The 72,089-nt window shown below is 31.2% G+C and overlaps 2 protein-coding genes across 2 annotated transcripts; one reads left to right on the forward strand and one right to left on the reverse strand.

Annotated features, from left to right (window-relative positions):
- Window positions 1-22,723: 22,723 nt before the first annotated feature.
- On the reverse strand, window positions 22,724-30,186 carry LOC110633616 (ABC transporter B family member 15). Its single transcript, XM_021782289.2, has 7 exons — window positions 29,789-30,186; window positions 29,651-29,705; window positions 29,371-29,549; window positions 28,774-29,231; window positions 27,889-28,429; window positions 26,001-26,909; window positions 22,724-24,319 (listed from the first exon to the last, which is right to left on the reverse strand). Exons 1-7 carry the CDS (start codon window positions 30,029-30,031, stop codon window positions 22,919-22,921), a joined length of 3,786 nt encoding a protein of 1,261 aa, XP_021637981.2. The 5' UTR covers window positions 30,032-30,186; the 3' UTR covers window positions 22,724-22,918.
- A 10,033-nt stretch (window positions 30,187-40,219) lies between these two features.
- On the forward strand, window positions 40,220-42,228 carry LOC131174038 (uncharacterized). Its single transcript, XM_058137073.1, has 6 exons — window positions 40,220-40,550; window positions 40,671-40,996; window positions 41,189-41,320; window positions 41,699-41,824; window positions 41,975-42,114; window positions 42,189-42,228. The coding sequence occupies exons 1-6, from the start codon at window positions 40,220-40,222 to the stop codon at window positions 42,226-42,228; spliced, it is 1,095 nt and encodes a 364-aa protein (XP_057993056.1).
- Window positions 42,229-72,089: the final 29,861 nt, after the last annotated feature.

Consider the following 72,089-nt stretch of genomic DNA (forward strand, 5'->3'; position numbering starts at 1 on the left):
GTGATTAAGCAAATAATAGCTTTCAGTGAATTACTTATCAAGCATTATCGATAGAGACAGTTTAATTTAGTACTGAAATACTTCAAATTGTGTTTCTCAGTTAGTAAAGACTCAGGGAAAGGGAAGGAAACACTGAGTCCAGACCAGGAGACAGTTATCAGAGGTTTGTGCACAACAACTATTTCTTTTGAATTTTTCAATTGAAATGAATTATGACTATTTGTACATTATTGTTTTAAATTGTGGAAATGTGTTTGAATGAATATTTATTGCTTGAAAAGCATTGCAAATGGCTTGAAATTGTGAAAAATTGTTTGAATGATATTGATGGATACTGATTGATTGAAAAGCATTGGAAATGATTTGAAACCACAGCTATCATGTATATTGATTGTATTCCTCGCTAGCTTGTCTAGTGGGATGAATTGAATTCCCTCTCTGGCTGAAGTGTTGAGGTGTGTGCCTGTTGAGGACGAATTAGATGAGTACTCATATTTTTGCTAGCTAGCTATGTTATTCCTCATTAGTCATCGACTTTTGGGACGAATTGGATACCTCATTAGCCATCGGCTTTTGGGACGAATTGAACTTTGGAACATGATTAAGCTGTGTGTGATTTATTGATATGTATTGTGAAATTGTGAAATGAATTTAAACTCTTATTGACATATACTGTCTTTTGAATTCATCCATGATCTGACTTATTGAAATTTATTATGATATTGAGAAATGGAGTTTAAATTCTTGTTGACAATTACTGTCTTGAAATTAACTATGGTTTTAAGTATCCACTATTTATATGATTTATGAATTGTGATTTAAAGTTGTATTTGGTTAATGTTGTGCACCACTGAGACATTGTCTCAAAGAATAGCTTTTATTGCCGTCGCAGTAGACAGACATGTAAAGCAGACTAGGCTGCTAGTACCTCCAGCGAGAGATTTTTGGGTATAACGAGTATACCACATTTTGCATTTTGTACTGTAATGTATGTTCACTGTATGTACATATTATTTTTGATTTTGAGCAGTTGTAAATTCAAATTATACCTTGAAGTTGTAAAATAATTATGAGTTATTTTGGCTTGTAAAAATTGTATTATATTTCTTGTATCTCAGTCTTTGAAAAATCACTGTGGATTTGAGTTAAGAAATATGTTGTGTTGAGAAAAATATGTTGGAGTTGAGATTTGGAAAAATATTGAAGTGTTTTTTACAGGTTGTCTGAAGAACTGTTTTATCCAAAATACAGATGGCACTCTGCCAAAATTTTTACAGAAATTCCAAATAATTCAAATGTGTTAGTTCTATCACTTCAGTTCAAAAAGGTTTTTAACACTTGTAAATAGTGCTCACCACTGTAAAAGAAGTAAGAAAAGTTTTTAAAATCCCATGTAGTGTATTTAATGGGTTATCAGTAGACGGAGTTGGTAATTCATTAAGTATACTACGGGATCATGTTATGCCTTACAGAGGGGTAGGGTGTGACACTGGTCACCGAAATAGTAGAACGCACTACCGAACATAGGGGTGTTACAGGCACTTCTAGTACTGGCGGAGCAGGTTCCCCCTTGCCTCCAGCTTCAACCACTGGTGGAGCATGACTCTCCACCTCCTCATTGACTGCTCTCTGTGATGTGGGGTCCATATCCTAACCAAAATAAGAAAAATAAATAGATCTGCATTAGTGTCATCTCGACTCTTACAAATGCAATGCATGGTATGGACTCTATCTAAACCCAAAAACGCCTAAACCGTGCTCTGATACCACTAAATGTGACACCCTTACCCGTCTACAGTGTAGCCGAGCAAGATATGCTACACATTGTGTCGGAGCAGCATATCTTATTTCGTTACAATTTACTCTTTCTTAATTTATTTATTTATTCGTTTATTAGTCACAAAGTGAAATTTATTTCATTTAATTTATTTATTGAAATTATGAATTAATTTAAGGTTCCGATAATTTTACAGAAAATGCGGCAGAGTTCCGGTTAAAAATAGAGAAAACAGTTCTTCGGAACCTATGAAAAACACTCCCAAATTTTCTTTCATTCCCAAACTCCAAATAATTTCAACACTGAATCATCACAATTCATCAAATCTCAACACTTCTCAACATTTTAAACTCAAATTTTCAATTTCATTCCATGCATGAATAATTACATACTCATATTTACAAAGAAATGTTCAAATTCATTAACTCATAATATGTACAATAATTACAGAAGTTTATCATTTACATGACAAAATGTAGATCTAATACAAAATGTAAAATACAAAATGAAGCCTAGCAATCCTTCCAAATGCACTGCTGGTCGAGGTACCACAAAATGCAAATCCAAGTCTGATTCCCAGTCTACGGTCTACTGGGCTCACGCTCCGTATCTCTAATACCTACGTGATGGAAAATCCAACGAGCTAAGCATTTCTGCTTAGTGGTGCCATAATACAAGAAAATATAATATACAAATAAAAGTAAAAGTTCCCTAGTTATTGTGTTTATAAGAAAATAAATAATTACTAAATTATTGTTTAGTTGAAGGCTAATTACATCTTATGATATTAACTCTTCCTAGCATTTTATTAATTGTTCTCATGATGATTTTGAGCCTCTTTTTATTGAAATCATTCTTATTCTTTATCTTGATATTTAATTTCCTTACTTCCTTTAAAAACCAATTCAATTACATTTATACTTTTTCATACTTAACTAACCTATACAAATTGACCGGACTGGATAAACGGGTAAACTAGCATTGGGTACCAAGTACCTCTAGCCGTCACACCATCGGTCACAAAGTGTCTCCCGGTGTGCCAACAAAATGGCTAATAAGCCATATAAGCAATCAGGCATAAAGCCAAGCATAACAACATAATCAATATAGCCATAGGCTATTATATCATAGAATGGCATAATAAGCCATAAAACACAGAATGGATTGAAGCCATATGTAGTACTACTATCAAAACCCTATTGGCATGCCAACCTATCCAAACCAATCACACTAAGCCTACTAGGGCATATTACAATTTTAGATATGAAATTCTTTGCAATTGAAGTTTAATAGTTATTATTCATCCCATTAGTCAACTAAAATGTTGACTTATTCATATATAATAGGTATATTAGTCCTAATATCACCAATATACCATATTTTGTATTCTAAAATTGTTGGCATTGGTTGCCAATTATCATTTCAAAGCTTATTATTTGTTATTTAAAATTTTCAGATTTCATGCCTTCAATTTACTGTTCCATTGGTCATTGCTACAGTGGAAATTTGACAAAATTCTCTTCATGAAAGTTGTTCATTTATGTGTCTTCTTTAATTTCCTTTTTGAATCACTCCATTTAGAGTTTTCTAGCTCAAGATATGCTAATTTTAGCAAGGCTGGCCGGATTGGTATCTACCTAGAATTTCTGAGCAAAATCCCATTCTGGCAACTTTGGTGTCCTGACTTTGGTGGGCAATTTCATTAAGTTCTAGTCAGAATTTGGAGTTGTGTTCTTCATGAAAGTTGTCCTAAATTTTCTAATCTTTTCATTGATATAAATTTCAGGTCAATTGGACTTTTCTACACTGAGTTATGACTAACTAAAAAAATACTGTTTATTTGGTCATTTTACCCAAGGCAGAATGTGTGTTACCCGGATTAGATTAATTTTTAGGTCAAGTTAGGTTGGTTTTCTAGGCATGATTTCTTCATTAAAAATGTTGCATTATGTGTCTAATTTCATCTCCAATTGGCCTTGCACCAATTGAGGCTACCCAAATTCAATTAAAGCCCTCAAAACACCCTGAACTCCAATGGTCCAGAATCAGTCACAAAGGGCAGCCACACCAATTCACCATCCAATGCCATCAATTGCCTCATTTTATGGTCAAACCTTACTAAATGGTTATAAATTGATTTTTAAAATGTTCCTCAATCATCACATGAGCAAAATCCTATTTTGCTGAAAACCCTAAATTCTCAAATTTTTAATTCTTGCATTTCTACCAACAAATCAAGTTCTAACCATGAAATTCATGTCAAGGGCAGCCTAAATACCAAATTAATTCAAAGAAAACCATCAAAACCCTACCCTTCACATGGCTGCCAAAAATGGAGGTTTACATAATCATCAATTTCATTTAAATTTCTCTCATTTTCTAGCTCAATTTTTTTGTCCCTAAACATGAATTTCAAAAAGAAAGCAAAGGATTGGTCACTAACCTCTTTGAGCAAAATTTTTCCTAAGCTTAAACTTCACTTTTCTTGATTTTCTTGGCTACCAAACACCTTCTCAAGAGGTAAGAACAATTTTTAATGAAGAGAACTTAGGGTTTAGTGGTGAAAAATCAAGGTTTGGAAAAGAGAGAGATAAAAGCTTCTTCAATGGAGGTGAGGAAAAGGGAGGCTACCAGAAATGGGAAAGAAGATGAGCTAAAATTTTGTCATTTTTATCTCAATTTATTGGTATTTATCTCCTTTTAAGTTGCTTGGTTAATTCCCATTGGTTAGAAATTTAATTTTATTCATTTATGACATCATGCTTATGTCATAAATCAAATTAAACTTCATTTTCTTTTCTCCTTTCCTTTATCCATTTTTCATTATTTTCTCACCAATATTAATTCATATTTTAAGTTATATAATTCACCCACTTAAATGGACAAGTCAGTCAAATACCGTCTCTGAAGGCAAAATGACCCAAATGTTCTTCGTTTTGCTTAACGGACTAAAATTGTCTGTACCGATCTAAAAATTTTTCTAGGCATTCTAATGCCATCAAAACCTCAATGACTCTTCTCTAGAGTCCCAAAAATTATTTCACGGAATTTCCCTCGAGTTTAGGGCTACTAGCTATGAAGACAGCAACTTCCCATTAGGTCACCCATCGCTAGGGCACCGGCTCATTTAATTTTGATGTATTTTATTTCAAAAATTTTTCCTAAATATTTCTTACCATTATTTGATTTATTTATTACTCCTCACTCTAGTCTAAATATAGTTCCAGATATTCTAGCTATCCGGACCGATACCGGTCACTGGAACAGTAGAATGTACGAACCTCCTAAAGTGAGGGTGTTACAGCAATCTATAACCTCACTAACCAAAATTAATGAGGGAGGTGGCTAGCTAGCTATATAAGTACTCATCCGATCTCAACCTCAAACTAGCAAGTCAGAGAGGGAGGAACATAATCAATCTCAACTCCATAATGGAGGAGGAACACAATAGATTTACCATGCCAAGTGTGAATTCAAAATCCAATGCAAATCATTTCATTTAAACAATTTAATTTCAACACTAGTCATGTATCATTCAAAATTTTTACTTATAATTTAGGCAACACAATATTTCTTAAATAAATTTCTCAAAGCCATAAAAATCATAAATTGTTCACGACACACTTATCCAAATAAATTTTCTAATAGAGACAAAGAATATAAAAATTATTTCACACAAACCTCTTTTGCTTGCTTTAACTCAATCTACTCCACCTCCTTCCTTGGAAGGCTCCTTACCCACTGAAACACATAATTAAAGTGTTTCAATACCCATTCAACTTATTTCTAAATAATTAAGCCAAAAATTGAATTTTTCACACTCAATTTACTTATAAAGTCTTATAAGGTTAGGTTCTTTGCATTTGATGTTAGTGTGGTTACTATTCATATTACTATTTATGTAAATTTTTTACTTTTTCATAATTAATAGGTATATATAAATTTTAATTTCATGGTAGTACCACATTTTGGGTTTTATATTTGTTGGCATTGGTTGCTAATTTCAATTCAAGGCTTATTAGGAAAAATTTCAAAATTTCAGATTTCATTATATGTGTTTACTGTTCCATTAGCCAATCTGCAGTAGAAATTTAGCTAAAATTTCTTTATTAAAGTTTTTCCTTAATGTCTCTACTTTAATTCCCCTTTTGAATCACTCTATTTGGAGTTTTGTAGCTCAAGTTATTGCATTTTTACCATAACTGACTGGATTGGTCATTGTCCTGAATTTCTAGGCAAATTTGGTTCTGGCAGTTTTGATGACTTAATTTTGATTAGTAATTTGATTGGGTTATGGTAAGAATTTGGGTTTCTATTCTTCATAAAATTTGTTCTACTATGTCTAAGCTTTCATGGGTTTAAAAATCAGGTCATTTGGACCTCTCTACACAAAGTTATGGCCATTTGAACATGCACTGTTTATTTGGTCAATTCTGCCCCAGAATCAGGGCACCAATTCCGGATTCAACCCAATTTTAAACCAACTTATGATCAGTTTTTGGGCAAGGTCTCTTTATCAAAAATGTAGCATTATGACCTTAATTTCATCTTCAATTAGGCTCACACCAATTGAAGCAACATAATTCAACTTATGACCATTTAAACTAGCTGGACTCATTGGTCTAGAATTTAGCCATTCAACATTCATAACTCATTCCAATTCCATTTCTCAATTCTCAATTCAAAACACACTAAATGACCAAAGTTGAGCATTATAAACACCAATTGGTCAACAATTCTAAAAATCCCCAATTTCATTCAAAACCCTAATCACCATAAACCCTAATTTTCCAATTCCCTAATTCAATGCAATTTCAAGCATACTAATCACTTATTCTTACTCATTTAAGCTTAAGGACATGTTTAATTCCATCAATTTCCATCAAACCCTAACCCCCATCAATTGGCCAAAATTTTTTCCCTTCACCAAACATACATAATTTTTCAATTTTCCAAGTAATTTCTAATTGCTCAACTTTATTTCTATAAGTATAAACTAACTTAAGTGAATAGAGAGAAACTTACCTCTTGTGAGGCTTTTGAATCTTCAATTTCCTTCACTTTCTTATTAAATTCTTGCCCCCAATTTCTTAATCAAGGTCCACAATCAAATTCTCTAGTGATGAATTATAAAATTCTAGGGAAATTTTTAGTGAATTTTGGAGCTTAGCAGTCTTTAATGGTGGAAAGGAAAAGAAAAGAGAGATAGAAATGAGAATGGTGGCCAGCTGAAATTTTGAGGAAGATGGCTGATTTTTTTTCTTTTAAATTTTGTCTCATTTTAATGATAATTATCCCTAATTTTTCATAATTTTAAATTATAATATTAATTAGGTCATGCTTGCATCATTGATGATGTTATAATCACTTAAATTTTAAATTTTTCGTTTCCTTTCTTCCATACACCTCTTCGCTTTTAATCTATTTTTCATAATTTTAATTTCCTACATTTTAATGGACATTTAGGCCAAGAGTCACCTCTAAGGGTTAATTTACCAAATTGCCCCTTGCCAGTCTAATCAATTTTTCTAATAGCACTAGGTTGCTTCCCGAATTCTGTTTCAGTTATTTAAACTTGTTCGCTATTCATTTCTGTGGTTTTCACATTACCATTAGCTTCACAATTATCCTTAGGCTTGAGGTGTCATAAGGTCATGCACGAAATTAAGGTAGGAACTGAGCTCGCAGTCACTTCTCGATTCGGTCACCCATCATCAGGACCTCAACTTATTTAACCAATTATGCTTTGTTTTTCTTATTTCCATTTCTCTTTCATATAATTTCTATTAATTTTTATTTATGACTTTTCTAAATAACACAGATATAGTTCTAGACATCCTGACTGTCTGGACATACACTAGTCACAAGAACAGTATAATGTATAGACTACTTAGTATAGGGGTGTTACAACAAATATGCTAAATAAATTGAAGCCTAATGAGTAAGAGTAGTAATGGCAAGTTGTGACACCAAACACAAAAATGCCTTATGAAGCAAACCAAGAAAATAGAGCAACAAAGACCAAAAAGGATCCAAAACCTGCACAATTCCAAAATCTTAAGGAAACAACACATTCTAAGATTAAATAAAATCAAGACAAAATGAAGGTTTCAAGTGAGAGAAGCTGAAGACCAAAAACAAATTCCTCATCATGAGCGGGTGGAAGGATATGGGCAATTAAAACAAGTGACAAAATCTACAATTCATAAATCTCCTACAACCATTCAAGGGGCATGGGAACATAACAAGCTTCTATAGCAATTACAAGTAGAGAACTTCCACTCTATAAGAGAAGCCAACCATAACAATATAGTATAAATTAAAAATATCAGTTATTCCACCCAACAGCCATTAGAAGAAAAAGACCACTGGCTTCTAAAACATTCAAGTAATAAAATTCACTAAACAAAGAAGATCCAACAAAATTGAAAGGAGTAGTCTCAAAGCATCAAAGTTCTTTGTAAAACAATCAAAGGGTATAAGTGTGTAGCATTTTAAGCTGATCTTGAATGTTGTAAAAATATAACATATTGGTAATATTCCAACATTTCAATCCAAGAATAAGAAATTTCGGCAACACCAATCAGTAATCATGAAGTGGAGTTAGTTAAAAACTTTGAAATTAGAAATTTAAATAAAAAACTTAATTGACACAAGCAAATTAGAATTTTGCATCTCTTTCAAAATAATTGCACCTTCAATATCTAGACCTCCAAATCAAATTTAGCTCATGGACTCAGAATGAGCCCTCTATTGATTCTTCCTAATAAGCATCTACACTTCCATTTGAGAAATCCTCAACATTTTCTTTCGTTAAAAGCCTAATGTACTCCCTATATGCAAAGCAATTCGACCTTGCCAAGGTTGTCTCCTAGAGCTTTTGATCACACCAAAATTTTGTATATCAAGAAAATATAATCCCATGATAGATAATCGACCACCATTTAACTCATAATAGGCAATCCTACCGTTACTAAGAAACAAAGCATTAATAAAACAGCTAATGTACATGGCAAATTTGAAATGGATCACAATCTTCAAAAATAATAAACTTATTGAGATTGAATAGGATATTGAAAACATTTCTTGAAAGCATGAAATAGAAGGCCAGCCATACTTCTCCATACGTATGATCCATGACCAAACCTTTTCTTTAGTACATATTTAACAATCAAAAAGCACGAAAGTCTTAATTGTTCATTCTAAGAAAAATAACGACAAAGTTATATATTTACAAATCAACAATGTAGTAATTAAGAACAAAAAACTAAAAACAGGTGTATATTTAGAAATAAAGAATTAATATATTTATAAACATAAATCAGTGCTGTAATAATTAAAACTAAAAAAAATTAAAAAAATATATGTATTTATATTTTTAATAAATAAAGAATTAATATATTTATAAACATAAATCAATGTTGTAATAATTAAAACTAAAAAAATTTAAAAATCTGTGTATTTATATTCTTAATAAAATGTCAATTAGAAGTTTTGTATGATAAAATATGCATGCATAATATCAAAACTCACCATCATCCTCATCGTCATCGTCGTCTTCATTCTCACCATTATCATCTTGCTCAACATCAGTATCATCACAATAGTCAACAATAGTACCATCTTCTTCATCGATAGAATTTTCTCTATCACTAGAATCTTCTTCACTAGATTCTTCCTTATCACTATAAAATTCTTCATTATTAGAACCACCATAGGATTTATCGGTTTTATTTCTTTTTTGAATTGATTTCTTCTTCGGAAGGATAATGCTAACATCAATTTCTTGTGGGAGTACATCTTATCAGAATAATGATTCTATATTTTCTTCATCCATTTCTTCAATGTCATTAACATTATTCACCTTATTATTGATATGGCTCATCATTAAAACCAACTCTTCATCTCTTTTTTCATTTTCTAGAACATTATATAAATTTCTAGGACACACTTTTTGAAAAATTTTCCAACTACCTCCATTTTTCATATCACTAATACAAAAAACTTGCTCTACTTGAGTAGCTAGCATAAAAGGATCATTTATATACCATTTTTTGCCTATATCAGCACTTATTAATTGACCATATGCCTTCAATCCATTTCTTTTATCACTTACATTCCACCAATCACATTTAAGCAAGAAAACACAATTTTTCTAGCAATATTCAAGCTCAATGATATCTATCAATACACTGTGAAAATCAAATTTTTTCAAATTATGTTCTCCTTTGACCACAACTCCACTATTTTGAGTGCAATGATACTTAGCACACTCGAATATGTGAAATCTAATTCCATTAACTATAATACCAATATACTATATAATACAAATACTGGGGACATATAAGTGATCTTGTGATCTAATTAAACCATTTGCATTGAAATGTGTCACCTAAAAAATCAATTACAAAGTAATGTAAATTTTTTTTTTTATATTAAAAACTAATTCCCAAGAGAACACATAATACACTTACATATCAATTGAAGCAAGATGGAAATTCAACTTCATGTCTTTGTTGCACATTAATCAAACTTTGCTTTTGAATTTCTTCCTTATGCAAACTATATGTATAACAATAAAATTAGATATATTCACTTAAATAAATGAGCTAGAAAAACATATTTTATATTAAAAACTTTAAATAGACCTCTATCTCTTCACAATTATGAAGTATATGCCACTAAATTTTATAGAAATCAAATGAAGACAATACGTCATAAGTGAGAGCACTCAAAGTTCTTGTCCTTTATGAGAAAATTGAAAAAAAAAATTATCCATATCCATTTGAGGCCCATCATAATTTCTTTCTAATTGGTCATGTTTAGCTTCAACTCCATGGAAACACATTGAACAAAAATTAATACACTTTGTAGTAGTATATGCTTCAAAGTACATAAAAACATTTTCACAATTGTAATTAGAAAGAATGAATTTGTATATACATATATAAAAGAAATAAATAAGTCATGCATTTATATTAATATAGCTAAGGCCAAGATCTCGCATCAATTTTTTTACCTCATAATAAGATTTTGGGAGTACTTCACCTTCAGGAAGAGCATCCTTAAACAACTCTAAATTTAGATTAAAAGACTTGTTACTACATTTAATTGTTACCTAATTGTATAACGTCTTAACCAAAAAAGATAATCTTGAGTACTTCTTACAGCCAGGGTAAAGTTTACGTCTAGCATCATTCAACAATCTAGCAAATTTCCTTATATCTCCTTTAAACAAATATGTCTTGATTGCTAAAGGTCTCTTCTACATTAGATTTCATAAAGCTTGATCTTAACCAAAAAAAGATAATCTTTAGTACTTCTTACAGCCAGGGTAAAGTTCACGTCCAGCATCATTCAACAATCTAGCAAATTTCTTTATATCTCCTTTAAACAAATATGTCTTGATTGCTAAAGGTCTCTTCTATATTAGATTTCATAAAGCTTACTTTATGGAGATCATTTAACATTCTTAAAACACCATTCCCATAACCTATAAATTGATTTTCAAAATTACCACCATTGTATGAATCACCACATTGATAATGATCATCCAGTTGAAAAGATTCGCCATGATGTATCCAACAAGTATAATCTTCAAGAATTCCATACAAAAATAAATCACTTTTGACTTCTGGTTAAGTTTTCAAGATACAATTATTACAATTTTTGCATGGACATCGAATTCTACTATCAAAGTCAGCATAATATGTTACGACATCTAAGAAATTATGTAACCTTGAATGTATGTGGAGCTAAATCTTTTATTGAGTTTCATCTAACTTCTATTCATTTAGATGAGCTCAATTAAAAAAAAAAAAGAAAAGAAAAAGTAAATAAGATACAATGATCTTAAATTGTATTTGACATAAATCTATGATTGTAAGTAAATTTAAAACATGAAAAGACAAATAAAATAAGAATATTAGCTTAAAGACGAATTTTAAGAATTTTAAACCATGGTACACCTAACTAATTAAACCACTACAACAAATTAAATTCCTAACTTAACAAATGCCATCTACAATCAATAAGCACAATTGGTAGCATATAAAATAGCACAAAATTCTACACAATATTGAATCATTTCAACACTTTTTCCTAATTTAGAATGTTTATGTCACATCATAATTCCAACACAAAAATAACATGTTTATATTACATTATAATTCAAAATTTTCTGACATAATTTACAAAAATTATACATTTAGTTTACAAATTTTAGCTTTCAATTTATTTCATTTTCTTGCTATTCATTCTAACTTATTTTTAGTCAAATTACAACACCTAATTACATGATTTCAACATAAAACATACCATAATTTCAGCATGTTAAGAATTTATTTTATTAATCCTAAATTTCATGCTAAAAAATTTTACAAAACTCCACATGTATAAAAAAAAATTGAGATTCTAATGTGCTAAATAATGGAAAATTTCTAAGTTAGAAAAACATTTTAATCCTACTAAAGAAGAAAAAGATAAAGTTTATTTAATTCTTGGTAATCTTATCTCTTTGGTGTAGAATCTCCTATTTCAGTAAGTTCAAGACTTTTGATGCGTATTTAATCATTCTTGTAAAGTTATTTTAATTCTTGATTATCTTTCTTCTATCCAAAATCAAACACAAACTAGTTTTTAAACTTTTTAGGTTCTAATTTTCTTGCTGATAGCAATTGATTTACTTTATAGCAAAATTTTACACTCACCAATTCCACTCTAATTTCTCTAGCACCTCCTAATAGAATTTAACAATAAAAAAGAACTAGTATATCCATAGTTCAGAAGTTGACAATTTCCAAATCAACCCAAAGCTACTTCATTAAAATAATAGTTCAAACTAACTAAAATGGTAAAAAATAAAATTTAAATTAGTTGCTAATTCCAATGATAAGTATAAAATTCAATGTTCAAGACTTCAAGCACTAATCTTCTTTCAAAGTGAATAAGCAATAAAAGAATTACACAAGAATAAAATCTAAATTAGCTTGCTAGTTCCACCGATAACTAATTTATTTTATAATTCCCTTTTAAAGGTGTAAAACATTAAAAGGCCATCCTATTTCCATGTATCTTTCCTCTTTAAATTATCTTTCCTACTTTAAATCAAATATGTTATATAATTTACGAGAACAACCTAATTACCTCTAATTTGGTTCACTTTTACTTGTACTGCAATCTTTTTTTTTTAAATATTGTTGTCAATCTTCCTTTGGTATACGGATAATCATGGCACCTAGTCGTAAGAAGAAAACTATTTTGCTATCAAGCATTGATCATAAACAAATTCAGTCCAACTCAAAAAGAAAGAATTTTGCTATCTCCAAAAACATTAAGTGATAGTTCACCACTCACATCTAATGAGAATGATGATTTGACCCTTGCACCGATTCAACCTATGAAATCTAAATCATTGAACATTAGAGGTAAATTTTTGTTTCTTTTTATTCTAATCATTCATTTTTCTTTCTTATGCACTTTTTTAGTTTTTTTACTCCTCTCTTATGTTTGTCAATAATTTACTTTTAGATTTATTTAAAAAATCATCATCAAATACATTTGATGAGAAACCTATTGAAATGAAAAGTTTATTATGAATGCTTATTCATGACTATTAATCAAATGGATCGTAAGAATGATGGCACATGGATCCACCCATAAGCTTAAGAAAATTATGTAAGTAATTTCATACTATATATACTTTTTTTATGAATTATTTTTATGCTTTCTTTAATAATTATTGAATATTATTTAATTAACACATAGCTACATTGTAAGCATGCAACATGTTCAACTTTTGAATGATTTACATGGTATCAATGTTCAGTGTATATGGTTTATATTTTGAGTCTTGTCTCTGTTATTAGGGTAACATGATTTCATAGTGTTAAATTTATTAAATTTTATGTAATATTATTAATAAATTTTTAAATTTAATATATTCAGAAAAGTATTAAAATTTTTGAAAATTATAATATGTTATTTTATTAATAAATTTATATTTAGATTTGCTATTAGAATGGTTGTTAAAAAAATATAATTTTAAATATATTAATTAAAAATATTAAAAACTAATTGAATGTAAATTTAATTTATTTTAAATAATAAAATAATTTTTTAAATTAATTTTAAAATAATTTGAAATAATATTTTTAAAAAATATTTTTGCTCAAATTTCAAGGTTAACGGGACTTATGAATCTTTTTTAAAAAATAAAATAAATAAAACATCAAATATGGATAAATTAGTTGTAAATAATATTATATCTCTTTAATATAATTGAATTCATGGAGCTACTTAATTTAGTGATATTTTATTAAGCGAAAATTTATATATGAGTTATAAATAAATTATTATCCATTCTTAAGTATTAATATGTTAACTTTTGGGCAACTTAATAACTTTTGTGTTTCATAAGAGCAAATAAAAGTAATTCGCACACAAGCAATAGAGGAGGGTATTGATATGATTGGACATCAAATTCTAAAGAAAGTTTGGGGAATAAAACCATGCAAATAAAAGCTCAAAATTAGGAGCTCTTCTGCATGCTAAAAAAATCGAATTCAAACAATGAAATGGTCAATTGATGAGCAAATGCAAGATAGGCGACAACAAATTTTTAAGTTTTCTTCTCTATGTACCTTTTTATATAACAAATTTCATTAAAAGCCTTTATTAGTAATTAATTTTACAGAAGCTATTGTTTTTTTTCATTCTCTATATTTTATATATTCTAATGATTTTTTTTACAGAATGAAAAAAAAAAAAAATCAAGAAGAGACAATCAAGTCATGGATGCTTTTATATTTGTAATCAATAAAGTAGCTATAAGTAGACTATCTTTAGCTTTTATGTTAAACGTACATTAAGGGCATTATATTTTTAATTCTGTTGACTTTATATATTTTAACGAATTTTATGCACTAAATTTTGCCTTTATATAATTTGATCTTCATACGAAAGCATTATATACATTCATAGTTTTTATAATGATAATAGATGCACACATGTTTCAATGTGGAAAAAAAAACAATTATTTATGATTTAATTTATTAAATGTGAAATGATTTTTCATAACTAAATATATATTTAATTATACTAAAAAAATTGCCATTACAAATTGTTATAAAATAAAATAAAAAAAAAAAAAAACATTACCACTCTTTTAAATTGTTGACCAAGATATTTTGGTCACTTTTAAGATGAAAAAAAATCAGGTTTGAAAAATTAGTGACGTAAATTTGTTGTCACTACAATTTTCACCTTTTTTTATAAAATAATTTTTTCACTCTTTTAAATTATTGACAAAATACTTAGGTCAGTTTTAAGATAGTAAAAAAAAAAGTTCTACAATTTTGACATTTTAAAAAAAAATTGGTCAATATTAGCAAAATGTGATAAAAATATTTTATCATAATTTTAATTTCCACATAAACTACTTTTGTCACCTGAATTTTTTTTTCATGAAAAATATTTTGTTACACTTTAGAAGTATTGACAGGAATATTTTTATCATTATTACGATGACAAAAAAAAATTTGTCATGCCCACACTATTTTTACAAAATAAATTTGTCACATAAAATATTTGTGTTAAAAATTATGTCATGCTATTATATTTGTTTATAAAATTATTTTCATCACTATATAATTTTTTATAAATAATATTGTTATATAAACAGACATATCACAAAATAAATATTGTCACAATAAAGGTTATGACACATAAAATTTTGTCATTATTAAAATTACGAAAAAATAATTTAGTCACTATTTATAGTTTTTGACAAAATAATGAGAAGAAAATATTTTTCACCTAATACTATTTTGACAAAATATATTTATCACATTAAATATTTGTGTTAAAAATTATTTGTCATACTATCACATTTTTTACAACATTATTTTCATTACTATATAATTTTTTATAAATAATATTGTCATATAAATAGGAACATGTGACACAATATATGTTGTCACAATAAAGGCTATGAAAAATAAGATTTTGTCACTATTAAAATTCAACTCAACTCAACTAAGCCTTTATCATAAAGATTTGGGGTCGGCTATATAGATTCGCTTTCTCTACTCTAAACGATTTTGGGTTAAATCCTCAGAAATGTATAATACTTCTAGGTCATGTTGTACTACTCTCCTCCAAGTTAATTTAGGTCTACCCCTTTTTTTTTCTATCCTCTAACCTAATGTGCTCTACTTGTCTAACTGGAGCCTCTGTATGTCTACGCTTCACATGACCAAACCATCTCAATCTCCCTTCTCTCAACTTATCTTCAATTGATACCACTCCTACATTTTCTCTAATACTCTCATTACGGACTTTATCTAGTCTAGTATTGCCACTCATCCACCTTAACATTCTCATCTCTACAACTCTTATCTTAGACACATACGACTCTTTCAGTGTCTAACACTCACTACCATATAACATAGCCGGTCGTATGGGTGTACGGTAAAATTTTCTTTTCAACTTATTGGGAATTTTACGATCACATAAAACTTCCGTGGCACGTCTCCACTTCAACCATCCGACTTTAATCCTATGACTAACATCCTCCTCAGATTCCCCATCTACTTGAAGGACTGAGCCTAGATATTTAAAGTGATTACTTTGGGATAGTACCACTCCATTCAAACTAACTCCTTCCCTATCACCAGTTTGGCTTTTACTAAACTTGTAATGCATGTATTCTGTCTTCGTTCTACTTAACTTAAAACTCTTTGACTCTAAAGTACTTCTCCAAAGCTCTAACTTTCTATTGACTCCTTCTCGTGTCTCATCAATCAGAACAATATCATCCGTAAATAACATGCACTAAGGAATACTCTCTTGTATATGTTTCGTCAATTCATCTAAAACTAATGTAAAAAGGTAAGGGCTTATGGCTGATCCTTGGTGTAATCCAATTGAGATCGGAAAATCTCTTGTGTCCCCTCCCACTGTGTGCACAATAGTAGTTACTCCTTCATACATATCTTTCAATACTTGTATGTACCTAATAGATACCCTCTTTTGTTCTAACTCATTCCATAAGACATCTCTTGGAATACTATCATAAGCCTTCTCCAAATCAATAAAAACCATGTGTAGATCTTTCTTCACATCTCTATATTTCTCCATCAAGCTTCTAATAAGAAAGATCGCTTCCATAGTTGAATGACCGGGCATGAAACCAAATTGATTGAGAGAGATAGAAGTATCATGACGTAGTCGATGCTCCACAACTCTTTCCCATAACTTCATAGTATGGCTCATGAGTTTAATTCTCTTATAGTTTGAGCAACTCTGTATGTCTCCCTTATTTTTAAAAATAGGTACTAAAATACTTCTCCTCCATTCATCAGGTATTTTCTTTGAGTTTAGTATCTTATTAAATAATTTAGTTAACCATGCCACTCTTATATCTCCCAAACACTTTCACACTTCAATTGGTATTTCATCAGGTCCACAGGCTTTACCCACTTTCACTCTCTTAAGTGCTTCTTTTACTTCTAAAGATCTAATCCTTCTAGTATAATTCACATTCTTTTCTATTGTTCTATAGTCTATATTCACGCTATTACCATTTTGACTATTTTTAAAGAGATCATTAAAATAATTTCTCCATCTTTCTTTAATGTCCTCATCTTTCACTAACACTTTTCCTTCCACCTAACTTGATTCAGATCTTGACATTTCATTTCTTTCCTCCTTGCCAATCTATAAATATCTTTCTCCCCTTCTTTAGTTCCAAGTTTCTCATATAACTTTTCAAAGGCCTGTGCTCTTGCCTGACTAACTACCTTTTTTTACCTCTTTCTTTGCTATCTTGTACTGTTCATATGCCTCATTATTATCACATTTAGGTAATTTCTTATACTATTCCCTTTTTCTCTTCACTGCCTTTTGTACTTCCTCATTCCACCACCATCTCTCTTTAGAGGGTGGTCCATGTCATTTAGACTCTCCAAGTACTTTTCTAGCTACTTCTCTACTCTTTGATGCCATCTGTATCCACATATCATTGGCCTCCATATCCAGCTTCCATACTTCGGACTCGAGAAGCTCATTTCTGAACTTCACTTGCTTTACTCCTTTGAACTCCCACCACTTTGTTCGAGCTACACTATTTCTTCTGACCTTATTTGAATTATTCCTAAACTTGACATCCAAGACCACCAACCGATGTTGACTTGTTAAAGCCTCTCCTGGAATGACCTTGCAATCCTTGCATAGAGCTCTATTTGTCTTCCTGGTTAAGAGAAAGTCGATTTGGCTTCCATGTTGCCCAATTTTGAAAGTCACTAAATGTGACTCTCTTTTTATAAAGTAGGTATTTGCTAGTATTAGGTCGTATGCCATAGCAAAATCCAGGATGCTTTTTCCCTCCTAATTTCGACTACCAAAACCAAAACCTCCATGAACATTCTCATAACCTTTTCTATCACTTCCTATATGTCCATTCAAATCTCCACCAAATGAAAACATTCTCTTTATTCGGTATGCTTTGCATTAAATCATCCATATCTTATCAAAACCTTTGTTTACTCTCACTGTCTAGTCCTATTTGTGGGGCATAAGCACTAACTATACTTATTGTTTCTCCTTCTAGTACTAGCTTTACTGTCCTGTCTATGATTATGCCCACTCAGTTCTTGTTTCTCTCCTTTCCGGTAAACCACAGTTTGTACCCTGAATTACCCACTTCCTTACTTTTCTCTCCTACTCATTTAGTCTCCTGAATGTAAGCAATATTCACCCTTCTCCTTTCCAAGGTATCCACAAGTTCCATTAATTTTCCTGTAAGCGATCCAACATTCCAAGTACCAACCCTGATCCTCCTCCTATCCGACTCCTTCCTAATTGGTCTCCTTTTATGATATCTTCTATTGTTTTCTATGTCTATCTTGTGTTATGTTCCACTATCTATTCTACTATCTGTCCTATGGACTAACTTCTTTACCTACGCCCATCCATGATGTGGGAACCCTTGCTCACTTAACACCACACCCGGGCGCCAGCATGGTACGTCGCTTTCAGTGAACGCCCTACACCCTTGCATATTTGTCACTACACCCGGGCTCCGATGTAGCGCGTCGTGAGTAGAGGACGCTCCAACGTTTATATCATTTGAATCCATATCATAAGGTGTGACGAAATTTTTACACTGGTTGTCACCTACCGCAAACCTCCTCCTTTATTCGGGCTTGAGACCGGCTAAGCGCAAGCTACCCAGGCAGAGTTTTGTCACTATTAAAATTATGAGAAAATAATTTAGTCACTATTTATACTTTTGACAAAATCAATTTTATCACGATATATTATTTTCTCACTATATAACTTATCATTTGGTCTTTAAATGTAAATCAATTGTGACAAAATATTACTTAAAGTGATAAAATTTGCTTTTTATTGTGACAAATAAGTTATCACAATAAACTAGTTTAAAGTGACAAATCACTATTATCACGATAAATAATTACCTATGGTGACCAAACTATCTTTCGTCACTTTCTACTTAAAAGGACGAGCTTACTGTGACAAATTTGGTGACCAATGCAATTCCTCACAATAATGAAATGGTCACAATTTTGATATTTATAATGACATTATTTCGTTGCAAGAACCCTAAATTCTTGTATTGATGCTGTTAAAAGTGAATAAACAATTTCTTTTTTAACTTTAGTAATGGCACATCACTTTTCTGGTAAACTCCTCCTCAAAGGTTTAAGAAGGGAGGGAGAACGGGTGGGGTGGAGGAATATCGATGGTGAGAGGGGGCGAGAAGGGGCAACATTTTATTAATATTCTTGTAACATTTTTTGAAGTTCTCCAGCACTATTGAAACCAAGATACAGAAAAGCAAGAGATGAAATAGCAAGAATACTTTTGCTATCATGGGACCAAGTCCTCTGAATCTTGATACACGCCAGAACTTACCTCGGCCATGTGGTCACCACCAACATGTTTTTGTGCTTGAGACTTTCGATCTTAGGTTTGGTAGTTCAGGTTGGTTTTCCTCTTCTTCTTCATCAAGGTCTTCTTCACCATTGTTAGGGTTTTCTTCTGCTGTCATTAGAGTGGAAGGAAATAGATGACATTTCAGACAGTAACCATTTTCTATTTTTCTATGTCAGTGTGTTGGCTTTACAGGTGGGTAGTGTATAAAAGAGGTTGCCAACATGACGGTGCCACCTCAGATTTTGTCTTGAACATTTGGCATTAAATGAATGCATCATCACGCGTGTATCTCACATCTCTTCATCTACGCAATTTTGTGTTTATTTATAATGAAATTTTAAAGTTTAGGCATCTAGTGAGTAAAAAAAAATTAGTTGAGGTATCTATTAGATAGAAGTCAAAAAATAAAGGAGTTTGATGATGTAGCTGACCATATTATTTTTATTCTCTATTCTTGGTATAGATTTTGTGCGTGGTTGGGGTTTGGAATGTAGATTATTTTCCTCTTAATTTAAAATCGATTTAAAGCATATTTAATAGACTATAATTAAATATATTAGAGTGCCAAAGAAATTATGTTTCCACACATGGGGAAGGGACTTGTTATTTATACTTTATAGGATTCAAATTTTAACACTCCTAAATTAAGTATGGATGATTGTTTTTAGGAGTACCAATTGCCATCTCTAGATACAACAAAAAAATTAGGGTGGCCAGTGGAGGTCAATATTTCAATATTCAAGTCATAATTATAATAGAATTAAGGAGGATTTTATTGCCCGCTTTGCCATTTGCTCAACTTTCTTTCTTATCTATTCTCTATTAATTTTTTTTTTTTACTTTTTTTCTTTTCATTCTATTTCGTAATCAAAATTGATAATTATAGAGGTTTTATTAAGTTTTGTTATTTAATATAGATGGATAGAAAATTTAATGAAAATTTTTATTAATTTTAATGCTTGTCTTCTATTTTGTAAATATATAGATGTGTAAATTGTGAATTTATAAAATTTTTCATGAAATGTTAAATTATTATTTTTTTAATTATATGTATTTTGAATTGTAAATTAATAAAATTTTTAAGTTAGTAAAATTAAGAAGTCTTCATGAGCAAAAATAAAATTATTAATAAGTATTTTATGAAAAGGAGTTCTCAAGATTTAGAAGCAATTATTTCAACTCCAAGTTAAAGTGACTGCTCATTTTTTAAAAGAGGGAAAAAATTATAAATCACCTAACTAATGTCAAATTTTGACACAGCCACTGCCTAGATGTCTACAGTTTTTACTATTTTAACTTGAATATTCTATACTTTTTATTTTGATTCGCATATGTAAACTAATACTATAATGAGGATTTTTTTTTCCTCCAAATATTAGTGATAATAAGATTCATAAGTCCAACCAATCGAGTCAATCAAATTAATTCCTTATCTGACTCAAATATAAATTCAAACTACTTGAAATTTGATTTATCAATTTACCAATCCAACTAATTAGTTCAATCCAGATTTAATAACACTGGTGCGATCCCAATCTTTGTGATTTTGAATGCGTTTTGGTTGAGAGATGACATTCAATTTAAGTGGAGTTCCTAACTTGAAGAAATTAGGCTACTATGTGGATATATAGAGGAATGCTCATTATTCCTCATGTCTTTGAAGATCTTCCTTTGCTGAGGGGCTTAAGTGAATAGAAATGAAACAACAGGGAAATAAAACCTTGTTGTAGGTTAAAAAAAAAAAATAGAACCTTTTTTTCTTTGTTCCCATTCTTAAACATTTATTTGAACGGCTTGTTAGCAACTTCTTTATAGGTTAAATGCATGCCAGAAAGCACAACCATCTTTCATAATGTGATTAGACTAAAGTTTGGAGACAAATATATATATGCAAAGCATTTCCAATTTTTTTTGTGCTACAACTTGGAAGGTGTTGTGAACTAAGCCCACACATGATTAAGCTTAATGAAGCAAGCCCATATGAGCCTTAATATTCTGCAGCCCATGAAAAGGGAGATTTCAGAATTCTCTTTACTATAGAGACGTGCACGTAGTGAACTGCTTCCACTCTCTACACGTTGGTTCATGGGGCAGTTATTGAAGATATAAGCAAAATTTCGAAACAGAAGATATGTTTGGCCAGCTGGTGTGATGCTATATTGGTATTTTTTCTCAAGAGGAAAAACGCTACTTGGGTTGCTTTTTATTTACTCAATCTATCTCAAGTAATTGTAAGAGAATCACCGCAAACAAGGTAACTCTTGGACGTGGTTTATAGCTTTTGATTCATGTTAAATGTGATCAAGGTAGAGACGATGTGATTCAAGGTGGCAATATGAGTTCATGTGCATGAAATGTTTAAACGAGGCATGTTTAATCTTCCTAAACTAGACTTTGAGCTCAATTGCAACGTGTTTAATTAAAGATTGATGAATTATTAAGATCAATCTCGGTTTTCTTTCAAAAAAAAATTATCTTTCTTATTCCAAGAAAGTGGGAAAAAAAAGTGTGTGTATTATATGCTAATGCACATATATATCTTTAATTACCTAATTATTAATATCGCATAAATCATATGAGATCAGGTTTGAGTTTTAATTTCATTGATCGAGTTTGTTCGCTTCTAACTATAGTATTCTACTCATATATTGGTAAATTTATTTCTGTTATTTTTACAACTAGACTTGTTTAAGGCGAATGTGTTGTGTTGTCTAGAAGACAGCACAAGAAAATAAGAACATAAGCATTTGATGTATGTTGAAATTGGTGGATTTTATGGCACCAAAAGCCCAAATCAAGTTTGCTATATATTTGCTGAATCACCTGAAGCGATTGGTCATCAAGCAACAAGTTAAATATTTGTTCAACAAGCAAGAGGCAGTCCTTGAATGAAGGAGAAGGCATTTTCCAATTCTGAATTCTTGGCAATTTCAACATTTCTTTTATTTCTCTTTTATATTCAAACATGACTTGGATTAAAAATTGAACTTTCAAAAATAAGGGTAGGCATTATTAGCATTCTCATATATACAATTTGCATATAAACTTATCATTATTATCACAATTTTAATATCCTCCATTCTCACACAACATAAAAATGCCATTTCTTCTGAAAAAGATTGGTTTTCATATTAAACCATTTTGATGGCAACAAAGAAAGAAAAAAAAACTCCATACATCCACTCAATTGAATGTACGGCTAGTAGCGCTGTTGCTGTTATGTGGGGTCCTTTGAAGGCTTACCAATGAGAAGTAAGCTCCTGTAGGTCCCCTTGCCAACAAGGACGAGTGAGTCCCTTGCTCCACCATCTGCCCTTTATCTAAAACGGCAATAAGATCACAGTTCTGTATAGTACTTAGCCTATGTGCCACAACAACACTTGTTCTCCCAACCATCACGCGCTGTAACGCGTCTTGCACTACCTTCTCTGACTGACTATCAAGCGCGCTGGTTGCCTCGTCCAATAGTAACACTGCAGGATTTTTCAGTATTGCACGGGCTATTGCAATACGCTGCTTCTGTCCACCTGATAGCTGCACTCCCCTATCCCCACACCACGTGTCATATCCATCTTTCAATCCTGCAATGAAATCATGAGCGTTGGCTGCCTTTGCTGCGTCGATGATCTCTGATTCATCGTTTTTATTTGGTGCACCGTACACAATGTTTTCCCTTATGGTCCCAGCAAATAATGTGGGCTCTTGGCTGACCAGAGCTATATACTTCCTCAATGATCTCAAATGATATGACTTGATGTCTCGACCGTCTATTTTCACCGTCCCCCTAATTGGATCATAAAATCTCTCGATTAATCCAATGATGGTCGATTTTCCGGATCCACTTTGTCCCACCAACGCCGTTGACTTCCCTGCCTCAATGTTGATTGAGAAACCTTTGAATATGATCACATCAGGCCTAGCTGGGTATGCAAAGTCCACATCTCGAAGCTCTACATTGCCCATTATCGTTTCAGGCTTGAACCCATCAGAGTCTTCAGGCTCAATTTTCGTGTACCGGTCCAACACGGTGAAGACTGAACCAACAGCATCCGAGCCCTTGGCTAGGTCAGTGGTCATGCTTCCAGCATCGGCTATGACACGGCCTGTGCTTACCAAAACCATGAACGTCTCAAATAAGGCTTTAGCAGAGATATACCCTTCGGCAATAAGCCTTCCACCATACCAAAAATCAAGAGCCCAAGTGCACGACATTAGGCTTTGAGAGGTGCCGAGTCCAACTCCGGCAAACAAGGATTGTCTAATGCTTTCTCTCTGTGGGCCTTCTTGGGCTTTTTCGAGCATTCGAAGAATTCGATCTTGGGAGGAGAAGGCAGTGATGGTTCGGAGATTGGACACTGCTTCTGCTGCGACCTTGGTGCTTTCATCTTGGGCTTTGATGGCCTTCTGGGACATGCTTTTGAGCAGAACACGCCTAGTGTAAAAACAGACAATGATGAGAGGTTGGACTGCTATCATCACAACAGCAAGCCTCCAGGCAATGACAAGGCCCATTGTGCAGGCTATGGTTACAGCTGATACTGTTTGTACTACAAGAGCCATTCGGTCACCCACTAGAGATCTCACCTGCCCATGAAACAAAACATAAACTTAGCCCACAAAGATCCAGAACCAAAGATGGTTCAATAATTGGAAAAAGAAAATTTGTATTACTAGTAACAATTCAAGCAAAATAATAAAACCTCCTTGTTCATATATATTTAATTAACAACAGAAGATATCAATAAATGAATAGATTAATCAGAAGGGGCAAAAAAAATATGCCAGAGAGTGACAGAGAAGTCGGTTTTATCATTCAAATAAAATAATAATTATTGACAAAATCTCCTACAATTAAACTAAGAGAGAGTAGAAGATAATGTTGAGAGGAAGAATGTAGAAAATAGCAATTGCAATTTGATACTAGAAATTGTCATGCAAGTAAGGTAAGGAATCTAGGAGATGTTAGTCCTTAACACTATGTTTAGATAGAGAGAAAATGAGAGAGAACGGAAAATTTGAGAGGAAAATAATTTTATTTTTTATTATTCTATGTTTAGATTGATAGAAAATAAAAGGGGAAGAAAAATTTGAGAGAAAAATAAAAATTTTGTCCACTTCTACTTTGTTCCAAAATAAAAGGAAAGTGAAAGGAAAATATAAAAAATTATAATTATATTTCTCTATTTATAACTTTTTATCTCTTAACTTAACTTAATGATAAATTTATAATTTTATTATTTATAAAATAACTTTCTTTCAAATATTTTCCTTCCTCCCTATATCCATGAGAGGAAAATATATTTTCCTCTTATTATTATTATTTATTATTTTTTTCTCATTATTTTCTTTTTTGGATCTAAATAAAGTGTAACTATTTCTGTGAAGTGGAAGTAAAAAGTAGCTTTCAACAATTCAACTATTGTCCCACTGAGTACTGTATATGATCTCTCTCTCTCTCTCTCTCTCTCTCTCTCTCTCTCTCTCTCTCTCTCTCTCTATATATATATATATATATATATATATATATATATATAAGTGGAGTCCAAAGGCTTGTCAAATTCATACCTAACAAGCAAAGTTCTGGTTGTACAAATTTGTTAAAATTATTGAATGAAAAAAAAATCTAAATTTAAAAGTTATCCCTGAATAAACTAATAATCCAATCTCCATTTATTTAGTAGAAAATATTTTTTTAATATAAAAAATAAAAAATATTTTTTATATTTTTTAATATTTGAAGCACTAAAAAAAATAAATAAATGAAAAATATTTTCTTAATAAAATGAAAAATATTTTCTTAATAAAAAGAAAAATTAAATTATTTTTAATTATGAATTTTGATAAATTTATTGAAATGTGAAAGTATTTATACATATATAATATAAATATATGCTATTAATTTAACATTACAATTAAATATTGAAAAATATTTTCATGAAAAACATTTTTTTAAAACCGATTTTCATAAAAGGTATTTTCCTTATATAAATTTGCTTTTCCACAAAACAAACGAAGGCTTAATAATATGTCATTTTTCTTTTATTAAATTGGCTTTAAGTTAAAACTTATAAAAATTTATACTACATATGAAAATTTAAATAAACACTTGTGTTTTTTGAGCTTTTGCTGCTCCCTTTGTTACCAAAAGAAAAGTTACTAATTGACCAGATAGAATAATTAAATGGATAATGCTTGCTTAGCTATTCAATGGTGATACTATAATAAATACAAATAAGATTAGCACGTATAAATTAAAAATACATACCACATTGGCATCTTTGGCAAGTCTGGAGCAAATTGCACCACTTGAATTCTCATCTTGATCAAACCACCCAACTTCAAAAGTCAGTATCTGTGAAAGCATCCTCTCTCTTATCCTCTTGGTCAAGTACTCACCCATGTATGCAAAATTATAGTGCTGAACAATGTTAACGATCATTGAGAATATTGCGAGCCCCAGAAAGCATAATGAGTAAATCCTTATCTGCTTCTTAATCTCATCATGATCAGTGTAAAAATATATAGATATCATTGACCCCATTGCAAATGCATATAAGGGTTGAACCCCACCAAATAAAATTGCACCTAAGCACCCAAAGCTTGCTTGTTTCCATTCTGGCAAGTTCAAAGCTAGCAGTCTACGGAATGAGGGTAAAGGAAATTTTTGCTCCTCTAATTGTATATTTTCTCCGGTGATCGAAGCTCGACTTGGAGCCATTGAATTGGCAGAACTCGACCTACTCACCATTGATAACCTGCGACTGCTAGTATTATTCATGTCCATTTTCGAGATTAAAGATGAAGAGGGTAAATGATATTGATCATCTTCATTGGTTTTTTCTTTTTCTCTTTGTTGAAGACGGACTAAGGTTGCGTATGGTCCATCTTCAATTTCCATTAATTCATGGTGAGAACCTGTTTCCATCACCTGGCCATCTTGGACCACGGCAATTATGTCGGCGTTTCGGATGGTGGAGAGACGGTGAGCTATGACGATGGTGGTGCGGCCAACAGCGGCTTTATCTAGTGCCTCTTGGACAATGCGTTCGGATTCCGAGTCTAACGCACTTGTTGCCTCGTCAAGGAGGAGGATTCTTGGCGCTTTGATTATTGCTCTTGCAATAGCAATTCTTTGTTTTTGTCCTCCTGACATTTGAACTCCTCGCTCGCCAACCTGTTAATCAGGTATTAATATTTTCATTAGTTGCCAATTGAACATTCGACAAAAGCATAAGCTTGAGGATGTTTCTGAATAAAATATGCATATATGAACACCTATTTAAGTACTTATTTATAATCTTTGCTTTAGCACAAAAAGTGGGTTCTTATCATTTTGCTTTTTTTTTTTTTTCCATCAAGATAAAGATTAAAAAACAAATGGTTGGTGTCAATCAACTTTCAAATCAAGAAAGAGATCAAAATTTAAATTTTAACACTATTTAATTTAAAAAATTTGATATATAATGGAAGAAATTAATTAATTTAATGAAACTTTGTTTAAAAATGGGTAGAGAACAAGGAAACATGATATGGGTTGTGTCCCGGTTCCAACTTGAGTTTATGGAGTCTTGGGTGGAGGTGACCCAAGGCACGTTCCCACTTTGGAAGGTATTCCTGGCCTTACCTTCCTTCTTTTTAGCGGATTTTTTTTAAGTGGAGGTGCATTATATAAAAAATAATAATTAATAAATTTTAATTTAATGATATGAAGTGATTACTAAAATTGTAAAATTTTAAATTTGAATTTATCAAATTCAATATATATATATATATATATATAAAAGAGAGTGGTGATTGTGATAGGCACAGGGTTCATATTCAATCTGCTACCAAATGATAGAAACACACATGGGTACCCATTTTTAGGAGCTGGGAAAGTAATAGCATCTTGCAGAAAGGCATGGGTTAATTTAATTATGTGGGGTTCCATGTCCCTAGCCTAGCACCCTGTTTGGAATTGAATTTGACAAAAAATAATGACTAGGCATAAGATAAGACATAGAAATAATGGTACAAGCAGGGTTGTCGTTTCATTAAAGAATCTGTGTGAGGTCTATTCTGTAATATGCCTAAAAAGCATAAAATTGTTGCAAGTCAAATGTTCATAGTAATGCTTGTGCATGTCGCTGGCTAAAAGACAAGAAGAAACTAACCTGGGTGTCATACCCCTGAGGCAACTGACATATGAAATTATGAACATTAGAAGCTTTGGCAGCTTCAACAATCTCTTCTATTGCGGCATCTTCTTTGCCAAAAAGTATGTTCTCCTTAATGCTGGTTGCAAATAGTGCTGGTTCTTGGCTCACCAAACCCATCTGTGACCTTAGCCACTTGAGTTGCAACTTGTCAATGGTCACCCCATCAAGAAGTATTTCCCCACCAAGTGGGTCATAAAATCTTTGCAACAGTGCTATTACTGTTGATTTGCCTGACCCACTACCCCCCACCAAGGCAACAGTTCTTCCTGCTGGTATTTTTAGGCTAAAATCATTGAAGATTATGCTTTCTGGCCTTGATGGGTATGCAAATTCTGCATGCTTGAATTCTACTTCACCTCTCACATTTTCCAATATTTCACCCTCCATGTTCTCTAGATCTATTTTGGGGACTCTTCTTATCACTTCCATGATCCGTTCTCCTGCTGCACATGCTTCTGAGAAGTACTTCACGTTGGACAAGCCAGCACCAAGGGCTCTAAATGTTCCAAAATAAATAAATAAATAAATAAATATAAAAAATTACCAATAAATAATTAAAATGTTTGCTAATAAATCACTTGTCAAATTTTTTCCCTTCAACAATTCTATTGACCATCTTATAATATGAAAAAAAAAAGAAAAATTTAATTTCTAAAACTGTCTGCCACTAATTTAAATATTTGTCGTATGTCATGTAAGGCAGTAACTAGAACCTAGAAAATTGATGCAACTTACTGTTTCTCTCTTTATTTTATTATTATTATTATTATTTTTTACCGCAATGGGAAACAAAATAAGAAACCTATTCAAAGATTATCGGAAAGGAGCGAAGAAACTTACAATCCACCCACAGCAATTGAGGCACCAACAGCGAAAACAGTCCCTCCACGAGCATTATGATACATAACCATTCTGCTGCCATAATAAGACATAAAAGACCAAATAGCAAAGACAACACCATTACTGCCGATGGCCAAGCCCTTAGCCAGGCCCTGCTTGAGCCCCAATTTCACCGAAAAGTCAAGAGCTGCAGAATATGCAGCTATGGTTTTGGATTCCCCAACAAAGGCATACACAGTCCTGATGGAAGATATTGCCTGCTCTGCAATTGTACCTGCTTTGTTGTATTCTTCCCTGATCTTTCTTGCCAATCCCATCAAAGTCCTCCCATACATTAGACCAGGGATTACCAAAATGACAATGAAAGGAAACCCCACGATTGCTAGTCTCCAAAGCATCAAGAACCCCACAAGATAGCAACCAAAGAACATGGAAGCGTTCATCAAAAAGTTTGGCACCTGATTTGACATATTATCAAACATTAATTAGTAAAAATATTGAAATTTCTCAATTTTCACACCTTGGTTGGTGAAAATTTTCAATCATTCACATCTTGGTTGGTGAAAATTTTCAATAAATGACCAGACAACAAGTAACCTTCTCGCTTAGAACATCTTGAATTACAAGGCTATCATTAGAGACACTTGTGATGACCTCTGCTGTACTGGTTACATGCAAATCAAAATAACCCACTTCTTGTCTCAGCACTGCTTTCAAATACCTTGCTCTCAATCTGGTAGCTTGCCTCTCTCCTGTCCTTGTCCAACAATACCCCTCTGATCATCCAAATAAATAATCCAAACCCATAATTAATCTCTACTTAATCCATCAAAACAAGTCAACTAGAATCGTAATTAATTATTAAATTTGAACCCACCAAGGAAACAAACAACCCATTGTACACAAGCCACGTAACAGAGCGCCAGTGCATTCTGCCATGGGAATCGAAACCGTAGTCTGTTAGCTTTAGATAAAAGAGAGAAATAAAGAGAGAAATATAAATCCATTAATTGACCTTATTAATGTTGTGAGAGAAATCACTCTGGCTAGAAGATGCACCACCGAGATTGTTCATCAATTTGCTAGTCACAAACAAAACAAGCGGGGTGGAGAAACCATCACCGACGGATCCAATGAACCCAAGAACCATCAACAACCAATCTACTAGGTCTGCATGCATGAAAATTGATCTTATGGACCCAATATGATTACTCTTCTTCTTCTTCTTCACCATACTGCTCTTTTTTTCTGTACCCATTTTTTAACTAAAAATTACCAGGTGCTAGCAATTGTACTCTCTGTGAGAGAGAGACAGAGAGAGAGAGAGAGAGAGAGAGAGAGAGAGAAGGACACAACTCTTTAGGGGTTGAAGATTTTGGCCACCTGCTGTTTGCTCCCACAAAGGCTATGTCAAGATGCAAACATAGAGACGCCTCTATATATATACGGCCACGGGTGGTATCCACAGAACCAAATTATAAAAATAAGAAAAAGGTTGGTAGATTGAGGTGTGAATGGTATGGCATGCTAAAAAATTAAAATAAAAATTAATATAACTATTAGACATTCAAGCCTAAGAGCGGTTATACATTATAAAAGCTTTAAAGGTTACCAAAGTTCTATAAATAGGAAGCTCTAATACTATATTAAAAGCATAAGTACAATCTTCAGAAGAGCTGACAAAAAAAAGACAAATTTTAAAATTAATTTTATTAATAAAATTTTAATAACTTCAAAACTATTTTTAAAAAAAATAAATGATAATATTTAAATTCTTAAAATTTAAATATTTAAAATTTTGGCTTTCTTTATTAAGTTGCTATATTAATAACATTATTTTAAATTTAATAAGATATATTTTTTATATATTATAATATAAATTTTTTAATGTTTATTAACTTTAGTTAATTTAACCAGTGAATTTTAACTCAATAAAATTGAATTATCTCTAAAATTATCAGGTTTTAAGTTCAAAAATTTTAGTACAACTCAGTAAAGAGTTTAAAGTAAGCTAAATTTTATATAAAAATAAATTTTATAATTGTTAAATTAAATCTTTATTTTGAGATTTATGCTTAATTAATTAAAATATTTTACTTTCATCTTATTTAATTATCAAGAAAAAAAAAACCTTTATCATAAAATATACAACCTCCTTTTATTTTTATTCATTATATTTTTAAATTATTTTGTTGAAAATTACTTTAAGAAGATTGAGCCCTTATTTAATTATCAAGAAAAAAAAAACCTTTATCATAAAATATTCAACCTCCTTTTACTTTTATTTATCATATTTTTAAATTATTTTGTTCAAAATAACTTTAAGAAGATTGAGCCCTTATTTGAATGTGTGAAAAATAAAAGGAAGGAATATAAGTAGAAAAAAAGTAAAGAATAATTGAAATTTTCTTTTATTTGAAAAAAAAAGAAAATAAAGGAAAAATGAAAAAGAATTATTATTTTTCTTTTGTTAGTGTGAGAAAAAAATATATTTATATATAAAAATTATAAAATTGCTTTTTTTTTAGTTTTTTTTGAAATATATAAGATAAAATTATAAATTTATTATACCTTTCTTTTTTTATTATTATCTTATCTTTTTATTCAAATAAGAGTAAAGAAAATATTTTTTATTTTTTTCTCTTTATTTTTTTTAGATATCATACTTTTCTTTCTCTTTTTATTATCTTTTTTTATATTCTAATAAGAGAAAAAAAAAATAATTAAAGGAAAATATTTTTTATTTTTTTTCAAAATGTGAAGTGCATTGATTAATTTTTTTTAATTTTATATTTATTTTTTATTAAGCATAATATTTATTTTTTAATTTTTTATAATTTATTTTATATTTTTTTATTAATTAAGTGAAATAAATAATAATTTAATTAAATTATAAAAATTTTTATTATAACTTAAATAGTTTAATTTTTTTTTAGTTATTATATAAAAATCTTAAACGAATATGTGATATTAGAATAAAATGAGAATAAAATTCATTGTGGCAAGCGGGATAATACTGACAGCAAAAGGACAGGGCTAATTTTTTTTTTTTTTAAATGAAAGAGTAAGATATTAAAATAAAAGTTGATTGAACATGTGCTGATAAGAAAATCAGTGATGGACTTTAATCCTGCTGAGTGGGGTTTTTCTGACAGCGTCACTAATGATGCCCCTGTGGGCTTCGGGGCCCACTTTGAGGACCTGATTGCAATCCAAAGTACGCCAGGGTCTGTCACGGTCAAGTTAATTATAGAATTGTCTTAATTTGAAATTAAACTAAAAATAAAATTACACTTAAATTGAAATTAGAACTATAAAAAAATTAAAACCGCAAGAAATTAATGCTATTCGATCTAATTCAAGTATGATTAGATAAAAATCGAAATTGTTTGTCATATGGGTCTTACTCCAATATATTTATGGATATGGTGCTCTATGTTTAGAGATGATAATGGGTTTTTTTTTTTTTGTGCTAAATTGATTTTATTGAATTTAAACATATCAAAAATAGACATAATTTTTTCTTTATGCGTGTATTGAATTTTGGGTGTAAAAGGGACGCTAAGATTTCAAATATAAAATGTAAATATGCTATTCTAGCATTTTAATTTGAACAATTGATGAAAATCAAAGGACTGAACTTTTTCTTGAATTTCTTAACTTTATTAGAACGCGTTTCGTCAAGATTTTTTACTTATGTCGATTTTGTGAAAGTTGAGAAAAGAAAATTAGTTGCTGGAAAAATAAACGATCACTTGTATATGAATGATTAAAGGTTTTGTTTAAAAAGTAAATGATGTTCATGATTGATTGCTTTGAAAAATAAATTTATACCAAAAAAAAGTAAATTTTGCATTTAATTGAAAGAGTAAATTGCTAGTTGAGAAAACATAAATATGTATAAAAACTATAAATGAGAGCTTTGAAAAATTAAAAGACTAATTTTCTTAAAAATGAAACCATTTGTAGAAAATATAAATTAAGCTTTGAAAAATAAAAAGACTTGGTGCAGAAATATAAATCTATGCAAGTATTATAAACTAATTTTGAAATTAAAAACTGATTTAGGACAATTGAAATATGGAAAAAAAAATGGGAAATTGCAATTAAAACTAAAGATTTTGATTATGGAAATTGAAATGTTTGCAGAAAAATTGTAAATGGAATGCTTGAATTAAAAATAACAAGACTGAAAAGAATGTGATACTAGACAGAAAAACTAAAGAGACTACTCAAATATAAAGAAAAATATTGAATTAAAGAAGTTGAACTAAGGTATTGTGCTTATCAAGTATTAATTGTGTTGAGAGTTATTGTGTTTTGAAAAATAAGCCTTCATGTCTTATTTATAGACTTGTGTTGTTTGATATTTAAATTTTATTTATTTTTAATATAATATATAAAAATTATGACTAATATAAATAATATATTTTATATTTAATTAATTATTTATATAAATATATTTAAGTAATGAACTTTTAACGTGTAAAATCTGAATCTACCAATTTCAAGAGAGTAATTATAAAGTATAATTATGATTTTATGTAAGTAAATTACATTAAATGACAGGCCAACACAAAATGAACAAATAAATAATTAAAATTATTAAAATTAATTAAAAAATTTTGATAATTATATTTTTATATTTTTATTAATTTATCATTCCATGCAAATTATATATTTTACATGAAATTACAGCTATACAATAAAATTTTAAAATTAGTTTTAGGATCATGAACTAGAAGGGATGTCTTCGTTGGGCATATTTGGTGAAATTCCAACCAAGAACAATGCCGAGTATTCTGAGTTTGAACCCTCCACAAAAAGCGATTACCATTCAAGACTTGCCATATTATCCAGTTGGAAAAATGGCAGCTCTTGCCAAACTATTATCCAAAATTAACAAACAAACCTCAAAAAGAAAGAATATTTCCCTTGAGTCCTAAAATTTCCTTCCTCTCCTTTCTAGGAATTTAGAAGACTTTGGCCTCCATTTCTTTAACTTATGTTCTGCTTTTGTAGTGTAATTTTCTGGATTCCGATTTTTGTCCACTAGAGAAAGAAACTTAGTGGTAGTGGGTGCCATCCTTGGCGATGGCGAAATAAGAGGAATTTGGGTTTGAAGCTAATAAATCATAAAGCGTAAATTATTATTTGGTTTATATATTTTAATTAAATTAATTAATTGATTTATGTATTTAAAAAAATATATTATATATTTTACTTTTATTAAATTATTTTATCTCTTCATTAATTTTTTTCGTTAGTCAATACTGGCCAAACTATTATTTAGTATATCTATTTTAATAAAACTAATTAGTTAGTCTTTATATTTTAAAAAAAATATGTTAATTAATCCTTATAATTTGATTCCGTTAATTATTTAATCTCATAATTTTTTTATATCTAAACTACTATAATTTTCTCCTCCTTATTTCTCTATTATCCTTCTTTATTTATCTCTCTTCATTTCTTCTCCTTTACACCCACATTTTTCTCCTTCTCATTTTCACTTTTTGTTTTTATTTATTGATAAAAATAGCATAAACCGTGTACATAAAAAAGTTAATTAGTTTTTCTAAATTTCTAATTAAGAAAAATTATTTTTTAGTAGAGAAAATATAAAAAACAATGTCCTAAAAATTAGAAATTAAAAAAAATATATAAATATAAATTTAGTCTCTTTATAGCAAAATTTTTATTTTTATCTAAGAATATATTTTTTTAAAATATTTTATTTTTAAATTATATGTATCAACTAATTAGTTTCACTAAAATCAAAGGATTAAATAATAATATTTTTCAAAATATAGTGATCAACTAAATAATTTTCTTAAAATAAATAAATTAAATAGTAATTTGACTAGTATGAATAATAGAAAATTTGACAAAGGGATTAAATAGTTTAATTAAAAAAAATATAAAAACTAAATAGTATATTTTACAACATATAAATATCAAATCATTAATTTTATTAAAATATAAAAATTAAATAATAATTTTTTCAATTATAGATAAAAAAGGGGAAAACATGGGAGAAACAAAAAGTGAAAAAAATAGAAATAAATTAGGATGTATTTAATAAAAGTTTGATTTCATGTGATAATAAGTTTCACAATCAATAGGTTAAATATTAATATTAAATTTTATGTAAAATTAATTAAATTATATAATAAATATATAAATTTATATATAAATATTTAATTTAATAATTAAACTATTTTCATATAAGATCGAAATTATAATAGTTGCACCCAATGAGTTACATATATTTAAAAGAGGAAAAAAGGACGAAGACGCATAGAAAGTGATTGCAGAGGGGGAAGTGGAAGACAAAAGGATCGCGAGTTTGGTAAAGCGTTGAATAAGAGACAAATGGATATAGAAGAAAAGTGAATTCTTTTTTTTTTTTTAATTTTATAGGCATATGTTTCACGCTTGGCCAACTTCACCTAAATTGATTATTCATGGCTTTTTTAAAGTTAATTAAAAGATAAAACAACGACTAATTTTTATTTTTTATGAGATTTATTAGTCTCGATTTTTGTGCTTTATGGCTTTTTTTTTTATGACCAATAAGTTATTATTTTTCTTGATTAAAAGTGATGAATTTTCTTTTTATTTTTTATTTTTACACTTGAGCAAAGCTTTTTCTTTGGAAGAAAAATCACTTCTACTATTATTTTTAATTGACAAATCACTTATCTCTTTTATTGGATTGATTCAACTTATATCAAATAAGTGGAAAGAAACCCAACTCATCGATCAAAACCTATAGATTATTCTTGGAAAGGTTGTTTAGTATTTAAAGTGAAACTTCAAGGAATTGATAGCGAGGGACTCTTATAATTAGTTGACAAACGCTATTACACCACGAGAAAGTTTATGATTGTACTTGATTATTGGTTATGAAAAAAGTTGGATAGTGAAGGAGAACTCCGAAAGTTAAATTTTAATGAATAGTTATAGGTCTTGTAAGTCGAATTACTGCAAATAAAAATGTTGGATATCTTTTTTTACTCTCTTAATTTCCGGCATATTATTTTAAGTTTATATTTGTTTCATATTTATTTTTATGTTAAGCATATAATTATAAACATATAATTCTTTTTTCAATATATATGAAATATAAAGTATACATTAAAAAATAAATATATTAAAATTAAAAATACATAGTTATTAAGTTAACTCAATTAATTTTTATTTTAAAGATTTTTATAATATTTTGAGTTTAATTCTCTATATTAAAAATTAAAAAAAAAGAAATTCTATTGAATAATTGAACCGGCAGAGTCAATTAAGTCACATCGGTTCAATGGTTCAACCACCGAGTCGATCGGGTCATGCTAGATCACTTTCTTATCTGGTTTAATTACAAATTCAAACCGGTTTGAGAACCAATTCACCAATTCAACTGGTCAATTCGATCCGAATTTAATAAAAAAAAAACATTGGTGCATTTGTGTGATGCCTTGAAAAGTTGTTAATTTTGTTCGATTTTATTACTATTGTCTTTTGATGCGTTAGGATACTTTTTCACACTTTAAAATTCACTAAACAAAATGACTTATTGCAATATATTTAGCGATAGATCATTGCTATAATATTGATTACCAGCAAATTATGTTTTGATCCATCACTAAGCGATTTATCCGTAGCTAAAAAAGTTAATTATTTGAATGAGCTACATGTCTTAGCAATGAATTAAGATCATCACTAAAAGATTTTAATAATTAATTGGTGATATATTCATCGTTAATCTGAATTTGAAAAATTCGTGAATCCGTCATTAAACTTCTATTTTCTCACAGTAATTAAATTTAAGTTTTTTTTTTCCTATTTAAAGGCAGGCTTTCTGATAATTGGATATTGACCTTATAGATCGGCCTAAAATCGCATTCTGCATTCCTAATATATAATTCCTATAAACAATAACACCGTTTGTTCTCAAAGTGGCTCTATCCCCAATCTAATTATTTTTCATAATCTTATTTTGTCCCATTTCATGATTAAAATTCATAATTAAATAAATATTTTGACCCATCAAAATTAATAATTTCATTATAGCTTTTCATTTTCATTTTACTCTAAAATTAAAATTGATAATTTCATTTTATAGGATATTTATTAAGTTCTGATATTTAATATAGAATAGAAAATTTGATGAAAATTTTTTATTAATTTTTAACTATACTTGTATGCTATTTTTATAATTATATGTAAGTACAAATTGTGAACTTATAAAACGTTTCATAAAATTTTAAGTTATCACTTTTCTAATTATGTACATATTTGAACTGTAAATTAATAAAATTTTAAATTAATAAAATTAAAAAATTAACATAATAAAAAAAAATAAAATTATTAATATGTATTATGAAAAGGAATTCACGAAGTTACTATTTTAATTTTAATAGAAATGTCTACTTATTATTCGTCCCTTAGCATTTATTTTTGGTTTTGTCACTCTCTAATTTATTCTATGTTGAATTGACCCGCAACACTTTTTAACTTTAAAAAAAATACATTTTTCTAAGGGGATTGAGATTTTTTTTTTTTTGTCCAACTTAAAAAATATTTAGGCAGTGAAAGCTATTATAATTTTAATTTTATGAAACAAATATTTAATTATTAAAATACTAATATAAAACATTGATATTTATAATTTTTTAACATGTAAAAATAATATAGGAACAAATAGCCTTTCCTAAAATAATATTGATATCGGGTTGTTGGAATATGCTATATACAATTAAATTCTTAAAATAATATTGATATGGGGTAGTTGGAATATGCTATATACAATTAAATTGGCGGTTTTGCTTTAGAAAAAACACATTCTAGCTCTATAAGAAATGGTCTGAAAATGGAAAACATGGCAGTGGTAAAGAGTGGATGAACAAATTTGCCCACTAAAATCAAGAAAAGAGTGCGTAAAATTCAAGAGAAAAAAAGAGAGAGCATATTTTCTGTTTTTAGTAAAGATAAAACGCATATTGTATAAATAAAGACAGACATTATCATTTTTCATTTGGCATCTCATCTTCACTAGCCGCGTTATAATTACACATTATTTTTAGTGTCGTAGTGGGCATTCACTTAATTAATTATTCATAATTAGATATTATGTGTTGTAATGGACAAGCACTTAAATAATTATTTTAATAATATATAATCAAGGGGGAGGACACAGATAAAGTATAGAGAGATTATTAAAATTATATAATTATTTTAATTAGTAAAAATTTTATAAATTATGTTTTTATTAAACAATAATTAATATTTATTTTTTTTATAAATTATCCAGTTAATTTTAACATGTTAAATGAATCATAATGCAAAATAAAATATAAAAAATTTGAAAGCCCCATCCAAAATGTGAGTCTATTGAGTAGCAAAGCCGCCTTTATTAAGACATAAACAACTTTATTAGCTTGTCACCTAACCCCATGTGTAAACACATTACAACATCGAGATAGAAAAGATTTACGATACAAAATAATCAAATTAAAATTTGACCAATTCTCAACATCAAATAATATGACATTAAACACTTTTCAGCAATCTACTTTTATTATCATATCTAACATATAAAAAAAAATTGCTCTATTAAGCCATAAAAATTATATAAAATTTTTTAATAATTTTTTTTAACATATGGCAGCAAGTAGTGGATTAAGAATTGAGTTCAAAAGCAAATCAAGTAAAAAGAAACTAAAGATACACCTTAAACAATAATCAATTTGATTATTTAACTAGGCCAAAATCAAGAGCAGAAACAAATAACTACACAGATTTTAAACCATGTATTATTTTAGCTTTTTTTTTCTCATAATTTTTTATTATCTCTTTTTTTATTTTTAAAATATTCTGCTGAGATATTCACATTTTATAATATTTAATTATTATTATTATATTCATTTCTAAAATATATTTTTTTAATATATATATATATATAAAAGTGGACCCAGGGCTGATCATTGTCCTCCATCGGCTACTGTACAACATAAAAAAAAACTATTAAAAAATTAATATTTATAAAGCAATGCTAGGCATCTGTCAAGTTCTTGGAAATAAGAAAAAGAATTGCAGAGAATTTATTCTGTCCGTGCAAGTTTAAAGGCCGAGGTTCCACTTGCGCAATATGCAGCATTTGAAAAAGTCACTACAAGTACGTGAATTGAAGGGTAAATTACAACTTAAGTTAGCGAGATTTGATAAAATTCATAAATTAGTTTCTAGGGTAAATTTATGATAATTTGGATCCTTAAAATTCGTTAGTCAAATAAATCAATTTATTAATAAAAATAAAATATGTGGATTAAATTATTAAAAAATAAAATTTAAGGATCAAATTGTTAGCAAATTTATATGAGGGATTAATTTATAAGTTTTATAAAACCTTAAGTATATAATTTTCAAATTATTTATTATATTAAAATATATTTTAATCAATAAAAATTATTTTTAATGTGAAATTTTAATTAAAAATAAATATAAAATAATAAATAAAAATATTTAATATAAAATTTAAATAAATAGATTATTATTTTAATCAAATAAAATTATAAATATTATATTATAATTTACTATTAATTTTCATAAATTTAATTTAATATAAAGATTCGATTATAGTACACATTATTTAAAAATTTAGCTATAATCATGAACATTCTAAAAGTTTCGGATATTTTTTCAATAAGCCTTTAACTTATAAGATTCATGTTGATTTTTTTTTTAAGAAAAGTAAAGATTATAAAATGATTTATATATTTTTAATTTATATTATTTTTTAATTCAATAAAAGCTTCTGAGTTTAAATTTTAATCATAATTAAATAAATAATTTTTTTTCTTAAAAAAGATAAAATATCGATTAATAGTCATATAAGTTTTTAAACTTTTTCAAAGTTGTATCAAACTTTTCAAATTTTTTAAAAATCAAATAAATTCTTTAAATTTTAAAAATATATCAAATAAGTTTTAAAAAAAAGTAAGTTCTTTAAATTTTTAAATTAGATAAAATAAATCCTTTCACTTTTAAAAATAGATAAAAAGATATCACATGAAGCAAAACAATTACGAAGCAATAAAGCTAAGAGCTAGAATTCAGCTAGAAGTTACTGAGCTGGAATTACTTTATTCTAAAAATATAATTTGTTAGAAATATTTAACACATGTAGCTTGTGTCATATAGCAGTTACAGTTAGTTTTCTTCCTGCTTATTTTCAAGCTAGTATATAAAAACATATCTTTGGGCATTCTATCAATAAGAATGAATTACAATTTCATTTCCAGAAACTTGTTATGGTATCAGAGCTTTTTTTTTTTTTGGTAACCTCTGTTCTTCTTTGCATCTGAGATTCTTTTCTCCTTCCTTCTTGATCAATTTTTTATTCTTCCTCCAGTTGATTCTGTATTTACTTGCTTCTCTTTGATTTGCACTCATGGCAATTGAAGCTGCTAATTCTCAATTTGGAAATTCAGCTCCTGATCATCTCACAAATCCTTCGAATCCATATTTCTTGCATCCTAATGAAAATCCTGCATTAGTTCTTGTTTCTCATGTTTTATCTGGATCCAACTATCATTCTTGGGCAAGGGCAATGAGAATGGCATTGCAATCTAAGAATAAAATGAAATTTGTTGATGGAACTCTCAAGATGCCAGCTACCACATATCCAATATTTTCTGTTTGGGAAAGGTGTAATACCATGGTAGTTTCTTGGATCACACATGCAATATCTCAGTCCATAGCACAAAAGTGTCCTGTGGATTGTTGTTGCAGGAGATATATGGAAAAATCTTAAGGATCGGTTTTCTCAAGGAGATGTGTATCGGATTTCTGACTTACAAGAAGAGATATATAGTTTAAGCAAGGTGAACATTCTGTTACAGATTACTTTACTCATTTGAAAATTTTATGGGATGAACTAGAGAATTTTCGCTCTATTCCTCAATGTACTTATGCAACTCCATGTATTTGTGAAGCTCTTGTCACTGTGCGAAACTATAGGGAAAATGACTATGTTATCAGATTCTTAAAGGGCTTAAAAGATCAATTGGGCAATGTTAGGTCACAAATTATGCTGCTAGAACCCTTACCTTCCATCAATAAGGTTTTCTCGTTGGTGGTTCAACAAGAAGGACATATGAATATAGGAATACTTACTGAACCAAAAGTGCTTGTTAATAAGTCTAGTGCAGCTGGTTTTCAAAGGAATGTATATGGCAGGGGCACTAATACAGATAATAGAAAGTTTGGGACTCAGAATAACTATAAGACTTGTACATAATGTGGAAAACCAAGACACACAAAAGAGACATGTTATAGGAAGCATGGATTTCCTCCTGGTTTTAAATTCAAGAATTCTGGTGCCAAGATTAATAATGTTTATACTGGTGATGTTGAGTAGATAATTGATTCTGATACACCACAAGGTGATCATGAGCATTCAAGTTGTAGTTTTACATCAGATCAGTATCAAAGGTTGCTAGCTTTAATTAAACAGTCTCCTCCCACTCCAGATTCTCATTTAGTGAACCAAGTAAGCCTCAGTCAAGTCATCCCTGAATCCTCTCTTCCTTCCACCATTTCTTATCCCTCTACTTCAGGTAATGTGTTTACCCTTTCTTGTACTACAAAACATGATATGTGGCTTTTAGACACTAGAGCTACAGATCATATTACTTTTTCTCTTTCTTGTTTCACTACCTATAAAAGAATTAGGCCAATCTCAGTCAATCTTCCAAATGGTAATAAAGTCATAGCTTATTTTTCTGGCACAATTCATTTTTCTTCTTCTTTTATACTTACAGATGTGCTTTTCATTCCTCAATTTCAATTCAATCTTATCTCTGTTACTAAGCTTGCTCCCTTACTTCATTGTTGTCTAATCTTTCACTATGACCAATGTCTCATATAGGACTTGAGTACCTTGAAGAAGATTGGTACAGCTAGAGCTAAAGATGGTTTATATGCATTAGTAGATCCTGCCACACCTTCATTTCCTTTGTCACCTCTACCAGCACATTTAGTTTCTATTTCTGCAGTATATTTAGCTTGCAATCCTGCATTCAATCTCTAGCATTGTAGATTGGGTCATCCTTCTACTACTAGACTTAATGCAATAAAGACCAAATATCCTGATGTTACTTCATTGTCTAATGTAGTTTGTGACATTTGTCATTATGCTAAGCAGAAGAAGTTGCCTTTTGCTATTAGTACTACTCAAACAAATAAAATTTTTGAGCTTGTACATGTGGACATTTGGGGTCCATTTTCTGTAACTGCTGTTCATGGTCACAGATACTTCCTCACTGTTGTAGATGATTTCTCAAGGCATACATGGCTTTTCTTGATGAAACACAAATTTCAAGCATCTTTTTAACTTCAGTCTTTTGTTCTTCTTGCAGACACTCAATTTTCAACAAAAGTAAAGGTCATTCGAAGTGATAATGGTTTAGAATTTTCTATGCCTCATTTTTACTCTTCCAAAGGAATTGAGCACCAAACAACCTGTGTTGAGACACCACAGCAGAATGTTGTAGTGGAAAGAAAGCACCAACACATATTAAATGTTGCTAGAGCACTTTTATTTCAAGCCAATTTGCCCAAAATTTTCTGGTCATATGTTGTTATACACTCCGTCTATCTTATCAATAGATTGCTTACTCCATTACTAAACAATAAATTTCTATATGAAATTCTCTATACTACTCTATCTAATATACATGATCTAAAAGTGTTTGGTGCTCTATTCTTTGCATCTACCTTGACAGCCCATAGATCTAAGTTTAATTCTCGAGCAAAGAAATGTCTTTTTCTTAGCTATAAAAGTGGCACTAAAGGATATATTTTGTTTGATCTTTCTACAAGGGAAATTTTCATTTCTAGACATGTTATTTTTTATGAATCCATTTTTCCTTATAAATCACAGTCCTCTTCTCATTTTTCTACCTCTCCTATTTCACTTCCATTAGACACCACACTTTCTGATTATGATTTTCTTTTTTTCTCCCTCTTCTTTACTGAATTCTTCATCATCTGCATTACCTTCACAACATGTATCTCCTTCTTCCACTGCACAAACAGAACCTAGACATTCTAACAGAACCCAAAAACCACCTTCATATTTAATGGACTACCATTACAATTTAGCATCTGCAGCTCCAGCAACTACAGGTCCAGGTATTCGCTATCCTCTTTCCCAAGTGCTTTCCTATGATTTCTTGTCTTCTCCTTATAAACACTTTGTTCTATCTACTTCCACAATAGTAGAACCTAGGTCATATTCACAAGCAATTAAACACGACTGTTGGAAGCAAGCTATGCAATCTGAGATAGCTGCTTTGGAGCAAAACAAGACCTGGGAGCTTACTGATTTACCAAGTGGTAAGGTGCCTATTGGGTGTAAGTGGATTTACAAAGTGAAACTCAAGGCAGATGGGTCTATTGAAAGATATAAAGCTAGACTTGTAGCTAAAGGCTATACACAAATTGAAGGTATAAACTACTTTGATACCTTTTCTCCTATAGCCAAAATGACTACTGTGCACTTGTTATTAGCTCTTGCTGCTGCCAACAATTGGTTTCTTTAGCAACTAGATGTAAATAATGCATTCTTACATGGAGATCTTCATGAGGAGGTTTATATGGCCTTGCCTCAAGGATTTAAGGCTTTTAAGCCCAATCAGGTTTGTAGATTGCTTAAGTCTCTTTATGGCTTGAAGCAGGCTAGTAGGCAGTGGTTTTTGAAACTTTCTACTACCTTACTCTCTCTTGGATATTCCCAATTTAAGTCTGATTATTCTTTGTTCATCAAATCCACATCACAATCATTCACTGCTATCTTAGTGTATGTTGATGATGTTATTCTAGCAGGGAATAATATGATAGAAATCACTCAAGTCAAGCATTTTCTTGATGATTCCTTTAAAATTAAAGACTTGGGTGACTTGAGATTTTTCTTGGGCTTAGAAATTGCAAGAAATTCTAAAGGTATTCTTATTAATCAAAGAAAATATGCCCTTGAGATCTTATCTGACCTTGGCTACTTGGCTTCCAAACTAGCCAAAACTCCCATGGACACAGGAGATGTTCTTCCTAATCCTTTTTCCTATCGAAAACTAATTGGGAGACTCTTATACTTAACTACTACCAGACCAGATCTTACATTTGCTGTTCAACAACTAAAGTCAATTTTTAGCCCAGCCTATTACTTTGCATCTTCAAGCTGCAAATAGAGTTCTTCGCTATATAAAAGCTTCTCTTGGTCTTGGTTTGTTCTTTCCAGCAAATTCCTCACTTCAATTAAAAAGCTTTAGTGATTCTGATTGGGCAGGGTGCATAGATACAAGGCAATCTGTTACTAGTTTCTATATTTTCTTGGGCAACTCTCTAATTTCATGGAAGTCTAAAAAGCAAAGCACGGTGTCTCGATCTTCTTCTGAGGCTGAATATAGAGCCTTAGCTTCTGTGACTTGTGAACTCCAATAGATTACATATCTGCTTCATGATCTCCATGTTCCTTTCACACTACCAGCATTGATTTACTGTGATAATCAATCTACCTTAGCTATTGCCGCTAATCCTATATTTCATGAACGTACCAAACATATTGAACTTGATTGCCATATTATTCGTGAAAAATCTCAGCAAGGCCTAGTTAAGTTGTTGCCTATTTCTAGTTCTGCCCAGATAGCTGATATTTTCACAAAACCCCTAGCTTATAGGGGTGTGCAGTTTTCGGTTTAAACCGAAAAACCGAACCAAACCGATTAATTCGGTTCAATCGGTTCGGTTTTAAAATTTAATCAGTTCTATTCGGTTTATAATTTTGATAATTTCGGTTAAATCGGTTCGGTTCGGTTATTTTCATAAAAAAATCAAAAAAATCGAACCGAACCGAAATTATTAATATATATAGGAAATCAAAAAATCGAATCAAATTGAATCGAACCGAATCGAACCGAACCGAAATCAAAGGAAACCGAACCGAACCTAAAGATTTTTGAGTTTTGATTTCTAATTTTTTTTTGTTTTTTTGTTTTTATTATTTAGATTTAATGTTAAAAATATGAAATTTTATAAATTTCAGTTTGATTGGTTTAAAACCGAACCGAACCGAAATTTATCGGTTCGATTCGGTTCGGTTTTCTCCTATCAATCGGTTCGGTTCGGTTTTTAAAATTTTTGATTTTCAGTTTTCGGTTTTATCGGTTCGGTTCGGTTCGGAACCGAACCGACCGTTTGCACACCCCTACTAGCTTATACGCCATTTCACACTCTTCAACTCAAGTTGGGAATGTTGAATATTTATTCTCCAGCTTGCGGGGGGGTATCACATGAAGCAAAGCAGTTACGAAGCAATAAAGCTGAGAGCTGGAATTCAGCTAGAAGTTACTGAGCTGGAATTACTTTATTCTAAAAATATAGTTTGTTAGAAATATTTAACACATGTAGCTTGTGTCATATAGCAGTTACAGTTAGTTTTCTTCCCACTTATTTTCTAGCTGGTGTATAAAAACATATCTTTGGGCCTTCTATCAATAAGAATGAATTACAATTTCATTTCCAGAAACTGGTTAAAAGAAATAGGATTAAGACCCGCCTCCAATATAAATCTTGCATATTTGATCTAACATCGGGTATCTGCTGCAATTTAGTAGATTGATAAGTTATTCTTATTAAATGGTTCAAAAAGTTTCTCTATAATTTTATCATGTTCATCATAATTACCATCACCATTTGATTATGATTTGGCTCTGATTATTTTATTGAGAACAATCTTCTTCTTTAACGTTGTCGTCATCATCTCTTCTACATTAATAATAGTGTTAAAAGAGTGGTATAAATTAAAAATGTGAGAGAAATCAAATAAAGAATTCAAATAATGGTGAACCTAAATTTAGTGTTTTGATCTAGGTTTCAAAATAGGCCTTGAACAATTTTCAAATTTACATTCTTCAAATCAGAGTTGTTGAAAGGTCGTTGTCTTTGGTTAGTAGGAATTTGTTACTGTTAATAGAGAATAATAAGGATAAATGCCAGAGACTAATGGATTTATGATTTAGAGAGACTAATGGATCTATAATTTAGAGAGAATAAAGAGAAAAAATATAAGAACTTATTTATATATTAAGAGATTATTTAATTTAATCTTTTAATTTTAAAAAATTATTTAATTTTTTAAAATTTAAAAGATTTATTCATACCCCTAAAAAAATTTAAATCTAAAAGATTTATTCATGTCCCGAAAAAGTTTAATAATTTATAGCCGAAACTCCAAAATTCAAAATAAGATTTTTTGTTTCTACTTGTACAATAAAAGCTTACCATCATTTCTACCAACCGTGACGGAAAGGTGCTTGTGATTGATTTGTTTTTTATTTTTAAATTTTTATTTTCCGATGAGAAATGACATAGCCTAATGATGATGATGTATTCCCTTACTTCATGCTACGCTTGCGGCCCACTTATTATCACAAATCATACTATTTTTTTATTTAATTCAATTTCCAAATTAAACGAGAAAATTTGTCGCATTAAATCTTATTAAATGTTATAATCTGGGTTTTTCTTTATATTTTTATAAATTAAATTTGAATTGAGAATTAAATTCATAATTTATAATTTAAAAATAATTCTAATAAAATTAGTCGAAATTCATTAATTGTAATTATATTATACTATTTTTGCCTTATTTTATTTATATTAAACTATTAACATATGTCTAAAGACATGAATTATTAATTATTAATAAAAAAAAAGACATGAATTATTGATTTGAAAAGAAACATTATATTATTATAGTTAGTTATAAAAGTCAAATTATAAAATTATAAAAACGTAATAAAACATAAAAGCATAATTATAGAACAAAATAAAATGTTATCAATATAATAATAAGATTTTAATTAACTTTCATTTTGCTAAATTAATCCATATTATATATGTTTACGTGATGTTTTTATCATTGGATATTATATAGCTTGGAATGTATGACTTTGGTTCTTAGGTAAATTTTCACTCGTATATATTTATAAGCACGTGGTATTAATAAATTTCAATTCTCGAACAAAATGAAAAATATTGATTAAAAATTAAAAAAAAAAATTCATGTGTACGAAAACTTTATAATAATAATAATAATAATAATAATAAAAATAAGGAGAAAAGACTAAAATGAATCCAAATTTTATTTTATTCTTTTTATAATTGCATCTTAAACTTTTTTTTAGTAATTGCATTATTGACAACAATATAATTATACATTTTTCGGGATACAATTATAAAAAAAAATAAAGTTTGAGTTTTTTTATTTTTTATTTCTCCTAATAATAATAATAATTTATAATTAAATATTATTGTAATTATTAACTAATTTTAAATTAAAATTTTAGTACCTCAAGTTTAAGTTTAAATTCATACGATATATATTATTAAAATTTTAATTTACAATGAAAATTATTATCGAATTAACTTACATTAATATTAAGTTTCTCACCGATAAATTTTAGGATTCACTTCTTTATATTAGCCTAATGCATTTAAAATTATTACTCTAATAACATATGAAAAATTTACCTCTTTTAAAAGATTGGACTCATAGATAGTCTTCACATTTTGACTTTAAGTAGTCCCTCGACTTCAATTTTGAAATACATGTTTTTATGATCTCATTTGATCTTGTCGAACATGAGTTCTCCAACTTCTATAATGCAAGAACACGCAAAATTACCTTTACATTCTTTCATTTAATTCTACTAGGACATGTAATGGATTACTTAAGTCAATCCAATTGCTATCGTTCATAGACACTCTGTGGTGTTGTCCAAATATAGTACTAAATTACATATCTATCAAATAGTTCATACAATATAAAAATGCATTGCGGTAGGTATGCAATCCATCTTAGCTCTTTATTTCTTTCACCAGGCTTTTGTTTTTAAATCTAACCATCAGAATATACTCCTATCTAAGGCTAGACATTCACTTCTCTATCAAGTTGATATTATTAAGGCCTTGCTATATCAAGATTCAAAAATATCATTTGTCAAAAATTAGTGTAGTAAGTATGGACTTGCTTTCTAGAAGACGAAAAAAAAAAAAACAAAAAGAATGGTTGTTTTAAAGATATTGGGTTTTTTTTTTTAAGCAATATAAGAAAACAGGTTCAGATCCAATACATAGATAGGTTGGCTAATTAAAAAAAAAGGATTTGAGGCCAAACAATTAAAGCCCAGAAAATAGGTATGGGTCCATTACACAAACAAACCCTAAAATGCCAAATTAAAGAAAAAGTTGATGTCGCTGCCTTATCTCCACCACATGCCTTTAATTATCAACCATACAAAGCTCCGATGCAGCAAAAAACCAAGCAAGATCAGTAACACAACACCATAAGCAACTCATAGGCAGTATTTGCTTTCATTGAAAAAGCAATAGATCCCCTATTTGTGAGCCAAACACAGAAAGTACAGTCCCAGGTTAAGAAAATGTAGGAGCCATCTAGGCAACACTGAAGGTAGGAGAGAGCAGCGGTAGTGGTTCTCTTCGGCATCCCACTTGCTCCTTTTGGGTCGACTGATAGTTGTAACCCCATGAGCTTGCATCACTAAATCTTATCCTTTGCCATGCAAACAAGATCTCAAGTGTCAACTTTAGATGGTTTCCTGTAAACATATGCTAACTAAACTAAAGAACATAAGGAATAAAGTATCGTAGAAATAAGAGTCACCCTGAAAGAGTCCCTTAACATAAAATGTTGGTAACAAAACCAAAGCCCAAAAAAAATTTATAAACCCGCCTTGTAACACCCTCCCTGTACCAACTCCGTACATTCTACTGTTCCGTTGACCGGTGTCGGTCCGGATAGCTAGAACGTCCGAAAAAGTATTTAAACCAAAGTCGAGAATCATAATTAACTCAAATATTAATAAGAAAAATTTAGTAAAAATTTTAGAAATAAAATACAACCAAGTTAAACGAGCCGGTGCCCTAGCGATGGGTAACCAGAGAGAAGTTGCGGTTCTGGCAACGAGGAGCCCTAGACCTGGGAGAAAAATTATAAAATAATTTTTGGGACTCCAGAAAAGGGTTATTGAGGTTCCCATGGCATTAGAATGCCAAGAAAATACCTAGAAAAATTTTTCAATCGGTACAGACAATTTTGACCCGTTAAGCCAAACGGAGGGCATTTTGGTCATTTCGCCTTCAGAGGTGATTTTTGGCCGACTTGTCCAGTTGAGTAAATAATTAATATGACATAAAATATGAAGAAACATTACTAAAAATGAAATTGGAAATGAGTAGTGAAAGAAAAGAAAAGAAAATGCAAAATAATGCAAATAATGACATAGTATGATGTCATTTAAAATTACCAACCAATCACCATTAAGCAACTATTTGACTAACAAATAAAAGAGGTTAAAAGAAGACCAAAATAACAAAAAAAAAATGCAGCAGCCATCCCTCCTTTCCCATTGCAGCCGAAATCCTTTCACCATGCTCCTCCATTTTTGGTTCTTGAAAGCTTCAAATTTCCATGCTTCCTCACCCTAAAACCCATAAGTCCCTTCATCAAAAATTAATCCCACACCTAGACAAAGCTTTTGGCAGCCAAGAAAAGGAAGAAAAGTGAAGTTTTGAGTTGGGAAAAATCTGCCCTATTCAAGGTTAGTGCACATATATACTTAAATCTCCTTTATTCCATGTTAAAGCCTTAAAGTGAGCAAGAATTTGTCACTTAAATGAATGAAATTTATGCTTATGCATGCCTTGAATTTCGGCAGCCCTAAGGAAGGAACAATAAGGGAGTGTTTTGATGGTTTTAATGGACTTAGCATGAATTGGAGATTATGTTTAAGCTATATATCTACATAGATGTTGAACTAGTGTGCTAATTGAGGTTTATGGGTAAATTGCATTGGACATTAGGTTTTGAGGAATAAAAAATTAACTTGGCTTATCAAACTGTTAAAGAACACTCTAATGGTCAATAAGTGACCATTTGAGGTATGTTGACCACAATTTGGACTGAAAAGTGGTATGGCAAAGTCAAGGTGTGAGCTGCCCTAGGACAGCAGCAAATGGACTGAAATTTCAGTCCAATTACACAGCCATAACTTTGGCTGTGTTAGTCCAATTGGTGTTTGGCCAATTGGACATGAAACTAGGCTTATAATGGCACATTTTTGCTGAAGAAACCATGCCCAAAAGACCAAAGCAAGAGGACCAAAACTTGGCCCCAATCTGGATACCCTGCAACTGATTCTGCAGAATTGACCAAATGAACAGTAACTGTTCATTTGGCCATAACTCACTGTATATTTGGTCAATTGACCTGAAATTTTTACAGCAACAAGTTAAGACATAGACAAACAACTTTCATGAAGGAACCTATCCCAAATTATGGCCAGAACCAATTCAAACATGCACTCACAGTCACTGTTCATGTTACTGTAGATATGGTAATTTCTGCAGAATGGTAATCCGGCCAGCTGTGGTTTTTGGACCATATCTGGAGCTACAAGACTCCAAATGGAGTGATTCAAAAAAGGAAATTCAACTAGACAAAATATGGAACAACTTTCATGTTTTACATTTCTTCAAATTCCCACAGAAACAGTGTCCAATGGAATAGTGAATTTGACTCACAAAAACTGAAAATTCTGCTTGTGTTGGTTTAAACTTTGAAATGGTATAAATGCTTAATGCCAACAAGTTTGGAATGCCAAATGTGGTATGTTGGGAGTGCCAAAGTCAATGTACATATTTTTATTCTAAAAGTCAACATTTTTGTTGATTAATAAGATGAATAGTGACACTAAAAATTTGAAATTCACAAATTGAAGAATTTAAAAGTTTCAAATGCCCTAGTATACCTAACAAGATTGGTTTGGATAGTTTGGCATGCCAATAGGGTTCAGTTAGCAGTACTGCACATGGCAAAAATGCCATTTTGTGATTTCATGGCTTTTAGCCATTCTGACTTTGTATTGAGACTTGGCCTTGTGCCTAATACTATTTACAGCTTGTTAGCTGTTCTGTTGCACACTGGGAGATGCATATGTGACCGATGGTGTGACGGCCCGAGGTACTAGGTACCCAGTGCCAGTTTACCCGTTATCCAGTCCAGTCGTCTAGTGTAGGTTACTTGGGGCAACCAAATGAATAAAAGTGAACAACGTTAACGAAATAATGGATATACCAATACCAAACAAAGAAAGCATACACATTCTATACACATTCATTTTCTTGCTATTTTCTTCTATTATATTATTGCACCACTAAGCATTATTGCTTAGTGCGTTGCTTTTGCCACGCGTAGGTACTGGAGATCCCGATCGTGAGCCCAGTAGACCACAGACTGGGTGAGTCCATCCTGCAGTTCTGTACAGTGTCCGTGTCACCTCGTCACCTGCAGTGCATTGGTAGGACACTAGATGTCATTTTGTCATTTTGTAATTAAATTTTTATTTTCTCATATGTATTTGGGATTTATGTAATGTATTTTGAGGTTCATGTAAATAATAAAGATTTATGGTTATGTATGGAAGTAATTTGAGTATTAAATTATTGTTTATATATGAGAACCCTGAGAAAGGGATGTTTGAGAAATGAAAAGGTTGTTGAGACCTCAAATTGAAAAATTGTTGAGATCTTGATATTGAGTTTTGTGATGATATTGGAGTTGGGAATGAATGAAATTGTTTATTGGAAGTGTTTTTAACAGGTTCCGAAGAACTGTTTTCTCCATTTTTAGCCGGTACTCTGCCGGATTTTCTTTAAAATTTTCGGAACCTCAAATAAATAAAAATTTTGCTAAATGGCTTAAATAAAGTATATTTCATAAATTATATGCAAAAGCATGATATAAATTAATTAAGGTATATTAGAGTATGCCGGTACACCGTGTGGCATTACTTACTCGGGTATACTGTACACGGGTAAGGGGTGTCACACGCCTAGTCATGGGGAGAGAGACCCACAAAACCAGGTAGGGATAAGGGGATCTCCCCTGCCTAGAGGAGTAGAGGAGGCCAATGAGACTACAGAGCAAAGGACCTGGTGTCCTAGAATGAGAGAGAGAGAGAGAGAGAGAGAGAGAGAGAGAGAGAGAGAGAGCTTATCTCTCTTAGTAAGAGATTGGTATTTTGTATTAGCTTGTGAACCTATCAAACTCAGTAAAAATTGCCTAAACCCTCTGAGAACTTTCAAGGAAATATAACCAACATTTTAAAAACATTGGTTTTTCTCTCGCAAGACTGGCAAGCTTACAATTTTTCCTTCCATTTCTTCGTGTATCATTTGGTAGTCTATCACTATTCTCAGCTTGTTATTCACATAGTTTGATCTCTTTTCTTTGGCTTTTCATCTTATGCTCCATTGGGCTAGCTTTGTGGAGATGATTTTTAAGGCATGCCCAAGGTGCTACTATCTTAAGCTTTGGATTTTTTTTTTCTTTGATTCTTAATCTGGTTCTCTTTTCTATCCTGAGACTTTGTTGCTTTGGTCTTGAAGTATCTTACTGGGGTTACACATTGGTTTCACCATTTTTGTAAACTATTTGACAAAATGCCTCACTCAATATCTGTGAATTTTATTTATTGGTTAGTGTGGTGCTCTGTTTCTTCACTATGCAAATTTTCTATTAGAATTGTTAGGGGATTTGAAACCCTTTCACTCTTCATAATGTCAAGAATATCACCCATGCTTATAATCAATGTTTGATCTTCTTGATGGAAATAAAGAAAAAAATGCTTACCATGTGGTTAAAAAGAAGACTGATAAACTTGGAATTTTCAATTTACATTGCATTGATCCTCATGGAATTGTTGGTGGGTTATATTTAACCTGAATCGATGACTTAAAACTTGATATTATTATTGACAATTATTTCTTGCATTGTCGATTTACAGACTCTTAAACGGTGATTGGGATTTAATTTTAATATATGCAAGTTGAAATGATGAGATTAGAGATTGTCAATTTCAATCTTTACTTCATTATAAGTCTTATGTGTGATAAGACTGTGTTTTTGCAGGGGATTTTAATTGCATTACTTCTTTTCTTTAAAAAAATTAGAGGAAAAAATATTCCCAATAAAAAATGAGAGCCTTTCATCACTTTATTAACTCTTGGGGTTTGATTGATATTAGTTTCTTTAGGCTTCATGGAATAACAGGCGAGATGGGTCAGCTAAAATATAGGAAAGGCTTGACAGATTTTTGGGTTCTTCTTCTTGGTTACTCATATATCCTTTAGTTGTTGTTTCTCATATTGATGATCGAGGCTCAGATCATCATCCCATATTAATGTCTATTGCTCCTCCTCCTAGGAAATCTTAGAAATAATTTCAATTTGCTAATCAATGGCAACATTATTCTGAGGTGGCAAAAATTATAGAAAATGCTTGAGAAAGGATGCAAGGGGCTTGGATCTTCCTAGTGTTTTTCCAAAACTAAAAAAATGTAGATATGCTCTCTCTCATTGGAGTAAAAACCATCATGCTAATGCCAACCACCACTTCCAATCTCCAAACGCAATTACAATAAGTGAAAATCTCATCAAATGGGTAAAATATGACAGTGATCAAATAATTAGAACAAGATCTTGCAAATGAAATTAGATAGGAAGAACCTTTTTGGGCTAAAAAATCTAGACAGTTTTGGCTTCATCTGGGGATCATAATACATCTTTCTTTCATGCTCAATTTGTTCAATGATGAAGAAGGAATAATATCTCAAGAATTCATGATTCATTTGGAGTTTGGCATGTATGACAACAAGAGTTTACTGTAGTAGCTATGGATTATTTTCGCAATATTTATACTATTAGTAACCCTCCTATCACTACTTCCACTTTGGATTCTTTTCACCCTAGGTCACTCAAGATATGAATGCCTCTTTTATAAGATATGTCTTTCTCGATGAAATCCATAAATCAATATTCTCAATTCATCCATCCAAAGCTTTAGGGATAGATAGTTTAACAGCTCTTTTCTTTAAAAAATATTGGTCTGGGTTGCAAAATAATCTAGAAGCTGCTATTCAAGAATTCTTTCGATATGGTAAGCTTTTGAGAAGTTTTAATCACACAGTCATATCTTTAATTCCTAAGGTTAGGAATGTGTACTTTATGAAGGAATTATGTCCCATTGGTCAATTACATCCCTTTGGTCTATGAATAGTGTTTTACAAGATTATTTCCAAGATCTTGGTTCACAAACTTTAGCCTTTTATGGATAACATAATTAGGGAAGAGCAATGGCATTCACTCAGGGTAGATACATCTCAGACAATATTCTTATATGCCATGAACTAATGCATTCATTTTCTAAGCGATAGGGTAATATTGTTGGCAGAATGGCAGTCAAATTGGACATTAGAAAGGCATATGAATGTGTGGAATGGCCATTTCTTCAGCATACGCTTACTAGATTTGGTTTTCATCCTACCTAGATTTCCTAAATTATGGAATGCGTGACTACAATTTTGTACACTTTTAAGGTGAATAGTTTTCATTCAAAGTTTATTCACCCCTCTCGAGGTATTAGACAAGGAAAGCCTCTCTCTCCTTATCTTTTCCTTTTTGTGCTGAAGAGTTATCTCATATGATTAGAGAATTAGGTCTTTCTAGTTCCATTTCTAGACAGGGACCTTGTATTACTCATTTACTATTTGCTAATGACTCCATTCTTTTTTCCAAAGTTATTCCTCGTGGAGCTTATTTGATTGATAGTATTTTGAAGAATTATACTGAACTTAGTGGCCAACTAATTAATGTTGACAAAGCTACTTTGATTTTTAGCAGAAATAATCTTGTGGTTGTTAAATCCAATCTAGCTGCCATTCTTAATATTAGGAATACTTCTTTTCATGATTTTTGTAAGGCTTGCCATCCATATTTCCTCAATAAAAAAAGGATGCTTTTGCTTTAGTTAAAGAGAGAATCGAATGAAAAATACTTGGATGGAAGAAAAAAATTTTTGTCACAAGGAGGAAAAGAAGTCCTTATCAAAGCAGTGACTCAGGCAATTCTAGTGTATGCAATGAGTTGTTCCAAACTTCTTGTCACTCTTTGCCAAGGTATTAATAGTTTGGTAGCTAACTTCTGGTGGGGCCAACAAGCTGAGGAATGAAAAACACATTGGATTTCTTGGAAATTGATGCGTACTCCTAAGTGTAAGGGTGGTCTTAGTTTAAAAGATTTGCAAGACTTTAACAAAGCATTATTAGCTAAACAGTGTTGGCATCTTATTTCTCAACCCAACTCTTGGTTTGCTAAAGTGATTAAAGGTAAATACTGCCTTTGCGTTTCCTTTTCGAATGCTAATTTGAGTACCAATGCATCTTTTGGTTAGAGAAGCATAATCTAGGGGAGGCAAGTATTACAAAGGATATCAGATGGTGCATTGGTGATGGGAAATCTGTTCTTTGTGAATAACATGCTTCGATTTCTAAATCCTTCCCTCATCCACCTCAAATCAAATCTTCCACCAATCCATCCATCAATTGGGCTGTTGATTTAATGTATCCCACTCAATGTTCTTGGAATATTCAAGTCTTGAATGAAAATTTCCAACCACATGAAGTTGCCAATATTCTTTCCAAACCAATTTCTCTATTAAGAGAGGAAGACAAGCTAACTTGGCGACACAGTAAGGATGGGAATTATAATGCTAAGTTCGGGTATTATGTTTTTTGAAATTTTCTTAATGATTCATGTAGACATTTGAGAGCTGGTTTAGGTCCAATCTTTGCTACTATGGCTGATGAGTTTTGGAAAGATTTATGGAATATTCAATTGCTTAACAAAATTTCTATTTTTTTATGGAATTTTTCATGAAAGACTCCCTTGTGGAGAATTACTACATCATAGAATTTCAGATATTCTAGTAAAATGTAAAACTTGTGGAGCTATGGAATTTTTGCAACATAGCTTTTTTCAATGTCCTAAAGCTATGGAAGTGTGGATTCATTCACCATTTCGTGTATGATCTCTTTTGCTCCATTGTAATCATTTAGTTGATTATTAGCTTGAGCTTTCTAATGTTATTTGGTCACATGTTGATGCTAAAGCATTATTACAACTATTGGCTTACATTTTGTGGTGCATTTGGAAATGTCATTATGCCTTGGTATATAAAATGAAGTTTGCCCTTTCCAAGATGTTCTTATGAAAGCTTTTAGATCTTTGGAAGAATTTTGAATGTCCATATAGTTATCATCCCCCTACAGCATACTCCAATCCAACGTCCATCAACTTGGAATCCACCTCTGTTTCCTTAGATCAAAATCAACTTTGATGCCACAATCAATAAGCAGCGTGGTTTTGGGGCTATTGCAGGAATTACTTGCAATAATTTGGGTCACCCTATTGCTTGGTTTTACACAAGGATCCTTGGCATTACCGATCTTATGGTTTTGGAGTTGCTTGCTTACCGTGAAGCTGTTTTCTTAGCTAGAAGTAAATCTTTTTATTTTGTTTGTTTGGAAGGTGATGCTTAATTAGTGATTCAAGCTACTAAGGGTGGATTTGTTCAGGGTCATCTTCATGGTCTCTTTAATGATATTGCTCATTTGTCTTCTAAACTCTTTGATATTACTTTTAATTATATTCCTAGACTTGTTATGTGTTGCTCTTATTATTTCTAAAAAGATGCTTTCGGATGATTCTTTCACCAGTATCCTTTAAAGCGGATAAACTTTGTACTTTTCTTTCTAAATCAATAGATCTTGTAGTACCTGGATTATGAGAATTAGTAGGCTTCAAGGAGTTCTCCTCATTGAAGAGAATTTAAAAAGAAAGGTCTACGAAATCATAAAAAAAATAGAGAAAAAGATTGAACATTAGACTTGGGACGTAGTAGTGGGACCCTTATTTGACAACATACTCCAACAATATTATTCAGAGACATTCAAAATTCCAACATTGGAATCATGTGGCAGAACAAATAGATCCATGTAGCCATCTGATAAAGTTTTGGACAATAGTTAATCATTAAACTAACGAGGAGTTAATTTTTAAACTAACAAAGATTTAGTACTTTGCAAAGTATTCACCACATTATTTAAAGTTGTAGCTTAAGAGTGGTGTTAGAGTCTCGAACTAGGGTTAATAAGCTTTTTGTAGTTAAGGAAGCAACTCAAAGCTTGCTTTATTATAAGCATCTTGGTAAAGAAAATAGCCTCAGGCTTTTAAGAAGTAACCAAAGAAGATGGAGAAATGTAACGCTCCTTACCCGTCTACAGTGTAGCCGAGCAAGATATGCCACATTCGATTCTGGAGCACCCTATCTTGTCTTGTCATGTTTATTGTTAATTTTAAACTCCTTCTATTCATATTATCCATGTGTGAAATTTTTTTTTTCAATTTATTTTATTGGAGACCCGGATAGAGTTTCCTCTGTTTTATTTGCATATGGCGGATTTCACTATTCAACTGTTAAAATCACTTATATCTATTTCATATTTCATATGTCATCTCATATCGTCTTTACTCATACAATCTCAAGGGAATCATATACATATTTCATTCATATAAAAATTCATTTACATAATAATTTACAATTTATTTACAATCCAAAATGATATATAACATTTACTTATATCTAGTAAACAAAATACAAAATCTAATTACATGGGCCCTACCAAAACAAAATACAGAGGTGACACTCAGCTAATGGCAGATCTGGTCAAAACTTTATCAGAGCACCACTGCTGCTGGTGGTCTCCAGTACCTATGTGATGAAAAACCAGCGCGCTAAGCGAATTGCTTAATAGTGCATGATTTAAAATAAAAGTAACAAAATAATCTAACATAATTAATCTATGTATAATTGCATAAATTTTTGGTCATTTACATATTTATTAGACTTTGGGAATAATTAGATTTATCGGTATCTTCTATATTTATTCCTCTCATATTCTGTCTAATTAAATTCATATCAATGCTCAAGTAATCTATAACAGATTATAAAGGCTGGATACCCGGGAGTATACTAGTTAGACATTCGTATGTCTATCAAGTATACATCGGTCATGTCAGGTCCAAGGCGAGGTAGCAGGCATAAAGCCAAAAATGATAATATACACTATGGCCAACAGACAGACATAAAGCCAGTAGAATAACCATCTCAGACATGTGTTGTTTGTCAATGATCATTCATATGAGTAGTACTGCAATCTGTAGTCCCTATTTGGTATCCAAGCTATATACATAAGTCTGGGTATACTTTGAGCAAATTAATATTATTAATTTCTTTATAAATTTTATGTCGATTTGTAGTGGGAAATAGGTCCCATATACATTTTAATGTAATTTATGCATTTGGTAATTCAAGTAGATAATTTATATTTTATATATTAAACAATTTCTTGAACCTTTCTTTAGGTCCAGATTTGGTGTATTGTCTTTACCTAGCAAATTGTCAAGATTTGGCCACTATTTGGCCATACTTCCTTCATGGAAGTTATCCCTCTATGTCTTTTCTTTGTTTTTCTTTTTGAATCATGTCATTTGGAGTTTTAGAACTCAAATTATGGTCAAATAACCACAACTAGTTCATTGTCTCTTTCTGGGTCTAGAATTAGGCAGGTTATGAAGTCAATATTTGTCTAATTAATTAAACATGTTACAGCCACTTTTAGGCCTAATGTTCTTTATAGAAGTTGTTACTCTATATCTTAGGATCACTCAAATTTTTGAATTACAATTTTTCAAGTTTTGTAGAATTAATTATAATAAACTAACTGGCTTGGACTCAGGTACCCTGTGTCTACAAGATTCCAGGTTCTAGTTAGTGGTTTTGACTCCCATTTTTGGGTTCTTACACTCACAATCTGAGAAAAGTTTCTAAACCAAAGTTAAAGCCTTGTTTCTTAGGTTTCTAGAACAATTTGGCTTATTGCAATTGGAGTTTCCTAGTGGGAGATATGGTTTAAAAACTATTCTGGGGTCAAGTGATAGTTTAGTCCAATTCCAGGTTTTGGTATATTGAATTTTTCTAACAATTTGACCAAGTTCCCATTTGTTCAAGGCTTTGGCCAAATCACCAATATTGTATATTTATGTCTTATGAAAATTTTGGCACTAGTTTCATTGCATTTGAAATTTTGTGGACCAAGTTATGGCATTTTTACCAAAATGGTCGGATAGGCCTAAGTGCGGTATTTCTGGATAGTTTGGTTGACCTAACTTGTGCTAGCAATTTGGTTTGGTTAAAGGCAATTCTATGTCATACTCTACCCCTCCGTAAGGCATAACATGATCCCGTAGTATACCTAATAAATTACCGTACTTCACCTACCGATAACTCATTAAATATACTACAAGGGATTTTAAAACAATTTTCATTCATTTTGAAAGTGGTGGGTAAATTTTTCATAAATATTAAAAATCTTTATTTGACATTAAGTCAGAAATCAAATTTTCAGGTAATTAAAATTTTTGCAATTTTTATAAAAATTGCGGCAAAGTGCCGGCTATATTTTTGCAAAAATTGCGTCAAAGTGCCGGCTTTATTTTTGAGAAAACAGTTCTTTAAAACCTGCAAAGAAACACATTTCCAATATTTTTGCTCAACCATAACTCCATTTTAAATCATTTCTCAACACAATTCAATCTCAAAAATGTATAAATCATTTGCATCAACTATCTCAATTCATTTTCAACCCAAACTCATCATAAAGGAAACCATACATAAATTCACACTAAAATAACATCACAAAAGTTTTTGTACAACTGCTCAAATAATTTACATACATATAATTACATGCATACATCAAAATCTATGTACAAAGGTATACCTATGATATACCCAGAGCTAGTCCCAATGTGTCTTCAAGGAAGCTTACTCAACTGCTCTATGCTCTTTTCACCTGCGATAGCACGCAAAGCTATTGCTGAGTGGTGAACTAGTGGTGCACAACTATAATTTAAAATGATTAATATAAACATCCATTGACAAATCATAATTCAAATATTTCACAATTTCTTTTCACAATTTTCAAAGCTTATCTAACACAAATTTGATTAAACAATTTAATAAACACAGTGTTGCAAATCAATAACACAACTTATGTCATGACACAAAATTTCCAAATATACCGTGTTGTACATCATGACAAGGCATACTCACCCCACTAAAAGAAATCAATGAGGGAGGTGGCTAGTTAGATAATGAGTACTCATCCAAACTCATATCAGACTGGCAAGTCAGAGAGGGAGGAATATAGTCAAACACACCCCATAAATAGAGGAGGAACATAGTGATATAGTCATGCCAAGTGTGAATAAAAAACAATTTCAAATCACAATATTTAAATATTTCATACAAACCACAAATCACATTTTATCTCAAAATTTCTATTTACAACATAGGCAACACATAAATTTTCAAATAAAATTCCCAGGGCTAAAACAATAAAAAATTATTCATAACTCTTATTCAATTAGCTTTTTAGTAAAAACAATGATTTTAAAATGTTGTGCACAAACTTGATTTGAGTCGCCTCTAGGCCTTGACTCAATGTTCCTTATACTTCTCAATATCCTTTTCAACTGAAACACACAATTTACAGTATTTCAGTATCACATCTCATAATAATTCCAATATGTTGCCAATATAGTACATTTTACAATTCTCACAAGTTAGCATTTATTGCCAATTTTACTTCTAAGGCTTTATTGTATAGTAATGGTAAATTTCCAGATTTTATATGCTAGATTGATCTAGCTAATTGTCTTGTTTCTCTTGGTTTTTAGCTTCTAGTCAAAGAAGCAAATTTGTAACTCTATGTCTTATTGAACTTTTGGCACAGATTTCAGGTCATTCTGAGTTGTATAGACCATGATATGGTCAATTTACTAAAGCTGGACAGATCTCATTTTTAATGCAAATTTAGGTCATTTTTAGGTCAATTTCAATTCTGGCAGGTTTTGTACTCCAACTTGTGCAAACAAATCGACTTGCTTAAGGTCATTTCTAGGCTTTGGTGTCTTCATAAGAGTTATAGCTCTATATCTAAGCTTTCCATTGATATAAGTTTCAGGTTATTTGGACCTGTTTTGAGTGAGTTATGGTCAAATGAGTGACTACTGCTCATATGGTCAAATTCTGGGTTGCAATAGTTCTAGACAGTTTTGATATCTCAAATTGTGCAAGCAATTTGACTTAGTAAATGGCATTTCTGGGTTCTATGATCTTCACCAAAGTTGTAGCCTTATGTCTAAGCTTTCCATTAGTGTAAAATTCAGGTCATTTGGACCTGTTCACAGGGAGTTGTGGCCAATTATGTGATTACTGTTCATATGGTCAGATTTTAGGTTTTACACACCACCAAATTCGGATTAGGTCAATTTTACGGGCAGTTTCTGAACAGAATTTCGATAACATTTCTACATGAAAGTTGGCCTATTTTATATCTAGTTTTGCTTTCAATTGGCCTCATACTAATTGGGATAACAAATTTGCACTTATGGCTCAATTTAGCTACTGCCAATAACAAACACAGCCCGCACAAGAAAATACATTTCCAATTGATATTCCTCTTCCTCCCAAAATTACAATTCGTATACATAGCACTTCTATTGGCATCATTCACATCTTAATTTTATCAAGTGTCCAGCAACAACTCAATTCATTAAATCACATGTCCAATAACAATTCAATTCAACTAAATATTTAGCATCACTCAATTCAATTAAATCAATGTCCAACAACAATTTAATTCTCCAAACCTTAATTCAATTTATCCAAACCAATAATGTACATTCTATTACTCACTAATCAACATTAATATACATGAAATTAAGGCTTTCCTAAGTACATCAAGGCTGCCCAATTTGTACATATGTTCCCACTTCCATATTCATTTCACCACCTTACTTCAAATATCCAATTCAAGCATACACATGACAATTAAACTCTAGTACCTATAAGCCCTCTAATCAACCTCTCAAATCACCATATACATGAAGAAATAAATCATAATCCCATGGAAATGAAGGCTGCCACATTTAAGCTCAATTGTCCAAAGTCTGTAACACTTATTCAAACCCCTAATTCATTTATCATTTCAGACATACACATGCCCATAACTCTAATTCATTTATTTACTTAAATCAACATGTCTACCCATCAATTACAAGTAGAATTAATTAACTTCCCATGGACTTCCATGGCTACCAAATTTGGATCCCCACAAATACTCATCTATTTTTTTCAATTTCTCTACAATTCAACTCATCACAACATCAACTCAAAGTTTAATTAAGCAAGGGAGGAAAAATAAGCACTAACCTTATTTTGAGCTTTAACAAACTTCACTAAAACTCTTTCTTTTTGCTCCCAATATACTGCCCATAATGTGTAGACAAGAATTAGTGAAAGAACTTGTGTGGAATCAAGGCTTGATCATAGAGAACTTGAGCTCCATGCATGATGCGGCAATAGAGTTTCTTTGGGAGAAAATTTACACTTCGGCAAGGTTGAGACATGAGGTTGAAGATGAAGTTTTTAAGTGCTAGCCACTTTGTCCACTTAGTGATTTTTATACTCCATAATGCTCCACTAATGTCATTTAAATATTCATATAATTAAACTTTTAATTATCTTAAGTTTTACCCTTAATTCTCTCAATTATTCTACACATGGAATTTCATTTTTTATGGAATTTTCAAAATTTAACACTAATAATTTTTCATGGACATTTAGGTCAAAAGTCAACTCTAGGTGTCAATTGACCAAAATGCCCCTCTTCGGGTTGTATTTCTGATTTTTTGGTACTACTGATTTTTGTTGGTTTCTCAATTTTTTGTTTTTCTTTGTACTAATTCATTAATTTTTTTTTGACATTTCTAATGTCAATTACACCTCTATAGGCATTTAATTATGTTGCAAAAATTATTTCCGAGGGTTCCCTGCTATCCTGGGGTCGGCAATTGCCTTCGCCGTAACTTCCCAGTGTGGTCACCCATCGCTATGGTGCCGGCTCATTTAACCTAGTTTCATTTCGTCTCTTTTATTTTTTCCTAATTTTTCTTGTATTTTTTTATTTATTTCATCAATTTATGTCTGTTCACTATCACCGAAGTGTAATTCCAAACATCCTAACTTGTCCGGACAGACATTAGGTCATTAGAGTAGCAGAATGTACGGACTACGTAAAATGAGGATGTTACAATTCTTCCCCTTTGAATAAAAATTTCGCCTTCAAAATTTACCTGATTTATATGTTACTTCCTTGCTTCTTCATTTCCTTGTGTTGTTTTGTCAATATCTAGGTTCGGCTCCTCTCTAGCCTTCATGGCATACACCCGTGGTGTCACCCTGACTTCCGGCCTTTCGACCGTCTCAGAAATAGCCTTCTTTGAAATCTCAGTCATCTCTGTTCTGACTGTACCTCACTGGATACTGTGTCCCACCATTGATACGCATCATCTTGGAGTAGAGACATGGCACCCTCCAGGTTCTGTTCTGACCAATTCTCATACTTACTTTCTTATTTAATTCTCTTTCCATTCCACAACTTAACTTAATTATTTCATTCCTTAGTCTTATCTTCCTCCTTGACTCAATTCCTTGACTCAACTGTCGAGTCAAAATTTAGCACCGCTTATCACCCCTAAAAAATCCGCTATACTTCGGTATTACTCTGATTTGGCCCTCCAACCATTCTAGTCAACCCTTTTACTAATATTCGTAACATTTCCTTGTTGCATTTGAACCAGCTATTCAAATTTTCACTAGCACAACTCTTTTTATCTATCAATATTCTATAACTTTAGAGTTTTAAATCTCGGGTTAGGATTTTCAAACTCCCTTTCAATAATAAAATTCTGTCCTGGCAGAATTCTACCAAAACAGATGCCGTTTGCAATAATCCTCATCTTAGTGCACTATCGGGTAGTACATAGCTCTACACAATAATCCTAAGTCGGTACTGTAATTTACAGCTTATAGTATAAACATTAAGAACATTGCATAGTTACTACGATACATTCCAATAGATCAACTTTTCCTATATTTTATCCTTTCGTATCCACCAATATTGTAAACTTATTCTGATTATAATATCCATTAACAATTACTAGCAGTAATATCTTTGCACTCTTCTAGAATAATTTCATTACTATAACTTACTTTTAGGTCCTTTTACCTTATATTAAATAGGCTTATCAATTAGCTTCACAATTTATTGTATGCTAGCAAATATTTTCGCTGACACACTCTTTCAAAACTAATTTCCTGTACAACCAACACAAGGAGATTTCTCTCTATTAGTTTATATTTATGATGTAAATGTACTATATGTATCAAACATTTGAGCAGTTGTATTTACCGACAAAATTAATTCAATTTCACAATTCAAAATTTACTTTAAAATCATTGCTCTGATACCACTAAACATGTCATACCCTACCCCTTCGTAAGGCATAACATGATCCCGTGTTATACCTAATGAATTACCGTACTTCGCCTACCGATAACTCATTAAATATACTACAAGGGATTTTAAAATAATTTTCTTTCATTTTGAAAGTGGTGGCTAAATTTTTCATAAATATTAAAAACCTTTATTTGACACTAAGTCAAAAATCAAATTTTCAGGTAATTAAAATTTTTGTAATTTTTACAAAAATTGCGGCAAAGTGCCGGCTATATTTTTGAGAAAACAGTTCTTCAAAACTTGCAAAGAAACACATTTCCAATATTTTTGCTCAACCATAACTCCATTTCAAATCATTTCTCAACACAATTCAATCTCAAAAATGTATAAATCATTTGCATCAACTATCTCAATTCATTTTCAACCCAAACTCATCATAAAGGAAACCATACATAAATTCACACTAAAATAACATTACAAAAGTTTTTGTACAACTGCTCAAATAATTTACATACATATAATTACATGCATACATCAAAATCTATATATAAAGGTATACCTATGATATACTCGAAGCTAGTCCCAATGTATCTTCAAGGAAGCTTACTCAACTGCTCTATGCTCTTTTCACCTGCGACAGCATGCAAAGCTATATCTAAGTGGTGAACTTAGTGGTGCACAACTATAATTTAAAATGCTTAATATAAACATCCATTGACAAATCACAATTTAAATATTTCACAATTTCTTTTCACAATTTTGAAAGCTCATCTAACACAAATTTGATTAAACAATTTAATAAACACAGTATTGCCAATCAATAACACAACTTATGTCATGACACAAAATTTCAAAACATGCCATGTTGTACATCACGACAAGGCATACTCACCCCACTAATCGAAATCAATGAGGGAGGTGGCTAGCTAGATAATGAGTACTCATCCAAACTCACCTCAGACTGGAAAGTCAGAGAGGGAGGAATATAGTCAAAATCACCCCATAAATAGAGGAGGAACATAGTGATACTGCCATGCCAAGTGTGAATAAAAAATACTGTCAAATCACAATATTTAAATATTTCATACAAACCACAAATCACATTTTATCTCAAAATTTCTATTTACAACATAGGCAACACACAAATTTTCAAATAAAATTTCCAAGGACAAAATAATAAAAAATTATTCATAACTCTTATTCAATTAGCTTTTTAGTAAAAATAAAGAATTTTAAATGTTGTGCACAAACCTGATTTGAGTTGCCTCTAGGCCTTAACTCAATGTTCCTTATACTTCACAATATCCTTTTCAACTAAAACACACAATTTATAGTGTTTCAGTATAACATCTCATAATAATTCCAATATGTTGCCAATATAGTATATTTTACAATTCTCACAAGTTGGCATTTATTGCCAATTTTATTTCTAAGGCTTTATTGTATAGTAATGGTAAATTTCTAAATTTTGTATACTAGATTGATCTAGCTAATTGTCTTATTTCTCTTAGTTTTTAGCTTCTGGTCAAAGAAGCAAATTTGTAGCTCTATGTCTTATTAAACTTTTGGCATAGATTTCAGGTCATTCTGAGTTGTATAGACCACGATATGGTCAATTTACTAAAGCTGGACAGATCGCATTTTTAATGCAAAGTTAGGTCATTTTTAGGTCAATTTCAATTCTGGCAGGTTTTGTACCCGAACTTATGCAAACAAATTGACTTGCTTAAGGTCATTTCTGGGATTTAGTGTCTTCACAAGAGTTATAGCTCTATGTCTAAGCTTTCCATTGATATAATTTTAGGTCATTTGGACCTGTTTTGAGTGAGTTATGGTCAAATGAGTGACTACTGCTCATATGTTCAAATTCTGGGTTGCTATGGTTCTGGATAGTTTTGATATCTGAAATTGTGCAAGCAATTTGACTTAGTAAATGACATTTCTGGGTTCTGTGATCTTCACCAAAGTTGTAGCCCTATGTCTAACCTTTCCATCGGTATAAAATTCAGGTCATTTGGACCTCTTCACAAGGAGTTATGGCCAATTTATGTGATTACTGTTGATATGGTCAGATTTTAGGTTTTACACACTACCAAATCCGGATTAGGTCAACTTTATAGGCAGTTTTCGGACAGAATTTCGATAACATTTCTACAATGAAAGTTGGCCTATTTTATGTCTAGTTTTGCCTCCAATTGGCCTCATACCAATTGGGATCACAAATTTGCACTTATGGCTCAAATTTAGCTACTGCCAACAACAAATACAACCTGCACAAGAAAATACACTTCCAATTGATATTCCTCTTCCTCCCAAAAGTACAATTCGCATACATAGCACTTCTATTGACATCATTCACATCTTAATTTGGTCAAGTGTCCAGCAATAACTCAATTCATTAAATCAAATGTCTAATAACAATTCAATTCAACTAAATATTCAGCATCACTCAATTCAATTAAATCAATGTCCAGCAATAATTCAATTCTCCAAACCCTAATTCAGTTTATCCAAACCAATAATGTACATTCTATTACTCATTAATCAACATTAATATACATGAAATTAAGGCTTTTCTAAGTAAATCAATTACACCGCAGTCCTGGGGTCAGCAATTGCCCAACTATTTCTAATATCAATTACACCTCTATGGGCCTTTAATTATGTTGCGAAAATTATTTCCGAGTGTTCCCCGCAGTCCTGGGGTCAACAATTCCCTTTGCTGTAACTTCTCGGTACGGTCACCCATCGCTACGGTGCCAGCTCATTTAACCTGGTTTTATTTCCTCTTTTTTATTTTTTCTTATTTTTTCTTGTATTTTCTTTTTATTTATTTCATCAATTTATGTTTGTTCACTATCACGGAAGTATAGTTCCAGATATTCTGACTTGTCCGGACAGACATTAGGTCACCGGAGCAGCAGAATGTACGGACTACATAAAATAAGGACGTTACATTCTGGGTTCTGTGTTTTAAAATTTTGATCCTCTGTCTAGCTTTTTCAATGGTATAAAAATCAGGTCATTCTAACCTTTCTAAGGGAAGTTATGGCCAAATGAACATTCATTTGGTCATTTTTGTGGGTTTAGGGTATGGCCAATCGGATTCAAGTAGTTTTTAGGTGTAGTTGTGAACAGATTTTGGGCATGGTTTCTTCATAAAAAAAGGGAATTTTAACCATATTTTCATCTCCAATTGGCCTCATACTAATTGGAGCAACACAATTTAAGTTATAGCTCAATAACAACACTGGACTCAAGAGTCCCACAACCTGCATGAAAAGGTACACTCCCAATTCAATTTCTCCCAACTCCCAAACTTCAATTTGGAATTCATAGCACTTCTAATGGGCAATAATTCATCTCAACATTCTCAATTTCAAGCCATGACATAAAAATCCCAAATTTTGAACAAAATCCCAAATTTTGATCAAAATCCTAACTCAAAGTTTCAATCTCAAGCATACTCAATGCAATTTAACTTCTAATGCTTATAAGTTCATCAATTAACTTCACTAACCAATTCAAAACCATCAAAACCATCAATTTCACTCACTTCCTATGGCTGTCGAAAATTAAGGTTTCCCTTATTTGTGATATTCATTTTAATTTCATGGAATTTACTTTACTTTAGCATACTACTTTTACTTAGAGGAAGAAAGAAGTGTGTATAGTGCACTAACTTTTTGGACACTTCTTGGACTTGTGAAAACTCTAATTTTTCTTTACTTCTTGGCTGCCACAATCTTTCTTATGGTGTGGGGATAATTTTTAATGAAGAGAACCTAGGGTTTTATGGTGAGAAAGGGGAGGGAATCAAGCTTAAGCAAACAAAAATGGAGAGAGCTCTTTGGCTATGGTGGATGGCAAGGTGAGGAAGAAGAAGAGAAAATAGTTTCTTTTCGGTCAAACTTGTCTTATGCAAGAGTATTTATCCACACAATTTTATGTGTTAATTTTAATTAATATAAAATTTTAATGACATCATCCCAATGTCATGCTTATATAATAATTTAATTTCTTTTTCTTTTCCTTCTCTTCTCATTTCCATTACATTTTTCATGATTTTTATTTATTTTATGTGTTTTAACCTTTCTTATTTTAATTGACATTTAAGTCAAAATTCAACTCTGGGGTTGAAATGACTAAAATGCCTTTCATTGTGCTTATCAGGTTATATTTTTCCTTCTATCGATTAGTAAATTTTCTTTGACATTTTAATGTCATTTAATATTCATAAAACCTTCAATTAAGTCCCAAAAATTTATTTGATAGGGTTCTTCGCGGGTCTAGGATTAGCAACTATCTTCACAGTCACTTCCCAGTATAGTCACCCATCGCCGGAACCTCGTGTGACACCCCTTACCCGTCTACAGTGTAGCCGAGCAAGTTATGCCACTCAGTGTGTCGGAACACCAATTCAAGTTTCAATTTCAATTAATCCTTTTTAATTTATTTATTTATAATTTTTGATAAATCAAAATTTTTCCGCAAATTTTATAGAAAATCCAGCAGAGTGTCGGCTATAAATTGGAAAAACAATTCTTTTGAACCTGTTAAAAACACTTCCAATAATATCATCACATTATTCTCAATCAACCTCCAATATATTCTCAACAATTTCTCAATTCACTTTAGTATCTCAAAAATTCAATTCAATTCAAAACACAATGAATTCAATGAAAAATGCTCAATTTATTACTGAACATATTCCATAGATACTTGCATCAAAAGCATAACTACATGAATTTATAATATACATTACAGAAGATTACAAAATACAAAATATCAAAATATCAAAATGGCCTAATGTTCTACCAAATGCACTGCAATGTGAGGTGACTCTGAACTCTGAGTGCAGATATGAAGGCTCACCCTGTATGAGGCCTGTTGGACTCCCCAGCTATGTCTCCAGTACCTGCGCGTGGCAAAAGCGACGCGCTAAGCAATTCTGCTTATTGGTGACAATATAAAATAAAATAAAATAAAATAAAAAAAAAACATGTGTACAGAATTACATTTTTGGGTGAACTAAGTCTCAAATGTTTATTGCAATATTATTCAATTGAAGTTTGGTAAGATTTATTAATACTGCCCGAGTAACCTATACTAGTTGACTGGACTGGATAAACGGGTAATCAGGTACTGGGTACTAAGTACCTCAGACCATCACACCATCGGTCATATTGTGTCTCCCGGTGTGCAACAGAACAGCTAATAAGCTGTGATAATTATCGGGGATTAAACCCAAGTATAACAACTCAATATCATAGCCAAAGGCTATTATATCACAGAATGGCATGGGAAGCCATGAAATATAGAATGGCATGAAGCCATATACAGTACTGCTAACAAAACCCTATTGGCATGCCAACCTATCCAAACCAATCACATTAGGCCTACTAGGGCATTTAACACTTTCATTTATGTAATTCTTTGAAATTGAATTTTTATGATTACTATTCATTTCATTGGTTAACTAAAATGTTGAATTTTGCATTGACAATAGGGAAATTAGTTTAATTATCATCAATATATCACATTTTGCATTTTAAACTTGTTGGTATTGGTTGCCAATACCATCTCTAAGTTTAATGTGAATTGGACAGAATTTTCAGTTTTGAAGCTTTGGGTTTACTGTTCCATTAGTCATTTTTGCAGTGGGAATTTGGAAAAATGCTGAACATGAAAGTTGTTCCTCATTTTGTCTAGTTGAATTTCCTTTTTTAAATCACTCCATTTGGAGTTTTGTAGCTCAAGTTATGGCCTAAAAACCATAACTGGCCGGATTGGACAGATTCCAAAATTCTGGGCAAATCTGTTTCTGCCAGATTTGGTAACTCAAGTTTGGTTGGCAATTTGACTAGGTTATGGTCATAATTTGGGTCAGGTTTCTTCATGAAAGTTGTTGGTCTATATGTCACCTTATTGCTGGTAATATTTCAGGTCAATTGGACCTTTCTACATTGAGTTATGGCCAAATGACCAAATACTGTTCATTTGGTCATTTTGCCCAGGCAGATTGCAGGTCACCCGGATTAGGGTAAACTTTTGGTCAAGTTGGTTTGGTTTTCTGGGCATGGTTTCTTCACCAAAGTTGTGCCATTATGTGTCTAGTTTCATGTCCAATTGTCCTTGCACCAATTGGACCTTTATATTTCAAGTTATGGCTGCCCAAACCTGCTGGACTCATGTCCAATTCTGCAGGTCACCTAGGGCAGCCACACTAATCTCAATTCCCACAACCCAATTCACTTCACTTTTGATTCAAACCAAACCAAATGGTCACTAATTGACCATTAAAGCCTACTTCCATCATCACATGATCAAAGTCTCACTCCTCAACCCAAACCCTAACTCAACATTTCAAAACCATGCATTATCATTGCATTTATCAATTCCCTTATGAGATACTCATTAAGGGCAGCCATACTAGCATGTTAACTCCCAAAAAATCATCACCATATTACCCTAGCCATGGCTGCCAAAATTTAGGGTCAACATACCAATGGTGTTTCATCAAATTTGTTTGTCATTTACACATTTATAGTTCTTAAACATGAAATTAAAGTGAAATTCAAGGTTTAGGTCACTAACCTCTTAGGGAGTGAATTTCCCACTTGCTCAAAGTCTTGGTTTCCTTTTATTTTTGCTCCCACAAGAATCACCAAGATATAGAATGAATTTTTGTGTTGGTAATTAGGGTTTTTAGTGGAAGAAAGCTAGAGAAATGGAGGTTTAGAAGTTTGTTAATGGTGGTTATGGTGAAATGGTTCACGGCAAGAGGAAGAAAAAAGAAAGAGAAGTATGATTTTCTCCATTTTCCAGCCCATTTGACCTCTTTTAAGTTAGTTTATGCCATGTGTCAACATTGGGTTGGGTGAAGGCACACTAATGACATCATGTGATGTCATAAATTCCCATTTAATTTTTTTTTCTTTTCTTTTCTACTCATTTTCAATTCAATTTTTAGTAATATTTATTCACATTTTATGTTATAATAATTATTTACTTAACTGGACAAGTCGGCTAAAATCACCTCTGAAGGCGAAATGACCAAAATGCCCTCCGTTTGGCTTAACGGGCCCAAATTGTTTGTACCGATTGAAAAATTTTTCTAATTATTTTCTTGGCATTTTAATGCCATAAGAACCTCAATAACCCTTCTCTGGAGTCCTAAAAATTATTTTATAATTTTTTCCCCGGGTTTAGGGCTCCTAGTTGCGAGAACCGCAACTTCTCACTAGGTTACCCATCGCTAGGGCACCGGTTCATTTAACTTGGCTGTATTTTATTTTTAAAATTTTTCCTAAATTTTTCTTATTAATATTTGAGTTAATTTTGGTTCCTCACTTCAGTTTAAATATTTTTTCGGATGTTCTAGCTGTCCGGACTGACACTAATCATCGGAATAGTAGAATGTACGGAGTTGCTACAGGGAGGGTGTTACAACTCTTCCCCTCTAATTTAAATTTCGTCCTCGAAATTTACCTGATGCAAACAGTTGAGGGAACTGTTGCCTCATCGTCTCTTCACTTTCCCAAGTTGCCTCTTCAATGTTGTGGTGCCTCCAAAGCACTTTCACCAGTGGGATCTGTTTATTTCTCAACTCTTTCACTTCCCGAGCCAGGATCCGTATGGGTTCTTCTTCATATGTCAAATCCGGTTGTACTTCAATTTCTTCCATGGAGATGACATGTGAAGGATCTGAGCGGTATCTTCTGAGCATGGACACCTGGAACACATTGTGGATCTTGTCCAGTTCTGGTGGTAAAGCTAGCCTGTAGGCTACTGGTCCTACACGTTCAATGACTTCATATGGGCCAATAAACCTAGGGCTCAACTTACCTTTTCTTCCGAACCTCAATATTTTCTTCCATGGTGAGACTTTGAGAAACACTTTATCACCAACTGCAT

The sequence above is a fragment of the Hevea brasiliensis genome, chromosome 15 (genome assembly GCF_030052815.1).
Source record: "Hevea brasiliensis isolate MT/VB/25A 57/8 chromosome 15, ASM3005281v1, whole genome shotgun sequence".
NCBI classification, from domain to species: Eukaryota; Viridiplantae; Streptophyta; class Magnoliopsida; order Malpighiales; family Euphorbiaceae; genus Hevea; species Hevea brasiliensis.

What these genes read in the sequence shown, in the direction of transcription:
- LOC110633616 (XM_021782289.2), bottom strand. Translation starts at nt 30,031, where the DNA reads ATGGGTACAGAAAAAAAGAGCAGTATGGTGAAGAAGAAGAAGAAGAGT. An exon ending in TCTCTCACAACATTAATAAG is followed by an intron (nt 29,706 to 29,788) that starts GTCAATTAATGG and finishes TTCCCATGGCAG; the next exon opens with AATGCACTGGCGCTCTGTTA. An exon ending in TTGCCAAAGATGCCAATGTG is followed by an intron (nt 24,320 to 26,000) that starts GTATGTATTTTT and finishes TTTCATGGGCAG; the next exon opens with GTGAGATCTCTAGTGGGTGA.
- LOC131174038 (XM_058137073.1), top strand. Translation starts at nt 40,220, where the DNA reads ATGGCAATTGAAGCTGCTAATTCTCAATTTGGAAATTCAGCTCCTGAT. An exon ending in ACAAAAGTGTCCTGTGGATT is followed by an intron (nt 40,551 to 40,670) that starts GTTGTTGCAGGA and finishes ATTCTGTTACAG; the next exon opens with ATTACTTTACTCATTTGAAA. An exon ending in CAGCTGGTTTTCAAAGGAAT is followed by an intron (nt 40,997 to 41,188) that starts GTATATGGCAGG and finishes GATGTTGAGTAG; the next exon opens with ATAATTGATTCTGATACACC.